The sequence below is a fragment of the Marmota marmota genome, unplaced genomic scaffold (assembly GCF_001458135.2).
Source record: "Marmota marmota marmota unplaced genomic scaffold, marMar, whole genome shotgun sequence".
In the NCBI taxonomy this organism is placed as follows: Eukaryota; Metazoa; Chordata; class Mammalia; order Rodentia; family Sciuridae; genus Marmota; species Marmota marmota.
This window is the reverse complement of record NW_026000026.1, coordinates 35,576,273-35,628,697: the sequence shown is the minus strand read 5'-3', so window position 1 is coordinate 35,628,697 and position 52,425 is coordinate 35,576,273. Positions and strand designations below refer to the sequence as shown.

The 52,425-nt window shown below is 44.6% G+C and overlaps 1 protein-coding gene across 3 annotated transcripts; it reads left to right on the top strand.

The window, feature by feature from the left end:
* The first annotated feature begins 12,405 nt into the window (after positions 1–12,405).
* Positions 12,406–48,060, top strand: Jag1 (jagged canonical Notch ligand 1). Of its 3 annotated transcripts, none has more exons than XM_015482936.2 (25): positions 12,407–12,749; positions 21,304–21,355; positions 27,032–27,286; positions 29,036–29,096; positions 32,945–33,075; positions 33,648–33,767; positions 34,240–34,353; positions 35,554–35,667; positions 36,447–36,560; positions 37,073–37,119; positions 37,453–37,626; positions 38,043–38,193; positions 39,003–39,167; positions 39,629–39,742; positions 40,311–40,424; positions 40,511–40,624; positions 40,801–40,917; positions 41,393–41,420; positions 41,867–41,952; positions 43,142–43,255; positions 43,860–43,969; positions 44,053–44,286; positions 44,485–44,616; positions 44,800–44,950; positions 45,784–48,060. In XM_015482936.2, exons 1-25 carry the CDS (start codon positions 12,486–12,488, stop codon positions 46,239–46,241), a joined length of 3,534 nt encoding a protein of 1,177 aa, XP_015338422.1. In that variant the 5' UTR covers positions 12,407–12,485; the 3' UTR covers positions 46,242–48,060. The 3 variants fall into 3 exon arrangements, with proteins under 3 accessions (XP_048667271.1, XP_015338422.1, XP_048667270.1); XM_048811313.1 differs by lacking the exon at positions 12,407–12,749 and adding an exon at positions 13,892–14,084; XM_048811314.1 differs by lacking the exons at positions 37,073–37,119; positions 37,453–37,626; positions 38,043–38,193; positions 39,003–39,167 and having other exon boundaries at positions 12,406–12,749.
* Positions 48,061–52,425: the final 4,365 nt, after the last annotated feature.

Here is a 52,425-nt window from a genome sequence, read left to right as displayed (position 1 = left end):
GCAAGAGTCAAAGTGGTATTTTCTTTTTTATTAATTAATTTATTTATTTATTCTATGATACCAGAACACATTTTGATTCATTGAACATAAATTCAGCACAACTTTTCATTTCTCTGGTTGTACATGATGTAGCACCGCACCATATGTGCAGTCATACCTGTACCTAGGGTAATAATGTTCATCTCATTCCACCATCTTTCCTACTCCCATGCTCTCTCCCCTCTCCTCCCTCCCCTTTGCCCAATCAAAGTTCTTTCCATGCCCCCCCCCATTATGGGTCAGCATCCACTGACCAAAGAGAACATTTATTTGGCCTTTGGTTTTTTTGAGATTGGCTTACTTCTCTCAGTATATTCTCCAATACCATCCATTTACCTGCAAATGCCATAATTTTATTTTCTTTTAATGATGAGTAATATTCCATTCTGTATATATACCCAAAGTGGCATTTTCTAAGCTTCTCTCTCAACATGGCTCCAGATCCCAGGGTGATTATGTGTCCTAAAGCTTCTCTCACCAACATACCTGACTATTGCATCACAAGACATACATGGGATGGGTCCTTGTCTATTACATGGTTTCTCTAGTCAGAGCTGTGGATTTCTACCTTGACTACACATTGGAAGATTTAAATAGTCTTGGTGCTCAGGTTGCAACCTAGACCAATTAAATCAGGATCTCTGCGGGTGGGACTCTGGCATCAATAATTTTTGAAGTTCCCCAGGTAATTCCAATGTGCTGCTAAAGTTGTGTATTTGACTATAGGTTTAACATCACTGATACTATTCTGATTTTTTTTTTCACATACCCTATGATTATAAAGCCTTCAGGGATAGTATTTGCATTAGTGTTTCTTCAATTACGCTTCCTGAACTAGTCTATATGTAACAGAAGTTTAATAAATATTGCCTGGCAGGGGATTGAGATTTTCATGGGGCTCTTCTAATAATTTTCCCTATAAGGAAGTCACCCTTAATTAACCACCTGGGATCATTTATTTTCTAAATACTGCTTAGGTCCTAAAACAAGCCAGAAGGAATGTATTCTTTGAAATATGAGTGACATTTCCTACTCTCTTTTGCTTCTCCTGAAACCGTAAGAACTAGGAAACTCTTATGGGAAGTCCTCTCAGTCTGGAAAGACTGAGGAGGTTCAAGGGTACATGGCTAGGGATGCAGATAAATATTTTGGAATCAAAAAGTGAATAGATTTGTTTTTCACATTATGGTGTGTCCAAATTTCTTTTTGTGGTACCAGGGATTGAACCCAGGGGTCCGTTTTATATTTTATTTAGAGACAGGGTCTTCCTAAATTGCTGAAGCTGGCTTTAATAAAACAACTATGGCTCATCCTGCCTCAGCTCCCCAAAGATTATAAACTCCTCAGCCACTGAGATTACAGGTGTGCACCACCGCACCATACCAAATTTCTTAAGGAGCTCAGCTAGCTATAAAATGTTGCATTTCACCCGGAAGGATGGTGCATGTCTGTAATCCCAGTGGCTGGAGAAGCTGAGACAGAAGGATCGCGAGTTCAAAGCCAGCCTCAGTAATTTAGTGAGACCCTAAGCAATTTAGAGAGACCCTGTCTCTAAATAAAATATAAAAGGATGTGGTTCAATGGTTAGGTGCCCTGGCTTTAATTCCTGGGACAAGACAAAAAACAAACACCACCCCTCCAACACACACACACACACACACACACACACTTCTTGGTGGCAGGAGCTTGCTAAAGTATGCAGCCATGATTAGCAACAGGGTAAATGGTCTCCACGTTTTCCTTTGCATTTTTACCATAAAATTTAAAAGATCTAATAGATCTTTAAGCAAGCGGAATGATACATAGATTGCTGAACCACTCTCCAGTAGGGATTGTGACTGGCAACTTCTGGAGCAGGGAAGAGTCAATTTCTAGAATAGACTGTCAAAAAATGGGGCACCTCTCATCTCATTTCCAACACAAGAATTAAGCCCAGGTTTACCTCAGCCGACCGCACCTCAGTGAGAGAGAGCGAAGAGGATTTTCAACAGGATTAAATGATATGAATAGCTTTCAGGTTTCCACTGGGGGCAGAGCAGGGCGGGGGTGCTGCCTCGGCAGCTGCTCCAAGGAGAGAATAAAGGATTTGCTGGGGCTTTGTGACTCGGTGTATCTGCTGAGGATTGATCTGAGAGCCTTTCTTAGCCTCCTTTTCAGGGGAGGGGAGAAGCTTCTTTTCAAAGTCACATTATCTGGCAACAAAGCCTAAACCGGGAGGGTGGTATTTGAGGATTGCACACTTGCTGGGGAGAGAGGTGGACGCAGAGCCTCCTCCAAGGATGAACCTAACAGACCTTAACAGATGGGTCTAAAGGCTGGGAGGGGTCGGGGGAGGTAAGCCCAGCCTCTCTGGCTTTTCCCAAACCTCTGACCTCGGCCTTCTCCCAGGTGGCTCATGCTCTTGGCAGTTCATCCCTGAAGTGAAAGGTGTCCAGACAGTGAGTGCTGGGGTCCTGGGGAGCATGCAGCTCAGAAAGATCACTCATCCATTGCCAGGAGGAATGCAAAAATAGTTACAGTCACTCTGGAAAACAGTTTGGCAATTTCTTGTAAAGTTAAACATACCCTTCCCATATGATCCAGCAATCCCACTCCTGGTATTTGCCTAAGAATAAAAATTATGTTAAAAAAAAAAAAACCTGTGTAAACGCGTTTATGGCAGCTTTTCTCATAACCCGTAAGAAATGACACAACCCAAAGATCTCTTAATTGCAGATGGATAAACAAAGGGTGGTATGTTGCTGTATTGGAATGCCAATCAAAAAAAGATTGGGGGTTGTGGAACTATTGATACACAATACACAGCAATATGAATAAATCACAAATACATTATGCTAAGTGAAATAGGCCAAACTCAATGGCTGCATATTTGGTTCTGTTCATGTGACATTCTGGAGGGATGAAAATAAATGATCAGTTAAAAATAAATTCGTGGGCTGGGGATGTGGCTCAAGCGGTAGCATGCTCGCCTGGCATGCGTGCGGCCTGGGTTCGATCCTCAGCACCACATACAAACAAAGATGTTGTGTCCGCCGAAAACTAAAAAAAAATAAAAAAATAAAAAAATAAAAATAAATTCGTGTTGAATAAGTGGCCAAGGTAATGTTAAAAGAACAGGAAAAAGGTCCAAAAAGTAGAGATAGGATTCTACATTCAAATTATTTGCATACCAAGAGTCAGCAGAAGGGGATGTGGGGATGATGGGAATGTCCTGTGTCTTGATTGTGATGGTACTTACATTTGTCAAGGCTTAAAATGAATTTCATATGTAAATAAGGAAAATAAATCAGTATCAGGTGTGAAGGGAGCAGGGGTTAAAACTCCTGAACCTTCTCGTTGCTTCACTGTAATTTTAGACTCCCTTTTCTTTCTGGTGGCAATGAGGAGGGCAGAGTAGATGGTTGTCAATTCCAATAACATGCTCCTGCAATTGGTGAACAGGTGACCATATTCCCAGAGGCAGATGAATTTGCTAATTTCCTATTTTCAGAATATTCTAGGTTAGTGATTCTCCATGGGTCCTTGCAATAGCAACACCTGGGAACTTGTTTGAACGTCCCACCTCAGACTTACCCAATGGAAACTCTGTGGTTGAGGCTGGCAATCAGTTTAACAAGCCCTCCAGGTGACTCTGACACATGCTACTAGGACATAGTCAATAATACCAAGACCTGAAGTTTTGGCCTTTGCTGAAAACTTGCCATAGGGAGGCAATATTTAGAGAAGCTTACTGGAAAACCAAGACTTTCCGTTAGCTTCTAAGTTACTGGTTTTTAAAATCAGTATTAAAACACATTGGTGATAAACAAATTAAAATTAAAAAGTGAAAAAAAATTGGTGTGTGAAAACATGTCTCATTTGTTTGTGATGCACATTGCCAAAATTTGCAATTGATTCATTCAACAAATTCATATAGCAGCTAGTTATAGTGTGCTTGTTGCCCACCAGACACTGGTCCAGACTTGACTAATAGAATAAAATGTTTGTAAGTGATTCAGTCATCACTAGTAATTGGTTGGTTAATCTAAAATATTGATTAAAGATGTACTCATGGAAACATGACACGAAAATGTTTTAACATAAAACATAAGTTGATCTTTATTTGCTCATCTTTTGCTCTAAGACAAAAACATTTCTTTAAGTTGCTAGTATTGCTTCCCATCATATCTATAACCCATTTTATTATTTATATTCGTTAAGTTGGATTACATGGAAATAATTTGAATGTAGAATCCTATCTCTACTTTTTGGACCTTTTTCCTGTTCTTTTAACATTACCTTGGCCACTTATTCAACACGAATTTATTTTTAACTGTTCATTTATTTTCATCAAACTACATTCTGCTTAGTTTGCATAAGAAGCAGCATCTTTCTTTAGCACTCATATTGCCTCAAGTGATGTAGTTACAATAACAAGTACAACTGGCAAATACAGGCTTGAGAACCCACCCAACCAAATATTGGAAAGTTTAACATCCCACCAGTCTTTGAAATGGAATTGCACAAGAACATGATTACTCAGCCTATTAACAGCAGGGGTTCTCCACACAGTGGAAAGTCATCAGTATCTATTAAAGAAAGAGTAGGGAACATTGGTCAATCCAGTGATTAGGTAAAGTAGAGGTTGGTTATAAGAGTCTCTATCAGGATTGTTTCAGGGGAGTCTGCAAATAAGATAATTTGGAGCAGATGTAAGATAATTCTTACAATGCCACTTTAATTCACGTCTTAGCTTGCTTTCTCAAGTGGAGGCCATTAAGTTTGGTTACCATAGGCTACTTGTAGCTCACAAAAGATGACTAGTGACAATTATCACTCATTGCATGGTTGCAAGCTGACATTTTGTGGTTTTGCTTTTTTAATTTGACCACCAAGGCTGCATTAGCTATCTATTGCCACAATAGTGTTACATAGCAAACCAGTTCCAAACTTGACTTTTAAAAATCCAGTTGTTATTTCTCCCAAGTCTGTGGATTATCTGGACGATTCAGCTAATTTGAGTCTATTAGGGTAATCTCAGCTGGGCTTGCTCATGTGCCTGCAGTCAGTTGGTAGGTCAGATGGAAACTGACTGCCCGTGGATGATCTGAGCTGGAACTACTAAGTGGAAAGATCATTTGATAACTTCTACCAAACTCTAGATTTCTGTACTCAATGTGTGTTAGATCAGGACTTTTAAGACCTTAATGTGCAAACAAGTCACCTGGGGATCTTGTGAAATTACAAATTCTGATTCAGAAGGTCTGGGATCAGGACCCGAGATTCTGAATTTGTATGATGCTTCCAGGTGATGTCAATGCAGCGTTTGCTCAGATTGCATTCAGACTAGCAAGGGCTAAAGTAATGAGACCAAGACTACGATGAGTAACTCTAACATCTAGAGCTGACTTCTTTGCTGCAGCTAGTTGGTAAATGTTATGTCACTGATCTTTGAGAAGTCAGTTCAGAAACCAGATGGACCCATGCAAAGTTGCCACCCCTGTACTATAGGCTCTGGAATCACTTAGTTCAACCTTCCATCAGAGTATCTCCCACTCTTGCCATTGATAACGGTCCACACAGCAAACTCTCCTTGATTACCTTCAATGGCAAGGACTCACTATTTCCTGGGGTGCAGCGGGGAGGGCACTGCATTAAGGAACAGCTTTTTATGAAAACAGAATTTGTCTTTCTGTTGAGTCAAAATCTAATTCCTTGTAACCTCCATTCACTGATCCTCATCTTTCATTTGAGGCATTTCAAGCCAGCTCCCTCTTACTCAAGTCAGACTTCCAACATTGCACATAGTTACTGTGCCTCTTCCCCCCTCTTCTCAATTTGGACCCTCCCAAGTCCTTCATCAATATTACTCTTAAAAGTGGTGCAACCGCACATATAAAAAAAAAAAATTGAAAGCAGCCCAGAGAGATCTCCGTACACCCATGTTAATAGCAGCATTATTTACAATAGCCCAAAGGTAGACACAAGTGTCCATCACTAAATGAACAGACAAGCGAAATGTGATCTGTATCTACAGTGGAATTCAGCCTTAAAAAGGAAAAGAATTCTGACCCATGATATAGCAGATGAGCCAGGAGGACATTATTCTAAGTGAGATAGGCCAGTCACAAGAGACAAACACTGTATGAAATAACTTATATGAGGTATCCAGAGTAGTTAAACCAGAGTCAGAAAGTAGAACAGTGGTTGCCAGGTGCTGGGTAGGGGAGGAGAAAACAGAGTTATTTAATGGGTATAGTTTCAGTTTTGCAATATGAAAAGACTCTGGAGATTATTGCACAACAATGTGAATGTACTGAACACTACAGAACTTAAAAATAGTAAGTATGGTTAATTTTATGTTATGTGTACTTTTACCAGAATTAAAAAAAAAAAAAAGTTCAACCCAGAGCTGAACAGAGCTCCTCCAATGTGCTAAGGCTAGAGTAATAAAATATGCCACAGCTATGGGTTTTCCTTGATTACTGATCCCTACATTTCTAGTAATGCAACTCTAGACTGTGGGCCCTACCCTTCTTAGTAGCCAAATTTCACTAAAACATGTTACATATGTGGTCTAGTAAAGCCCAGAGCTCCTCTTCACATGAATTTCTGCCAACCAACCTGAAATAGTGTAGGTGGAATTCTCTAGTTTTCATCTGCCTTAAAAAAAAAAATTATCACTTCAGTGCATAAAACAACATCTTTTGGAAATTCAATTTTCTCCTTCATGGTCATGATGAGTTTTTTATCTTTAGCTTTATTTCCAAAAGGAAATAGAATCTTTGCTATGGCTCTGAAATCATTTCCGAATGATGCTTTTAAAAATCTGTGTATCAGCAAACCTATGTTTTCACTAATATCTAAAGATCTAGAAATATGTTATGGCATATATTTCTGTGCTTAGGCTAATATTTTTTATTTAACCCTCTTTAAGTGCTTATTATAAAACAATAGTAAAACAACTACTTACCTGCCAAGTGAAAAATTAAACGTAAGTATTGTGATCAGCCACTGTTGATGTTCTTAATAACTTCTAATTTAGAGAGGCCATCTGTAAATAAATCATTAGCTTGAGAACAGAAGTGTCAAACACAGACACAGTCTCATTTGTTGAGAACCATAACCCAATCAAGCAATACTGTGATCTGAAACCCTGTTGCTTTTGTGCCTTTGCCAGGGTAATCGCTTTTCCTTGATTCTCACATTTACATGTTTTGAACTTTTCTCAGATAATAGATTTAATTCAAGTTCCAACAACTACTTTGCTTTGTGGTTGTTGTTGTTGTTAGATTTGCGGGCAGATTTAGGTTTGTATTTGTTTGGAAAAAGCTGAGTGCAACCAAGATGAAAAGATGCTCAGAAAGTACATTGAATTGTGGTAGTTTCCAAATGCTACCTGCTGGTAGAGGCATAATTTCCATTGCCTTGTAGATGATGAAAAAGCTGGTAAGAGCTCATTCAGACTTTACAATTATAGAAAGTTGTTATATTTAATTTAGTCAATTGTACAAATTGATTGGTTTAAAAAAATTACTAACTATTCCAGAATTTTTTTGGATCAAGTTATTCAGATGCCATTCACAAATCAGACAAATCTTCATGACAAATCTTCACATCAACAGCATAAAAAGGAGGGTTAGTGAATCATTTCCAGTTGTTTTAAGAATATCAATTTGACAGTAACCTCACCTAAGATTTTATTTTTCAAAAAAGACTCTCCTCATAAAAAAAGTACATTTTATAATTAGACACTTTCCCCCAGTTCCAATGAAATTATAAAACATCATAAGGAACATTTGTTCTTAAGGATATTAGTCCCACAGTTCCTAGAATTTACATGTTGGATTTTTGGTCACTTCCTGAGATTGGTATGTTAAAAGAGATATGAACACATAGCCTTGTTCACCCTGATAGTGACCATGAGACAGAACTGGGGCAAGGAGGGCAAAAGTATATCTGAACTCAAGGCAAAACAACACAATGTTTAAAATGAGCTCAAAGAAAATTACTCTTGGTAATGCAAGAAACTCATAATTTTGGTATCCAAAACCAAATTAATTCAGCTTTCTTGTATATATAAAATGAAGCTTTGAAAAAAATGGCTGGATCTATTCTATTTATGCTTGAATTAATAAACTTGTGGTCTGGTTATGGTTGCTTTGGGAGCTATAACCTTAGCTTGATTTTTAATGTCTAATTTGTAGTCCATAGGTGGTGGGTTTGTTTTTTCAGGCAGAATTTCTTGTAATGTGGAAGAATGAGAAGAACCCACAGAGATGGCTGTATATTCAGATGATGTGGTTCTCTGGAAAGCTTTTGGGGCAAGGCCTTATGAGAGGCTTAATCAAGTTTCTGAGTTGGTAATGTAGTAGGACAAGAGAGGAGCACATAAGCATTCTTTGGCTCTGCTGGGAAGGAACAGAAATATATCATATCCGTGGAATGGGACTTGTGAACTTGCATCTCTTCTGCAATTTTTAAACAAGAGAAAAGGGAGATTTTGAAGGACATTTTACATGTTCCTTGTTTATAATTTGGACCTTTCTTGCTTATTGAAATGAAGAAAAGAATTGGGGAGAAAAAGAATAAGGAGAGGAATTGTGTTCTATTTGTTCATTACCTCAATCTACACCATCACCAGTCCTTGCAAGTACACGGTTTTCTCTGTAGAGCAAGTATTAAGTCCAGTGTTTGCATATTGTCCACCATATTCTTGGGACCCTGTACAATTTCTGGCACATCAATAAGTATTGAGCATTTTCAAACATAGAGAAGTTTTAAAGATTTTTTAGTGAACACCAGCATACTATCTAGATTCTTCCATTAACACTTTCCTATTTTGTTATAATATATAGCTTTTATCTATCCCGCACCATCCTTTCTAATCCATATGCATTTTGAAGTTGTAAATTTCAAGTGCCCCTAAATGCTCTCATACTCATAAATAACTGGAGGTGAGTCATTGCCTACTATCCTTTTGTCTTTTTTGAGAATATAATGAAATACACCAATCTTAAATATACTATTTAATGATTTTGACAAATACATGTATCTGTGTAATCCAAGCCCCAATCAAGATGCAGAGCATTACCCCACCCCATTACTAGAAGGGCCTTAAATACATCCCAATCTCTATCCTCCTGTTCTCCACAAAATCATTCTTCTGATTTTTGTTTTCACCTTAGACTAGTTTTGCCTGCTCTAGAAGTTCATATAATTAAAGATATACAGGTCATGCTCTTTGTGTGTGGCTTATTTCACTCTGAAAGATCTTTTTTTGATCATCTGTGTCACTTTATGCAACAGTAGTTATGGTACTGAGGATTGAATCCAGGGCCTCATGTATGCTAGGCAAGTGTTCAACCACTGAGCTATACCTGCAGCCCTCCTGCTTCGGCCTCCTGAGTCACTGGGACTATAGGCATATGCTACCATACTGGGTTCTTTTTAAAAAAAATAAAAATAAAATAAATAAATATATATANCCTTCTGCTGACTCTTGGTATGCAAATAATTTGAATGTAGAATCCTATCTCTACTTTTTGGACCTTTTTCCTGTTCTTTTAACATTACCTTGGCCACTTATTCAACACGAATTTATTTTTATGTGATGCTGAGAATTGAACCCAGGGCCCCGCACATGCTAGGCAAGCGCTCTACCACTGAGCCACAATCCCAGTCCCCCATACTGGGTTCCTGAATGTCTTTTATTAAGCCCTTTGTGGGTTCAGGATGCTGCTTATTGGTGACAATATAGATGGGGAAAGTCTTGTGGAAAAAGAGATTTGAGGCATTAACTTTTTGAAATTAAAGGAGATATCCAAGATGGTTATGATTTGAGCATGTAAGGCGGGGTAGAGAGTAAATGATTACAAGCTTCTCTCTTCCCTTCTCTCAGGTATGGGTGTGATTCCTAAGTGGCATTTTTTCATAGAAACTTTTTCTGGAATGTTCACTTACAGTTGGAAGGCTATACACAAAGGCAGGCTACAATCTGGCCCGGGGAATCTCCATATCTGAGCTCTTCAAGCAGTAGTTCCCCATTCCTCAGGGAGGTGGCTGAGAATAAGCTGCAAGGAAGTGGAGGACAGACTCCTGCCCATCGCCTGTTGTGGGAAATGTGACTGGCTTTTTGGGGGAGTCCCAATTTGTTCAAAGAGCCCCAACTGAAAAATTTCAAAAGAATCCCCTGTAGCCCACAACTGTCTTCTCTAAAAGTGGGTTCCCAGGCTCAAAAAAAGGCAAGAGACATTGCTATTTGATTAGAATGTTGTGTTTCTTTCATTACTGATTAAACGTTTCTGATTGAGTTTTTTTTTTTTTTTGGTAGGGGGATTGAACCAAGCTGTGCTTAGCCATTGAGGCACATCTCCAGTGCCCCCACTTTTCTTTTCTTTTTTTTTGAGATAGGGTCTTAGTAGGTTGCTAAGGCTGGCCTTGAATTCCTGCCTCAGCCTTCTGAGTTGCTAAATTATAGGCATGCTCCACCACATCCTGCCAATCAGGTAGTTTTAGCCCCTCAGAAATCTACACTCTTTTTTTTTTTCTATTAATCAAATGGCCTGAAACTGACCCAGTTTCCACATAGCCCAGATTGCTAAAATAGAGGACCATGAAGGCTCAGGTAGCTCTCCCTGGTTAAACTAAGGTGACTGGGTAGAAACTCTTCAACCTGGCTCCATAGTCCTCTTCTTGGGTGTGTAGGGCACAAGACACAGAATTAAAACAGGCAGAATTAACACAAGCTCAAAGGAGTATGCATTTTGAGACCACACAGGCTTTATAAATTGTGATTTTTTTCAGCACTAGTCTTTTGCTTTAAAACTATTACTGAGCACACCAAATTGGAGGTTTGTGGGGTATATGTGAGAAGGGGACTGATAGGAAGTGGGGAAAACTGATGTAACTTTGGTGGGAAAAGTTTACAAAGGTTACAGTTGACAACTGGATGACTTGCTTCTAGGATAACTGGGGGAGGGGAACTGGGAACATTAAGAGAAATGCCCTGTTGGCTCCTGCCTAAGCCAGCTGTGCCTCCCCAACTATGGATTGGTTCTCTCCAAATGATCATCAAGACGGAACACACTGCCATTAAGAAAGTACCTTTCTCAAGAACATTTTGTGGCTGTTAAAAATGTCAAATTCCTAAACCATCTTTGGTAGATTTAAACCAGAGATTAGTTACCTTATTTTTTTCTCCCCAGAATGATATTTGACATGAATATATTGTCCAAATTGAGTCTCTCTTCATATGCAGTAAGATTACCACAAATACCTACCTTTTAAAACTATTTCCCCTTAACTCACTGCAGCTCATCACGTCCCACAGTCCTGGAAGGCTTGAGCCCCAAACTGGTACCTTTCAGAGTCAAGCTTTTCTGCAGGGCATACCCCACATAACGCTATAACTTCGTGCACTCTTGAATGGAAATCTGTTTTCCTAAAGCGCTCCCCTTAAATGCAACTGCAAACCCGCGGGAAAAGGAGTTGGCAGAAGCTTCAGCCAGCCCGCGGGTTTCCTTTGACCTTGATTATGACTAGAAGCGTCGCTGTTAATTGCGAAGCCTGCCTAAAGGTGCAAAATGGCATCAGTTTCCACTGCCGCCCTAGAAAAGCGTACGGTGGTGAAACGGTCTTTTTCAGGCCCACCTCTTGCCACCCAGAGAGCTGCTCGGAGGCCGCCTACAGGTGCAATCCCTGCACTGCGGCCCCGGACCGCGGGGCGAGAAGGGTATCCAAGCCCATCAGCGTCTGGGACTGCCCCTTGCGAAGCCTGAGCAGAGGCCCGGAGTGCCCGCCGCCTTCCCCATGCTTCCCCGAGAGTCTCTGCCCTGGAGCGGTTTGGAAAGGAAGCTGGGAGTCCTCCGAGACTCCACAGACTCGGATCTGGGAGGGGGTGGCTCGCGGCCCGAGGCTTTCCCTGGAATCTGTGGCAAGCCTGGCTCCGGGAAAGTTTTTCAAAGTTCCCAGTAGCGTCTGCCTAGGTCGCCTCCGCCGGGCGAGCAGACGGCGGCAAGTGCGCCAGTCTCACCGCCGCCGCCTCTGCCGCTACCGCCGCCAGCAGAGCGCTCTGGGCGGCTCGCTAGCTCGCGGGAAGCGGGCCGGGCTCCGGGCGGGCAGGCCCTCCTCTGGGGCTAAGCCGCAGCTGACGCAGGCGGCTCGGAAGGCGGAAGCTGCCTCTCTCCGAGCCGCTCAGGCAGCGCCGCGGCGCCTACANCCAAGGCAGGCGTCGGATTTACCCCCTCCCCCGCACTCATGTTTTAAGCCCCCTGAATCATGTTGAGTTCTTGAACCTAGTTTTGCAAAATTATTTTCACTTGGTGCAGCGGACTCGTCGGGCGGGCGGGGAGGGAATCGCTACCTCTGCCCTCGAAGAAAATAGTTTTCTCCCGTGGTGACCTTACTCCCTCCCTCACCTTCAGGTGTGCGGGGCCTCGGGTCAGTTCGAGTTGGAGATCCTGTCCATGCAAAACGTGAACGGAGAGCTGCAGAATGGGAACTGCTGCGGCGGCTCCCGGAACCCAGGGGACCGCAAGTGTACCCGCGACGAGTGTGACACGTACTTCAAAGTGTGCCTCAAGGAGTATCAATCTCGCGTCACGGCCGGGGGCCCCTGCAGCTTCGGCTCAGGGTCCACGCCTGTCATCGGGGGCAACACCTTCAACCTCAAGGCCAGCCGCGGAAACGACCGCAATCGCATCGTGCTGCCTTTCAGTTTCGCCTGGCCGGTGAGTGACCGATTCAGGGAGGGAAGTCGGGCAGAGGCTCGCAACCGCCTCTGGCCGAGCCCTACTTTCCTTTGCCTGAGAGTTTTAAAGGGTCTTGGCTTGAAGCTTGACGATAACTAGGGAGGCATTTTGGGGTGGCGGGCCAGGGATCTGAGACTATAGTCAGACTTGGGCAGGTCAGGACCGGGCGGTCTCATCCGTGTTGCTGCTTGCTTAGTCCACAAAAGTGGGGACCCAAAGGGAATTGTGGGGAAAATCGCCTGGGATAGCCGGTTTAAACTTGCAAGTTGAAATCGCTGGAATAACTCCCACCACCCTTCCTCCCAGCCTGAGCCAGGAGGTCATTGTAGGTGATTTCTTTGCTTAACCAATGAAACCTGGTGCGCCGTTGAAGGCGACTCCGCGCAGTTGTGGGCTGAGAATGCCGTCCAAATTGGCACACTCCCCTTTCCCGTGAGCAGCCCGGAGGGCGGGTGTGTCCTTCCTGGAGGGTGTGGGGGGAGCCGGCTTCCCGCTGCTCCCCGGGAGACTTTGGTGTGTGCAAGGGCGCTCTCCGGGCTGGGCTCCACATCCCGGGGGCGGCCGCCGCAGGGTGTGTGTGTGTGTTCGGGGGGGGTCTTCTGGAGCGCGCCGGGCTGTAGGCCCAGGAACCCCCGCCCCCTGCCGGCCTCTTCCTGCCCCCGCCCCCGCGCGGTGTAACCCTGATGGCCTCGCTTCCAGCGGTTCCCGGGCTCTGGAACAGCTGTGTTTGCAAACTTCCCGGGGAAGGGCGGGCGCAAACTCTTGTCCGGCGGGCATACGGCCCCCGCATGCTCTTTGGGGGCCGTGCCAAGGCTTGAAGGGATGGTCCGCTTGGAGGCAGTGCTTAGGGTGTAAGTGTGTGGACCCTCATTACTCTCCGCCTCTCGCGGAGCAGCTCCAGGCCCGGGCCCAGCTGGCAGACCTGCAGCGAGGCCCTTGCAACATCCCAAAATGGGTGGAAGGAAGATGGGTGCGATTGCAGAAGGGGAGGAAAGGGAAATGTTGGGGGTGTGCCCGCTGTCCAGGAGGTGTGACTCACTGCCAGGACTGGGGCTTGGCCCAGCCTGTTCTTGGAGGGTGGGTGGTAAGTCGGGGGGCGGGGGAGCTCTGTGCCCCAGAGGGTTTCTTTGCGCCACGTGCTCTGATTGGGTGCGCTCTGCTGCCTCCTATCCGCGAACTCGGGCTGTGTGATTAGCAATTCCAGGAGGGGAGGAAAGCCTGTCTGGCTAGGTCTGCGGGAAGGCCAGGGAGGCTCCTAAGATCCACGTTTACAAGAGCAAGTATTGTGGCATTAGGAAGTGCCCTCTGCTGTGGGTAAGATCAGACAATTAGCAAAAACATGCCTTTAAAAGGGTCTTATTTAAAAAGAAAACAAAACTATCTATGTGAAGTTCTCTTGAAATCTGAGGGTTGTTTCTGTTGTGGGATTTCACTTTTACAAAGAGTGTTTGTCTTGTCTGTTAATCCCCTATTAGGGAGAACTTTAAGCTAAAGACGTTGGCCACCTTTAAATCTGACGGGGCCCAAGCTGACTGTGAATGCTGACTGCCCTTGAACTGTGTTTGGAGTTTAGGGGGACTGGGACAGCAGGTGGTTCCATCCTCTGGAGGATCAGTCCGGAGCCCCTCTGGCTTTTCACAAGACCATAAAAGGAATCTTATTACTGATGTGGAAAAGCAGAAGGCCTGGCTGAGATTCATTTTGGAAAGTACGGTCAGAATAGCTTAGACAAAAAATGGAGTCTTGCTCCTTAACCCCCCCTCCCCCCCAAAAAAAGTGACCTAGAAGGTGTGTCTCTTCCTTTGACACTTGGCAGGAGTCCTCAGAGGAGAAGGAAATGGAAATGGTGTGAGAGGGTAGGGGAGGCAATTGATTTGCTGGTGCTCCTCTTTGCCTTCAGGCTTGAGGCTTCGCCAACAATGAAATAGACTCTGGGCTTTTTTAGAATATGGGGACTGCCAGCCTAACTCTGAAAATGTGGTTCTTTTGAAGTTGGGCCAAATGCATGTATCACTCATAAACAAGTCTCCACCCTGCTACCCCAGAAAGGCCTGCCGTGAAACATAAGCTTTACTTCCCAAGAGAAATTGGAGTTTAGGTGTATTGTTTTATTTTATTTTCCTGAATGTGGCTGGAGAAACACTCAATAATCTGTAACTTTCAAGCATGACTCAAGGGTGAATGAAAGCCCTTAGCTGAGCCAGTGTTGAAGTAACACAGCTTCCTTCAATTTGGCAATTAACATTAATAAGTGTCTTCTTAAAAACTAATTTCTGGCTGGGGGTAAAGCTCATTGGCAGAGTGCTTGCTTAGCTCTTGTACCTTGGGTTCAATCCCCAGGACCAAAATAAAATAAATTGATTTCTTTGGATAGGTAATAACTCAATGTGGTATATAATTCAAGAGGTAACAAGAAGGTTAGATAGTTAAAAACAACCTCCAGACCACCTTAGTCTCACAGCCACCTAAGCTGCCAATTTGTAGGTAGCCACAATTATCATGAGTCCTAAATTTGCTGACACTGGAAGAGCTATGATTGAGGAGCAGGGGTAGGTCAGTGGAGAAGGTCATGTGATTTGTGTCTTTGCTTTGGAATTATGACCCCAGTCAAACAACTGTTTGTTCTGGAGAGGAAGAAGAGGAAATGATTTGGTAAGATGTGAAATTCAGCCCACATTTCAGCATTTGTGTGAGGAGCTCTGTAGAGGTGGGTCTCTCTGCCATATAGTATCTGATTACACCTCACTTGGTATCCACTTCCCTAGCCCTGGTCTTGTAGTTTTTAACCAGTGGTTTCTGATCACTTTACCATCTCTGCTGCTAGGGGGCTTGCCTTGAAACAACTAGCCTGATTTATGATCCTCAAATTGGAGGACCAAATGATAAGAATATCATTATGAGAGGTAATTGGGCTTAACAAGAAATGATTTGGGAATAACCATTTATAAATCACTGAAATGGTTAATTTGCACCTCCTAAAATGAGTACTAAGTCCCAGCAGAGCCTGCTTATTAAAAATGCATTATGTAATTACCACTCCTTCTTGGGAATCCTAGAACCCTGGTTAGGTAGGTGGTTTCATTGGTGGCCTTTGAGTGAAATGAATCTAGAGAAAATTTGAGGGAAACAATTGAAGTATCTGCCTTTTTAGCTTCGTATTTTAAATACCACTTATCTCAAAGACTTGCTTTTTAATGTTTTTTTTTTTTTTTTTTAATCAATGAAATATGATTCTTGCATACCAGAAAAATGCTAGCTTTGGCCCCCTTCACACTTAAGGCCTGAATGAATAATTGTCAGGTGTTTGAGTAAATAGGCTGCCACTGTATTAATCTCAGTATAATTGACAAGTCCTTGCCTTTATGCCTCTAGATACTTCAAAAGGCAGAGAAACCAGGTTCTCATTTGAGCCTTTCTTTAGCCAATATTTGCAACCCACCTGTGTGGTCAGTGTGTGTACATACAGCACATGTGTATGTGCCCAGTGCAAGGGACTTTGTGTGGAGGAAACACCCTGTGCCCTAAGAAATCTACCTCAAACTAAAGACACAGAGTGACATGTCTGAGTAGGAAAACTAGGCTTAGGGCAAAGTGGAGTGGTGCTAACTTTGAAAGGGCTTCTCCCCCAAGGAATTCCTATTCCAGGTTCTTGGTTTAATTTTTTCTTCTCTTGCAGGTGTAACCTCTCCCCCCCCCCCTTGTTGTCCTGTTTCTTAGCAACTTATTCAAACCTTCAGGACTTAAACGAGTTTGCAACCCACGAGCTCCACACCCATAATTCTATAGGGACTTAAAATGTGTAGAAAACGGTGAGGCTTTTGGTTAGAGACTGAAGGAGTTGAATGGGTGAGGTGGAGAGGTAGCAGCAACTTGGAGGCACCCCCTACCCTGCACTGCTGAAAACTAGTGATCTGAATGCAATCTGAAATCTTTACACCAAATAGTGGTCCTTTGGGGGACTTTTAAGATAGAAGCCATGTGGAAAGTTTAGCATGGAGAAAAAAAGTTAACAAGGGGGGGGGGTCGGGGTAACAAGAAACCTTCATGTTGTTGATCTGCAAACAGAGGCCTTGGCTGGATTCAGAGGAGCCACAGTTCCATTGTTACAAGGGCCAAAATTGGTCCCAGTGTCAGGCTTTCAGGATTACAGCATTAGAATGCATAATCTTTGGACGTGCATACAATTAGCTTCGTAATCAATAAAGACAAATATGCCTGAGACTTTTCCCTTGATGAACATTTAGAGGCATTCCTCTCACCTTCAAGGTTAGGATCCAGGCTGCTGAGAGCAGTGATCTTTGGCTACAGCTTTTAATTAAATACATTTAAAAGAATAAAACTTAACCTGTTCTTCCAGTTGTTGAGAGAACAACTGGAAAGTAAAGATTCTAAAATTGTAGAAATGGAGAAAGTCCTGGGTTCCGAATTGTGCCACCTCTGCTGAATTGTGTTGTGTTGGAACTTCTTGTTGGTTTCTGATCACTGCATGGACTGCAGCAGCCTTGTGGCTCTTATTTTTATAGTGTCAGTGACATCTATCATTGGTGCAATGCATGTGCAGGGAAGAAATTCCATAGAGTGGTTCCCAGTGGTTAAAATGGGTACATAAATAGTCAAACATTCAGAGTCCTCCACCAGTTAAGCCCAATTTTTATGCACTTTTGGTAAATAAGTAGAAAGGACTCTTGTTCAGGCTTGCTCTGTGTGAACCGGACCGTTGTGCTTGGCTGGCTTCTCGGTATTCTATCTATTAACCTCGCCACCCTTTTGTAACTGGTGCATTTAATTATCAGTGGGATGCCTTTCAAACAGGTAAGGGTAATGATGGGAACTGAGGTAGGGGCCTCTCATTGAGAGTCTCAAATCTGTATATGAGCTCTGGGCCTCTTGGTGAGCCTTTGAGGTGGGCTTTGATGAGAAAATCACCCTTTGTAACCAGATCAGATGCTATTGACATGTCAAGCCCTGCAGACTTGATTGTTTTCTCTCTGAACGGAGCCTTAGCTTGTAGGGATGAAATAAGGGGGTAGTCATCCTCCTTCATCTCTCACCTTGCCAAAACCCTGTGGTATGGGGATTGTGTGTGCAAGCGTATGTAAGTGTGCCCACACATGGACTCTCTTGAATCCTTTTTTGTTTAATATGTTTTGTGACTGGAATATTTTATACTCTGGCCACCCAGACACAGGCAGGACAATAGAGTTGGCCGAATTGACTAAAATGAGGATTAGAGAAGAATGGGGCCTCTCCAAAAATACTGCTAATACAGGACAAGCGACAGGAAGCAACAGTTGAGTCAGCAGAGCGCAGGGCCCCCGACAGACCCGGGGGCCGACTGGCAATGCACAATGGCCGTGTTGGCAAGCTGGACATTCCCAGGATGTGCGTGCCTCCAGTGGGCCCGCCTGGCGCAGCGGCCTGGGGTTTTGGACGCCGCACGCGTGCCGTTTGGATGGCGGTTTGTTTGTGTCCGTCAGCTTGGCAGGAGGGGAGGCAGCCGCTTCTCAAGGCTTGGTTTGGCTGCCACTGTTGCCAGGAAAAGGAAGCTCCCAGCTGCCAACACAATTACCTTTGTTTCTTACATCCCCCCTTCTTAATGTGGCAATTAAGTGCTTACCGCTCTGCCTAGTGCCAAGGTAACCACCATGGAGTGGGGCAGGACACAGAACATAACCCTTGAGCAGCAGCCCAAGTGTGGAGGATGGGAGGAGGTGCTGGTGTCCTGGCCTTGGGAGAGGGACCTGGTGGCCTTGGCATGTCTTGGAGGCTTTGATGCCAGGAATCTCTTCTTGTTGAAAATTGCATGGAAATCTCCCCAACGGCAATTTTGAAAGCTGACCAGTCCTCTTCGATGCTGCAGGAGAATGGGAACCAGCCGCTGTGTGGCCAGGACATCCTTGGGCTTGGAGCTGGGTAGGGGCAGCAATGACTTGCATTGCAAATCCAGACTGATGCTCTGTTAACTACCCGTTCTTCCTGTGTTGGCCCCAGACTATCATTCTGGGGGGAATAAAAAGATGCAATCCAATTGACTCTTCCTAGAAGCCTTGGTTTTATACTTAGAAAACAAGAAAACCCCAGGTATTTGCTTTTTTTATCATTTGATTTTAATTATGAACTTAAGATTGAATAGTTGACTTCTCTGAGCCCCTTCCCCCTTTGGGGACTGGGGACTCGGCCTCTGTTGGCAGCAAGATCTGCTGTGGCCAATTGGGTATGACTTGAATATAGTGGATTGCTGATTTGTGGCCTGGTACCTGCTTTGATAGCATGAGGTGCACATGGTCTGGGATCTCCGTGTCCAGATGTATATTTAGGGATGTACAGAGGTCAGGCGTGGGCCTGGGAAAAATTAAAGCTCCCTAGCAACTAATAATCATTGCTAAATTATCTTGATTGTTGATCTATAGTGTGGGGATGGAGTGTGGGAGGTAAGAGTGCCTTCTAATAGGAACCATGGAGGGAATTCTTTTCTCTGAAGGCTGGGCACCCCAAGAGATCTGTTCTGGAACACAAATCCCTTCTCTGAAACAAGGGGGGAGAAAAGGTCCAGTCTTGGTGGCTGTCACTGCGGTCCTTACCCACTGCCTTCCTTCTCAGAGATGGAGGTGGGGTGAGGGTAAGAAAATCATGATATCAGGCCTCTAGAGCTGAGGGTGCCATTCTAATCCCTCAAGGAATGGAGGGTGTAGGGCAGCAGCTTCGAAGGAGAGCGTGAGCCCGAAACACTACTTGGTCTTCCAAGTCCTGGTGTAAGACCTAAGGATACCTTCCACCTTAGTATTAAATGGAACTATACTGCCATGCCAGCCCAGTCCCAGGGCACCTTCCCTTGCTGTGGCATTTGGGTATTATGTGTTTAGCGCTTGTGCAAGTCTGTCAAAACTCTCGGTATCAATGCATTTAATCAGAGGATTAATTACAGCAATATTGTTGAAGTGGAGGATGTGGGCCTCAACGTGACCAGCAAATGAAGGGCTTAATTATACAGAATCAGCCACACATCTGGCCTCATTTCGACTTGGCTCTAGCCTCAAATCAGTAGAGAAATATAATTTCTTGCTGCTCATCAGGAAGAGTCCTATAATTTGTAGGAAGTCCTAAGAAACTTAAAGAGGTCGTAAATAAGGTGTAACTTTCACTAATAAAATATTAACGACGACAACAATGTGTTTGGACCGATGGCCACTAGCAGGGAGAGGGCTGGGTATGTGCCCCGGCTTGCCCGGTTTTGCTTGCTTTTTGTGAGCATTTTCCCACAGTTATCAGTTAACGAAATGGAATCCTACTCGGCTTGGAGTATGAAACATATTTCGGCTGAATTCCAAGGCAGGGTCTATCACAAGATATTTTTATATTCAGAGACAACCTGCTGTGTCACCCTGAGAGCAGTGATGAATGAAACTCCTCCCCCCCGCCGTTTTTTTTTTTTTTCCTTTCCCTTGTGGATGTCTTCTCTTGACAGCAGTGTTTCTGGTGTATGATGTTATTCAAGCAATACATGTTACTATTTTCTGTGCATTGGCTTCTGACAGTGGCCGAGCAGGGGATGCAAAAATGGGTTCTTTTTCCTTTTCTGTCTACCTGCTTCGAGTCTTCTTCTCCAGTCCTGAGATAGGTTTATCAAGACTCTTGGTGTTTTGTGAGACTAACCTCATGGTAAATTGCAAATGAAGATTTGAGTAAAATCGGAAAGTTGCTAATAGCTCTGGGTTTTTCGGAGAGGCTGGAATTGAGATAAGCCTGGGAGATAAAAAGTGCCTTCACTATAATAGCTGGCACCTTGCCAGTATCCAGGGAAATTGTTTAGTTAGTGGGCTCTGATTATTCCTGGAATGTTAGATCTTATTGACAGATAAGTTCATCAATAAACGCAATCCACGGGTGTGCGGTGATTTCTCCCTTTGTACTTTCTTTCTGTCTGTCCCCCCAACCCCGCCACCCAAGTTCGGTTGCCTTCTTTGTCTCTAGCAGTCTTTTTGCACCTACCCCCTCCTGCTTCCTAGAGTTACCTGATACTTGTGGGAGCTGGGATGGTCTCACAGACGGGGCTTTCAAAGGGGTTCTGAAAAGGAAAAGGGGGCCTCCCTGGAGACTGCCCCATCAGGGCCTGAAGTGTAACCTTAGCAATACCCCCTCGGTGCAAATACCTGAGTAGGCTAGCTTAGAATAAATTCTTTGTGTGTATGTGTGTGTTTTCTCATGCACTAAGGTTAGGGTCTGGAAAGTTTTGGAAAACTAGATGCCAAATGCTCTCTCATAGGAGGTGGCATTTCCTGATCAGGACTTTGGGCTGCCTGCATGCATGATGACCCCGATGGTTCCCATCCAGGTGAAAGTAGTCATTTGTCAGTCTGGAAAGAGCACTGAAGAGGGGAGGGGAGTTCATCTGGATTTAAACATCTAAGACCTCAATGTGCTGGCTAATAGAATATTGTTTTGGTGGGGTGTGCAGGGAGGCCAAGAGAAAAACTATGTTGGAAAGCTGATCCCTGTTTCTGTATCACTAACCTGTTGCTTCTCTATCTTGCAGAGGTCCTATACTTTGCTTGTGGAGGCGTGGGACTCCAGTAATGACACTATTCGTAAGTATCACATCAGTGGATTCTTCTCTAAATATGTGGAAGTAGGTGCTAGGTGGACCTGTCTGACTGTACTGCTACCTCAGTACTCGGGAGAACTTCCACCACCCTCTGCCATATGTTCTAACCCCCATCTAGGGCCCCTGTGTCAGTGGAGTCTGTACCTTAACTTTCCCTAGCACTTTGGCTTAGAATATTAAGTAGTCAGAACAGACTCCCAGTTAGCTCAGTCCCTAAATAAGGGACCTAGATTATCTCTGGAATAAAGATCTTAATGGTTTAACAACATTAAAACCTTGTAGACTGCTACAGGATCAAAGTAGTGACTTTTTAAAAGTCCATTTAAACTTTTAAGTGAGTGTTTAATCTCTCATCAGAAAGATAAAGCCATAAAGGTGGCGCTGGGCTCTAAAGACCGACCTTGAATTTCACTTGGTGGGCAGGTGAGCTTCAGGCCTGTCTGAGTTTCCCACACTGAGCACCACAAACCTTTCATTGAAGCGGAATTTCAGAGCCCCACAGCTGTGACCTGCCTTGTCCTCTTCTGAAAGATGGCTCTGTTTTCGGTGCAGGTTACTTTTCAGGACTGAGAAGGGGTGGGTTTTGGTGGAGGCCATGGAGTGCGTGTGTTAGAATGGCAGCAGTCTGGTTTATACAGTAGTTGCACTCTTAGTTGTAACTTACCATGTTTTCCCTTATGAGCCAAAACTTCAAGTTCCCATTTTGCCTTTGGAGTCTCGGTGGTTGTCATTGGAAAACTTGATTCACACTGAAATCTCTTGGTCCATGTATGAGGAAGATGCAATCCAACTTCTTGTGTTTACTTTCTGTGCTTCTTGGAATGTCTTGTGCCTTCTTCTCTACTGACCCTTTCTTGTGTTTTCACAGCTAATACCCTCCATCTTTACCCCTTCTCTCACATTGCTTTTTTTTAGAGATCTGAGAGGTCAAAGCCCAATATGGGCACAGGGAGGGCTGGGGTTTTGCTCTGTGGGCAGCTTTCAATGGCTGGCTCATTGGGCCACTTGGGGCCACAGAATTCATGACAGAGGCTCATAGCCATTTAGTGCACTCTTCTTGCCTTCTCTCTTCAGTCCAGCTACGAGGGTGCATCTCTGTCTGGAGGGCAGCTTGTACAAGTCCAGGTTCTGAGCTGTCCTCCCTAAGGGCACTATTGTCCTCTGTGGCAGGTGTTTATATGTCTGGATGGTGGCAGGGGAACTTTGCCAGCCTTGGTTATGGCTGATACTAGTTAGGGTCATTGATATCTGTTTATTCTTCCCTCCCAACAATGTTGAGGATTGTGTGACTGTTATGTCACTGTGACCTGCTCACAGTGCTGACCAACATTAGGAAGGTGGAGGTGGGGAGGGGGAAAATGGGCTCTTCAAATGTTGCATGGTGCATGAATGATGTTCTCTTCCCTATTAGCTGATAAAACAGTCCATCTGGTAGAATTAACATCCTGTGCTCTATCCTGACCTGTGATAAGAAACTGTGTCGGGTCAGGACACTTTGTTGGGGATGGCTGAGAAGACCCCCCAAATTCCCTCAGAACCTTTCCTGGGCCTCCAGTGCTGCACAGCTCAGTGAGCTGTGCCCATGGAGACTGAGAGTCCATCCAGAGCTGCTCAAGGTTGTCTGCATTTCCAGGTAGCCCCAGTTTGGGGTTCTGGGATGTCTCGTCTTTTGCTGGGAATAAAGAAGACTGGAGTAGGAACAAAGTACTTTGAAACCTCAACTTTTGGGGAGTTTGGCCACTGAAACACTCGGTGAGCCCTAATGAAGAGAGCTGGTGGGTTTGGTGGAAATGGTTTATCCTCTTTCCTGTTAAGCCTCTCTTTTTTCCTGTTAAGCCTCTCTTTTTTCCTGTTAAGCCTCTCTCTTTTGTTTCCAGAGTATCTCAGATTTACTCTAGTTGAAACCAAACTTGAGATCTCCCTTCCCCAAGAGCAATCCCTTTCCCAGGACCCTTTCTTGGTGATGAGCACTAATATTTGGATATTCAGTGCCATAGCCAGAAATCCAGAAGGTACCTTGCATACCTGCTCTCTTGTCTATACTACATTTCAGGGTCTGAAAATCTTTAACTCAAAATCTAGCTTCTTCCTGCCATCATCCTGGTCAAAGTCACTGTTGGCTCATGCCTGAACTATCTCTTAGAATTGCTGCCAGCTCATCTACCTATCTTCTCTGGTCCACCCCCAGTGCTTCACTGTCCAGTCTTTTTGGAACATCATATTTGGTTGTCTTCCTTTCTGTTAAAAAGCCAACCACTCGGTGACTTCCTCTTGCTGCTGGGACAGGTTTTCATGGGGGCTCCTAAGACCTCTCCAGCCCAGCCTTGTCTCCACCTTACAGACCATAATGTTACATAACATTGTCATCCATGTCTGTATCCTAGCTTTTGTCCTTGAATTCATTACATTTTTCTCTCTGCATCAGGGCCTTTGCATGGGTTGTTTGCAGTTGCCTGAAATGTTTTGCTCCCTTTCTCTTCACTTTCTGCCTCTCCCAACAGAATGTATTCCACGAGAGCAGAGCTGAGGATATTGAGGAGCTCAAATGGAGCTGACTGCCCTTTGGTACCCAAGCAAGTTGTGGCAGAACTTCTTCTCACAGCAGCTTTGCCCATGAGCAGAATCTGGGCCTAGTGAAATCCAGGTGCCGTTCATGTGTTAGAAGGGATTTTCCAAGGATGACCCTCCTGCCAGCAGTCCTCCAAAAAGTCATTTGTTTTGGGACCACAGTACTTAAGGGTCCAAATTATTTGCTTTGCCAGAGCAAATGATTTCAGTTTATTGTGATGCTTAATTAATGGCAAACATAAACAGGCATAGTTCAGACTCAGTTTCCTTTTTAGGATGGCCTTATCTGCTCAGGCTCTCATCTAGGTTTTCAGGTTGGCATTGTTCTGGGGCTGTATTCATGTGACCCTCCTCCCCTCCTCCTTGGCCTTCAAGCTGTATGGGTGCTCTGTGATAATCTGCATGCAGGACGGTAACATCCTTTCTAGTCACAAGCCTGGACTACCAAAACAGCCATCCCAGGTGCACTTATGATCCAAACCGACAGGAGGCATGAATCGGGTGGCAGCCCAGAAGCAGCAGGCAGGGAGCTTGCTTTTCATGACCCAGACACACCAGCGTCCTGCCTTGGCAGGTGCGAAGCTGTTTCTACCGTTCTGTTAGCTCCATTGAGGATTGTGAAGTGATCATCTTCAGGGCATTTGCCAGAAATAAGTAGAGGACATTCTGAACTGAGATTCATGTGTCTGTCTTCTGCACCCTGAGGATTGTGCTGGAGGCTTGTCTGAATTGTTTGTTGTTGATACCAGCCCAAGAGAAGCTGTATGCCTTTGAGCCATAACTAGTATGTCGAAATGATTCCTTTATTCAGATCTGGTAACCACGTGGTAATAGCCCACTATACCTCTTAACTGAACCAGCAGAACAAACATGCACTTTGAGGAGGGGCATTTTTGTCATTCTTTAGTCTGTGTTTATTTGCAAAAACTGAAATGAGTGAAGTGTTACCTGCAAGTGGTTCTCTGTGTACTAGGTGTAAGTCTGCAGGTATGTGGGCTTGTTGGAGGCTTGTCTTGCCCACACGACAGTTGGAGAACCCCAGGGTGAATTCTGGGGCTGAGTTGGAAGTGGAGCGTGTGGATGAAGCCACCCAGGAGTTCCTTACTCTGGTCACCTACATGGCTTGCATAGCTTTGTGAAGCAGCACAGGCCCAGAGCCTAGAAAAACAGTGGTGTGGGTGTGTAAGAATCACAAAGGCATTGCAAGTAGGCTCTAATGCTGTCTCTCCAAGGTGGCCTTGAATTTGACAAGGTGGTGAAGGGCTAGAGCTGGCAGGTTTAAGAAAACAAACACAGCACCAGGCTGTGTGGGTACTGAGCTGGTGCCTCTTTGCCGGTTCACTTCCCTCTCCTGAGCTGGCTCTGGAGTCGGGAACTATTTTTGTACCTGTCTCTTCTCTCATGCTAGATTGTAAGTGACCTCAGGGCAGGGGCCACTTCTTACTCCTCCTGAGAGCTCCTTGGACTCTAGGCATTGGTTGGTTGATTTTCTTCAGTAAGCATTCTTTCCCTGTCCTCCTACCTCACCAGTCCCCTTTTAATTTTGAGACGGGGTCTTGCTAGATTTCCCAGACTGGCCTCAATCTTGAGATCCTCCTGTCTTCCCAGTCACTGGGATTACAGGTATGCACCACCAAGCCTGGCTCAGTTAGCATTCTTTTAAGATGTATGACTTGTAAAAAGAGAAATCTACTTATCTCTAAACTGAAGTTAATTATTCTCTCATCAGCCCTCTGTGCAGGGGAGAAAGGTGAAATGCATCAAGTTTGTGGTGCAATTATTGAAATGCTAGCTTAGTTCCAGTTTAAAAGTTGGCATGTTAACAGTTTTTTGCGGTGCTGGGGATTGAACCCAGAGCCTTGGATATGCCAGGCAAATACTCTTATCAGCCGTTTTAAAATTTTTTCTTATTTTGAAACAGGGTCTTGTTAAGTTGGTCTTGAACTTGTGATCCCCATACCTCAGCTCCCAATTAGCTGGATGTACTACCACATCTACCAACTTTTTTTTTTTTTAAGTTTACTCAGTTCACTCCTTGGCTTTCAATGAAGAGTTTTTAAAATGAACAAAACTTTTCTAAAGGAGACACAAAATTCTAAAACCAGAAAAGGTTGCTAACCTTTATCTGGAATAGTAAAATTTTTTCTTAAAGAGCAATATTCCTTAAGGGGCAATGTTCTTTTACATAGAGAGCTTTTACAAATCAGTACAAATCAGTATAGTCAATGATGCAATAAAAACATTGGCAATGGAGAGAAATAGGTTGCAGGTCACAAGGAACAGATTTGAATGGTTTGATAAATACATTGAAAGGGTGTTCATTACTTAATTAAGTGCAATTAAAACAAGAGATACCTCTTGATCCATCAGGCAAAGATCAGAAAGTTTGATAGTATATGGCATTGGCACTGCTGCTGGGAAACAGTTTCCTGTGCTGGTGGGAGGACTAATTGACAGGGCTTCGTTGGTGGGTAGTTTGGGATGGTCTGTGGACAGAGTGGATTAGTTATGCACATACTGATTCAGCACTTCCATTTGTGGGATGTTATCTTAACGCTGGAACCACATACATGGGCGGTATGTTCGACATGCTTGTGGCTTTAATAACAAAAGGTTTCAACCTGAATACCCATAAGGTTAGAGACTAGGTAAATAATTGTTTCCAGACAAATAAGATATATTATATACCCATTAAAGAGGGTGAATAAGTGATATTGGTGGCCTCTAGGGGAAGGAGATGGACTTTTTATTTTCTGCCCTTTTGTACAACTGTTTGAATTTCATATCATGTGCATGCATACTTTATTTAAAAACAAAACAAATGGGCTGGTGTGGTGGCACACACCTGTCATCCCTGCGACTAAGGAGGCTGAGGCAGTAGGGTACACATTCAAGGCTAGCCTCTGCATCTTAGACCTTGTCTCAGAATAAACAAATAAAAAGGACTGGGGATGTAGGTCAATGGTAAAGCACCCCTGGGCTCAATTCCCAGTACCCCCCAAAACAAAAAGGCCAAAAGGTCAGTGTGGGAGGCTCTGATATTAATGTTAGTATGATTCACCTTTTTTTTTTTTTTTTTTTTTGCCTCTAGAACCTGACAGCATTATTGAAAAAGCTTCTCACTCAGGCATGATAAACCCTAGCCGGCAGTGGCAGACACTGAAGCAGAACACAGGGGTCGCCCATTTCGAGTATCAGATCCGTGTGACCTGTGATGACTACTATTATGGCTTTGGCTGCAATAAATTCTGCCGGCCCAGAGATGACTTCTTTGGACATTATGCCTGTGACCAGAATGGCAACAAAACTTGCATGGAAGGCTGGATGGGCCCAGAGTGTAACAAAGGTGCGTGTGTGTACATGTGTGCTGGGCGGGTTGACTAGCCCTGACTGCCTGTTGCTTTGGTGTTAAGTTCTCACCCACCGGCAGTCAGATGGCAGGTTGCTATCTCGGGCAGGGTGGGACTTTGCCTGTAATCTAGGACTGAAGCATGAAGATGTTGAGTGTCGAAGATGCTGTTGGTGCCCCGTCAGATCCCCTTTACCAGCTGGTGTCCCCATCCCCCAGCTGCTGTGAGTGTTGGCTGCTAACAGCTCACAGCTGCTCCTTCTCCAGGGAATTTTCCTTGGCCAAGCAGGAGCCACTTCATGCCCCATCCCTCCAGCTCATAGTGAGTGAGTGGCTGCTAGAAGGGGGGTACAAAGGCCAGCCCCCTTTGCCTTCACATTGTGGTAGGAGATTCACACTCCAGAGCTTCCCCTGGGATCAGGCTGAAGGCAGAATCCAGCTGAGACCAGGTCCTTGCTCATCTCCTTCCCCTGCCTTCCTCAGTCCCTCTTTCCTGTGCCTGAATCCACTTCTCAGGCTCTGCTTCTCAGGAATCTGATGCCAAGTGGGACAGGATTGATTGAGTTGCTGTCTGAGCAGAGAGTGCTATAGGAAATGACAGCCCCTGAGCTCAGGGGGCCTTGCAAGAAGCTTTTGCAATGCCTTTGTGGCGGCATTGAGGAAAGGGAGTGGACAGCCCAAGCCTTCATACTCTGGAGGATTGAGCCCACCCAAAGGAGTCTAGCTTTCAGTCTGTTGCCAACTTCATCCCAACCCACTTTACTGGAATTCATTGATTCTTATTCATAGCAAGTTGTTCAGTTAACCGTATACATGCCCTTATAAATAATAATGTACTATAATAATGTAATCTGCTTATCTTACATGATAATTAGGTAAATTCTTTCATGACAAACTGAATTAACAAAAAGTTTTCCACAGTGACTGAGGGGTGGGGCATGATGAGGAATTTGCATGTCCCTTGGGCAAAGCTGCTCTTTCTTCAATAGCTGGAGACAAGAATTTTAAGATGGTCCCAGTAACATAGCAGGACCCCATCTCAAAAAGATAGTATTTGAGAACTGAAATGAAAAAGGGAATCGAGCTTTAAAGAGTTGTTTTTAAAAATCTAACAGACACTCTAATGTTAGTAAGTTTTTAATGTCAGATCAATTTCTTAGCTTCTTTTTAATGAAGTAGAGAATTCTTTGTGAGAATACTTTACAGAAGTACCACCAGATCTGGCTACCGGATTAGCCTGCTAAATGAAGCCAGCCTGATTGGCTCTGTTAGACCTGGGAGATTTTTGAAACCAGGCATGTAGGGGTGGACGATGGGGTTAGTAAAGGAGGTTGGGGCTCATCTGAGGATGTCCTAATGGGATGTGGAAGGATTGGATTATCTACACCTCTTTCTTATGGTGAGGGTGGGATGGGCAGGATGGGAAATGACCAGGCAGGGTGTAAAGAGGAGGGTAGTTATTGTTGAGAGAGACTGGGTGAGGGTCCCCTTCCCCCATCATTTGTCTACATTTTGTCCCCAAACAGTATCATGTTTTGAAGATCTGCTAGCAAGACCTTGAAGCTTAAAGCTGGATTTGTTATTTGGGCTCCTCCCATCTTCCTCTCCTTACAATGGGCTTGATACCAGATCTCTTAAAATCATGGATTTTGTAGGCTTAATGTGCTAGGCCATTCTCATGAGGATGGCAGTGCAGAAAATGGGCTGTGTGCTGAAGCATCCTTCTGCATTTTTTTTTTTAAACAGCTATTTGCCGACAGGGCTGCAGTCCCAAGCATGGATCTTGCAAGCTCCCCGGTGACTGCAGGTAAATGACTACACTGATCTTTTGTGGTTTCCTTTTCTTTTCAAAAATCTTTCCTTTAATGCAACCAAGGGACTGATTTTTTTATTGTAAATATGCCATTTTCCCCCCTTGGGAGGACAAGAAAGCTTAAAAAAATTCAGATAGGCACATCCGAAACTTATTAAATTATACCAGCTGTCTGATGGAATGCACACCACCCCTTCTCTCTTGGAAGAGGGAAAAAAAAAAAACTTGTGGGCATAGCCAGTGACTTCATGTATTAACTGTTCTGTAAATTGATAACACATTTTGTAATCTTCTCTTAAAGTGCAAATGGACTATATGGAAGGATGGGGCTTTGTTTCTTTGCGCCTCTCTCTTTTCTCCTCCACCCTCCTTTCCTTTCCCTGCCCTCCCCCACTTTTCCCATCAATAGGGAAAGTCCAGCATTCTTTAGAATGGGATTAGTACAATCTCCTGGCCCCTTTGCAGGCAGGAGCTGGGCCGGTGCTGAGAGGTTAATGGCTGTGCTGGAATCTTGTCAGCTGAGCCTGATGAATGTAGACTTTTGCTGCTGGCCTTTGAAGTCTGTTCTTTTATGGTCCAGGAACAATGCAGAAGCCAAACGGAGAGACCTACCCTGACCGCTTCCCCAGGATGGTCTAGGGACTTCTTGAAATGTATATTATGCCAATTTGGGAAAAGCTTGTTTCAGGAAATACTGTCTGATATTCTGACAGCATCTCTCTCTCCTCCCCAGTTTTAAGGAGCAGCAGATTTAATGTGACACTACATGAATCTTTTGGTCCTGTCACCTTTGCCCCCAAGGCTGCTCTGATTTGAGCCCAGGGAAGCTTATGAAACAGTCTAAACTAGTACACCTCAAACTAATGTGGTACCTGGGGCCCTCATTAAAATGCAAACTTGGGCTGGCATGGGCCCAAGTTTCTGCATTTCAAGCAAGCTCCCCCGTGATGCTCTATTGCTGGTCAGACCATATTTTTGGGAATCAAACCTCAGCAAACCCCATACCTCAGTACTTACAGTGTAAGTCCCCAAACAAATGGGGGGAACTGTTAAAAGTGCAGAATTCCTACTGAATTCTGTTCCCTTGTTTCGTCCCAGGAATCTGCATTTGATGGACTTGCCACGTGATTTTGCAGATTTAAATTGAGAGCTGCTGGTTTTAAAGAGAATTACCTGTAGGTTTTCCCTCGGTGATTCCACAGCTCCATATGTTCTCTCACGTAATGGAAACACTGAACTTGAGGCCGAGGTGGGATTCAAGTCAGCTGGAAGTGAAATAAGAACAGGTTGTCCTGGAATTGTCTCTTCCTACAGTTCTGCAGGAGTTTATTTTCTGGATGGCGGAGGGGATTCACCTGCTAATCCCCTTGGGTGGCAGCTGACTGCAGTATTTAGCAACTTTACTGTCAAAGGCAGAGCAGGAATCCACCTAGGGCAACTCTCCCTAATTAAGGGTGTTCTGGAGAAAGTAAGAACGGCAAGGCTATTAGGGACTCTCTGAGCCTGCTGCCTGCTCAGATGAGTATCATCTGAGTATCATGGAGGCCGACCATGATTTGTGCTACTGTCATCAGAATAAACACATTGCTGTGCAGGGGAGGGCCCTCCCAGCCAGAACAACAGGCTTTGTTTCTAGAATTTAGCCCTTTCTCTTTCTCTAAGTCTCACCTCCCACTCCCTGCCCAGACACGCACCAGTGCCCTTATTTACTTAAGGTGCTACTTTCCCACGCAGCATTTGCATAGTCTTCCCTGCCTTGAAAGAAAATCAAAACAGAACCTTCCAGCTAAGGAAGTTCAGGTTATGTCCTGCTCCAGAAATAGTTGAATGGCAAGTTACCTGTAAGTTGTCTTTTGGGTTATGTATTACACAGGGTTTTTTTTGGTTTTTTTTAAATCTTTTCATCTTCTCCCACACGAGAAAACTTCCCTGGTTTTGTTCATCCCAAGGAGACCTGGGTTCCCTCTTCCCGGGTACATGGGCTTGTTTTGTTGCAAGCCTGCCAATAATATCAAACTTAATTATGAATCATCCTATGAGGAAAGTCACTTCAATTTCTCATGAGAATCTTAATCATATATTATTAAACTGGGATAACTTGGTCGATGCCTCTTTTAGGGTCAGTATTTTTATTTGTTTTCTTTTGAAGTCATCCGTGGCCTCTTGTGGTTGCTGTTTTATGCTTGGGGATTGAGCTCTCATTAATTAAGAGGTTAGGTTGGGTCCTCAGCTGTCTCTCCTTTTATTAGGCAAATTGAAGAGGTGTAGCCATCCTTAATTTGGAAGGATAAGTGAAGACAGCAGGAATATTGCTATTTTCCAATCAATTCCCTGGAATTATTTTTCAGGCTAAGAATATGGGCCGCACAGAATGGCTCCCTGCCTCCCACTAAGTTGGGTGTCTGCTTTTTAAAAAGTTATTTCTACCAGATGACTTATTTTGTTCTTGTTCTATTCCTTTAAATAGTCACTTGTCATTTAGATGGAGGTCTATTTTACATGAACCAGAATCCTGGGTCTGATTAATTTTAAACCACACATTCCAGTAGTTCTTTGTGTTTGGGTGTGGATGGGGTATTTTTAGAAGTTAGGAAGTGGTTAGTCAGTATTCTCAGGGTTAATCCATTCTCAGCCGTGGGTGATTAGCTGTTAGCTAGATCCCTATAATTTTCCCATGACAAAGATTCGCTAGCTTGCCTCCAGCTCTCTGGAAACCAAAGCCCTTTCCTTCTGGGGAGCAAATGCGGACGTTTATTTTCATGAGTTCCAACCGAGCAGCTCAAGGGGCAGTTGGTTTTCCTGGCTATTCCCTGGTCCTAATCTGGAATGTTTTTGTCGTTCCGGGTTCTATTCACTCCTGCTTCCTTCCACCCTCAGGTTAGCTCCTGATGTCCCCTGCTTTTCCTCCATCCTTTTTGTTAGAGCTGGGTTTTTGAGAAGGTGGTTAAGTTTCAGAAGGCTTGAAATTGAGGGGAGATTGGTTTGAGTTCCTGCCCCCTCTCCCATCCCACATGAAGGTTTGTGTTTATGTTTGTGTTTGGAGATCAAAGACCGTTTGGCTTTAAAAGACTATGATGAACAAGTTGCTTATAAGGGAAACTCAACTCCCCCAAAATTAGATACAGGGATATTGTACTTTGACCTCTTCTTTCTCTCTTTTGTTTATTTTTTTTTCCCCAAAGTGAGAAATAACTAAATTAGCATGAACAGCCACGGCCATGGTAATGACTCATAAATTATCTGTAGAATTGGTTCCAAGTGCCATTGCCACCCCTCCCCTTCCCTGCAGAAGTGAGTTTAGAGATCCTCCCCAGGTCTTTGCCAAGGGAGGATGCCCCCTCTCCCTCCCCTTTTTGTTTGATTTTCCTAAAGTATCATCACTGGGCTCTTTCCTGCGGCCTTTGGCATCTTGTTGCATCTGTGCACTGGGGTTGTGACTTGCTGTGGAGACAAAGAGCCTGGGCGGAGCTGCAGGGGCAGCCTTGGTGGGGACTTCTGCACAGCTATTGTTGTCCTTTCCTTCTATGGTCTGTCCCGATGAGGTCCTGGGATTGATTTATTCCATGTCCTCACCCTCAGCTCATTCGTGGGAGCCTGAGAGGGGCTTTGTGGAGGGCACCCCCCCACTCTGGCCCCTCCCCAAACAGCCCTCCTTTTGTTGTCTCTGCTCAGCTCAACTGTGAAAATGTCTGTTCACAAGGAGCCTCTAACAGGCCTTGAAAGTGTCCTGTCCCGTCTCCCACAACAAAATAAACAGCCTGGACTTCGTGGTCTTCTGCTTTAGTTGTGCGCATCCCCCTTGGTGTTCACGAAGCTAAGTGGGGTGTGCTGTCTGTCCGCAGGTGCCAGTATGGCTGGCAAGGCTTGTACTGTGACAAGTGCATCCCGCACCCGGGCTGCGTCCATGGCACCTGCAATGAACCCTGGCAGTGCCTCTGTGAGACCAACTGGGGTGGTCAGCTCTGCGACAAAGGTACGCCCATCAGGGAGGGACCGAGGAGCTGGATGCTAATCTTGGAAGGAACGTGAGATTTTGGAACAGCAGTAAATTGGTTTTTACTTTGATTTATCTTCTATCCTTAACCACCTCATGTCATGAGGTTTGGGTGAGAACGTAAGCAAGTGCTCTACCCCAAAGCCACATCCCAGCCCATTTCATTCTTCTGTGGGGGCTTTTATTCTAAATCTGTTTGAATTTTCCTTTAATGCTGTAGGGTGGTTTATTCTTTTTTTTTTTTTTTTTTGGTTCCATTTTTAAAATAGGAGTGGGGCTAGGTGCTGTGGCACGCCTGTAATCCCAGCAACTCAGGATGCTGAGGCAGGATTGCGGGTTCAAAGCTAACCTCAGCAACAGCGAGGTGCTAAGCAGATCAGTGAGACCCTGTCTCTAAATAAAATACGAAATAAGGCTGGGGATGTGGCTCAATGGTCGAGTGCCCCTGAGTTCAATCCCTCGTACCAAAAAATGGAGTAGGGCTAGACTCCTAATGAGTTAGCAGTCTTTACCTTTATTGTCTTTTTGTGACTTTGGGGTCTTCTGGGCAGATCTCAATTACTGTGGAACTCATCAGCCATGTCTCAATGGCGGAACTTGTAGCAACACAGGTCCTGACAAATATCAGTGTTCCTGCCCTGAGGGATATTCAGGAGCTACCTGTGAAATTGGTAAGTGGTCCAAGCTGGGTAGGATCCCTTGGGTTCTTTTTTTTTTGGTGTGCTCAGCTTACGATGCGTGTGCAAGTGTATACACACACACACACCACACACACACACTTTAATGATATGTAAAAAGATGAAAATACTCTCCAAAGTTAAGACTCGTTATTCTAGCTCTTCCACAAGTCTCTGAAATCTTGAGTCCCTAAAGTTTTTTGGGCGATGCTGATTAGCATAGGAGGCATCATGTGATGTAGTGAACCCCCCAACTTCAAGATATATTGGAATGTGGCTCAGTGAGAAGATGACTTCCTTTCTCCCCTAGACACAGCAGGGGGTTACATTGCATGCTTGCTTTTATTTTTTGTGAAGTACTTGAGCTGGTGACCAAAGTGTGGGACTTGGTTGTGGGGTGGGGGTGGGGTGGAGGCAGTGTGACAAGAAGTGGGTCCTTTGCTGACTGCTGTCTTGGTCTTTGCAGCTGAGCATGCTTGCCTCTCTGACCCCTGCCACAACATGGGCAGCTGCAAGGAAACCTCCCTGGGGTTTGAGTGTGAGTGTTCTCCTGGCTGGACTGGGCCTACGTGCTCCACAAGTAAGTGCAGGTTTTGGCCTATGTCTGTTCTGAAGGTCACTGTGTTATGATACAGGGTTGGTGGGAGATATCTGGACTTGTCCAAAGTTAAGGACTTAGTGACATGTCTGAGTATGGGAAGGGAGGGTGCACTCAGTCTGGTGGCTTGGGTACTTGGAAGTCTTCTAGCACCCCATCTCTACCCACCAGGGTAGCACATGTATCTGTGGTTGGTAGAAAGTCTCATGGAAGGGCTCATTCCTTGCGTGTGCTTCCTGGAGCTCTGTCTCCTCCAGATTCTAGTTAACTCTTTTAGCCTTGAAGAGGCTGCCTTTGTACTGGATTTTTATCATAGACCCCTAAGACAAGGACCTGGGAACAGGGTTAGCTTGATTGAGACTAGGCTACAGGTTAAAACCACCTGGGATAGGGTCTCTGGATGAAGTGGATTCCCTCCACAATCAGGCAGGTGTAGCCTTTAATGAGCTGGAATTCTGAAGTGCAGTCAGGCCTGAAAACCACTATCGCCTGCACCCTAAAAACAGCATACAGCATGATTAAGGAAGGATGTGGGTCGTTCTGGGGCCAGATGGCCTGCACTTGCACCAGACCCCCACCCATGACTTTTAGAACTGTGGCAGGCTTCATAACCTCCCTGTGTCCTGATCAAACAGGATCGTAACAACATCTATCTCTAAGGGCTGTCATGAAGATTAAAAAGCGAATTCTCGAATAGAGTGTGTGGCACAGGCTGTAAACGAATTAAAATCTTTGCAGTTTGGTGCAGACATGAGGGGTGTGGCACCTGGGTGGGTTATTTTTGGAAAACTCTGTAAGCAAATCTAGAAATAAGGTTTTCCACCATGAAGAAATTATTATTATTATTACCTTTTCTATGTAACTTCTGAGCCATCTTTATTTCTTTAAAAATAAAGATTAGGCAGGTATGGATGTCTCCTGTTTCCACTGAGTTGATGCTCTGCTATTATCCAGCTGTCTCTTTCTCCCCCACTACTTAGGGGGGGATTAGATGAACTGGGGCACTGGGGGATTTAAAGCTAAAATCAAGGCTTCAGGCTTATCATCACCATCCCACTTGCCCTGTGGTAGCTTATAACAGGTGTCTGGCTTTTAGGCACAGGCCTCTCATGTGAGGGGTGATGTTACGTTGTCTAATTGCCAAACAGAATGAAATTGTTGCTCTTAATTCTCATTGAACAGATATCAATGATTGTTCTCCAAATAACTGTTCCCATGGGGGCACCTGCCTGGACTTGGTTAACGGATTTAAGTGTGTGTGCCCTCCCCAGTGGACTGGCAAGACATGCCAGTTAGGTAAGAAAATTCTTGGCGATTCTCTAATTCCTGAACCAATGTTGGCTTTGCTAATCAAAGCTGTGAAGAAAGATGAGCATGTGGCCAGCGGTGTGAGTTCACACTCCACCATACTAAGAAGTAATTTATTAGCAAGAGTCCAGCGGGCCTGGGAGAAATAACTTGAATGCAAATGGGCTAGCTCTTTTAGGCCCTGTGGGAAAGTCGTGGGATTCCTTGAACCATGTCAATCGTCTGTCCGAGGAGGGTTCAGCTGGGTTCCAAACGAGGATGATCTCATGAGGAATGAGCTGTCTGCATTCTTTTTGCCACATTTAAATCCCAGCAACTAGGCTGTGCTGGGTTTTGCGCAGAAACGCCTAGTGGCTTTTTGCTATTCTGTTGGGGGCCAGTTGTTAACCAGCAGCCGGAAAGTTATCAATTAGCGTTCCTTATTGGATAAAGGCTAGAGAGAGGGCTCAGATGCTCTGAATAGAGGGAACCTAGTATTTCTTATTTAGCTAGCTTGTTAAAATGTCTCATATTTCAGACCAACTCCATTGGTATGGTGTTTCTTTTTGGCGGGGGAGGGGTGGGGGGGGTGGGGGTTTAGAAGCGTATTTGCGTCATTGCTCCTTGNATTCGAGAATTCGCTTTTTAATCTTCATGACAGCCCTTAGAGATAGATGTTGTTACGATCCTGTTTGATCAGGACACAGGGAGGTTATGAAGCCTGCCACAGTTCTAAAAGTCATGGGTGGGGGTAGAACTATTTCTCATTGCTCCTTGTCTCCTTTCAGATGCAAATGAATGTGAGGACAAACCTTGTGTAAATGCCAAATCCTGTAAGAATCTGATTGCAAGCTACTACTGTGATTGCCTTCCAGGCTGGATGGGACAGAATTGTGACATAAGTGAGTGATTTTTTTTTTTGTTTCAATTTTGATTTTCATGAAACTTGGGTGTTGAGAAGGTTCTTGCCCTTCCATTCTCAGTCTCCAGTTCTAAGTGGGTTTTTTTTTTCCTTTTTTCATTTTGAGGTGCCGGAGACAGAACCCAGGGCTTGCCCTCATGTACCAGGCAAGCCCTCTACCTCTGAGTAAAAGAGAACTTTATCCCAGAATGTTTTTGGAGAGGGAGTGGTCACTGTAGCAAGGAAAATGTAGGATTTATCAGGCTCATTAGCTGTTAAAACTGGCCATATTCTGATAAGGAGGCTAAAACAATGATGTGAAGTTTCACTCCCTCCTTCTGGTCTGGAAGAATTAGGGAGGGTCTCCACCCGGTGTAATAACCTTATCTCACAGGGAAGCAGAAGGAAATCTGATTTGAGACTTTTATCTGTCCAGAGCTAAGAGGGCTTTTCAATTAAGCCCAATTTCAATGCAAAGTGCCTCTTTAACCAGATAACTTGTTTGCTTTTTAGATATTAACGATTGCCTTGGCCAGTGTCAGAATGACGCCTCCTGTCGGGTAAGTAAATCTTTGCTTAAATGAAAGCCTTGACAGTTGACAACCAATTTAAGATTTATGTGATGCTGGGAGAGCTCTGTCCCCAAGAAATTTAAAAATGCAGGTGAAAAGTGAGTCCCTGGAAGTTTCACTAGGGCTCATGTTACCTCAGTCTCCTGGGAATCATTTTAAAGGCATGCTTGCAGAAACTTCTAACCCAGTTGAGAGGCTTGGCATTTGGCTATTGTAGTGAATCAGCCGAACCACAGCCATCCTGCTAAACCCCTGAAGCTCTGTTTGTGGACTATATAGAAAAAAAAGCATGTGTTTCTCCCCCCACTTCTCCTCCTCCAGGATTTGGTTAATGGTTATCGCTGTATCTGTCCACCTGGCTATGCAGGCGATCACTGTGAGAGAGACATCGATGAATGTGCCAGCAACCCCTGTTTGAATGGGGGTCACTGTCAGAATGAAATCAACAAATTCCAATGTCTGTGTCCCACTGGTTTCTCTGGAAACCTCTGTCAGGTGAGTGGAGGCAAAAATTTCAGATGGCAACGTATTTACAGCGGAGGCCCCTCCAATTCTTCGCTTTTGTGTTTGGGGTCTTGTGACATTTATTAACATCCTATTAACTAGTGAATCTCTGTTAGACAAATGCTGATGGAAGGAGCTATTGATGAATGATTTTCTTCTCAGTGTGCATCTGTTCAGCTTTGTGTTTCATTTCGTACCCCGGACTCTTTTCTTTCCTACTGTACCCTGTTTTTCTTAATTGCTTACCTGAACCATGACAGTACCTAGGGCATAAAGATGATTACCTACAAGTGTCTCCTCCTAAAAGTATATGGATGGGATCATATTCCAGTGTCTACTGTCCCAGAGAAGTGATCATAACATCTCGTTTGACTTTGATCCTCCTTCTCTGCTCCTGGTACTTGCAGCTGGACATAGATTATTGTGAGCCCAACCCCTGCCAGAATGGTGCCCAGTGCTACAATCGTGCCAGTGACTATTTCTGCAAGTGCCCCGAGGACTATGAGGGCAAGAACTGCTCACACCTGAAAGACCACTGCCGTACAACCCCCTGTGAAGGTACTTCCCTTTCCAGGACCTGACTGTGTCTAGACCTCCTCCTATGTCTCCCATTGGCCACCTCCCCTTAATGCACTTAGAAGTAGTGTAGGGTAAAGAGGACTTGTAGGTTGGAACTACTTTATCCTGAGCTCTTACAGAATCCAGAACAAGTGGAAACAACCTATTCAGACTGGTCAGCAGGAAAACCACATGTACAAGTAGCCCTGGGGAGAGAATGTGAAATCCATTTATCACTCTAGTTCTGGGGTGGGCTGATGTGCAACACCAGGACAAATTCCTGAGAGCAGCACTGGCAGTAGAACTGTGCAACAGTGGAAATGTTCTGTGCATCAGGTTACAGCTGTAGTGGCCATTGAGCATTTAGAATGGGACTGGCTTCACTCTGTTTAAATATAAATAGCCACATGTGGCCTGTAGTTGCTGAATTAGATGGTACAGCCTTAAAGCTTTTATGAATTTGTACTTTAGCATTGCCCGAGTCTAATTGGTCTTTTTTTTCCTCAGCAAGCATTTTACCAAATCGGGTAATGTCAAAGGTGGGATGATAGGGGCTCACAGTCAGGCAGGTTTCCTGACAGCGTAGGACCAAAATGCTTTAAAAATCCCATCTGCCAAGAGTTCAACTTTGCTTATCATAGTGCTACCAGGCATGTTGTTGGAGTCTTAGTCCCTGGGGTGCCTCGTGACATCCTCATTAGCTCAAGGGTGCCCATCTCCAGTGTAGCTGGTATGCTTTACCCACTTTGCTTAGGAATGCTGTGTCTGTGCGTCCGTGGCTATGATCTGAACCCCAGCCTGTCTTCTAGTGATTGACAGCTGCACTGTGGCCATGGCTTCTAATGATACACCTGAAGGAGTGCGGTATATCTCCTCTAACGTCTGTGGTCCCCACGGGAAGTGCCAGAGTCAGTCGGGAGGCAAATTCACCTGTGACTGTAACAAAGGCTTCATGGGAACATACTGCCATGAAAGTAAGAACCCCCACCCTCATTGGGGAATGGGGATGGTGCTCCCCACCTCGTGCTGCTGCCCGGCTTAAAACAGTATTTGAGAATAGCTTTAATCGGAAGCTAAAGTTGAGGAGACCAGAAAGTTTATCATTGTACCTGGGATCTGAGACTGAGGCTACATTTATCAGACCACTTAGATGCCTCTGAGCCATGAGTTTATTTTAGAATGTGGGCCCTCTTTTCTGTAGACATTTCTTCCCTAAGCCCACTGGGTTGACTCGTCATGTCAGGGCATTGAATAAAATGAGGGAAGCCTCTGCTTCATCAGCCACCCATCTAATTGAAAAAAAAAATTATCCTAATGGAATTGAGCATATTGAGGTACCAGGTGCATTTTCTCAGGAGACAGCAGTGAAAATCACAGGACAGTGCTGGGTTGTGGCATTACTTGTCCTTCAATTCACTTTTTCTTCCTTTCGCAGATATTAATGATTGCGAGAGCAACCCCTGTAAAAATGGTGGCACTTGCATCGATGGTGTCAACTCTTATAAGTGCATCTGTAGTGACGGCTGGGAGGGGGCCTTCTGTGAAACCAGTGAGTCTGGAGTTATTTTGGGGCTGACCACTCTGGGTTGCAGAGGGTGTGTGGGAGAATCCCTCCTTAACTTGGAAACCTTTGGAAATAAGACCCCAATTTTTCTTTGTTGTAATGGAAACCTCTGGAAGTAAGACCCCAATGATTTCTGCAGAGGGACCTCATCACTTGTCCCATTTGTGTTTGTTAATGCTGGTGACAGCCGGTGGGGAGGAACTTCCGGGGAAGCTATAGAATTAAGATTGGTAATTAAGATACATATCCCTTCTTGCAAGGAGAGGAATCTTTGTTTTGATTTTAATCTCTGTGCATCTTGATTTCAACTTCCATGGGAATTCCAGAGGACTGCAAACTCTTTCCTGACTTGTGGCATTCAAAGTCGCTCTTTTGGGAGCTTGTTTATTCCTAGAAAAGGGTGATTGTGTTGAAGTCCTGAGGCTGCTCAGCTGTTTTTGGAATGTGGGGGTGGAAAGCAAGGGTTGGCTGTCGCTGTAGGAAAGCTTAGTTCCTAAGTGTTGTGAACAGTCCTGGAATCTACTTCAGTTGAGCGTCTCCTCTTTGATTCTAGATATTAATGACTGCAGCCAGAACCCCTGCCACAATGGGGGCACGTGCCGAGACCTGGTCAACGACTTTTACTGTGACTGCAAAAATGGATGGAAAGGAAAGACCTGCCACTCACGTAAGTGTTGGGGGACCAGGTCCTGCCTCTGTCTTCTGTAGGAGGGAGGGGGCCCGCTGGGGCTCACATTGAGATTCTTCCTCCAGGTGACAGCCAGTGTGATGAGGCCACATGCAACAATGGTGGCACATGCTATGATGAAGGGGATGCATTTAAGTGCATGTGTCCTGGTGGCTGGGAAGGAACGACCTGTAACATAGGTAACTTTCTGCCCCCTGTGGGATTTGCAGTGGGCATGGCCACCTGAGTGAGCACATCATGCTCCTGGACATGTTTCTGGATCTTATGATCTTTTTTCTTTTGGGTCTAGTTTTTACCCCTCCAGACTAGTTTTGGATCCTCAGAGAGGGTGGTCTTGTCTGCTTTTGCCTTATAGCCAGAAACAGTAGCTGCCTGCCCAACCCCTGCCATAATGGGGGCACCTGTGTGGTCAACGGTGAGACCTTCACATGCGTCTGCAAAGAAGGCTGGGAGGGGCCCATCTGTACTCAGAGTGAGTGTCCTCCCCTTTGAACTCTCCCAGGGCTCCTGGAACATATCCTGACACCCTTGGGGACTTGCAATCGAAACCAGAAGCAGTGCTCACTGTTTGATGTCTGCTTTTGTATCACCTGGGTCCGTATTAATGACTTGATGGGATACAGCCCTGACCTGGGCATGAGAAAGTTGCCGATGAAGATAAGTGGAGACAGATGGCGTCTCGGTTCCCAGCTCAGGGTCTGACCAGCAGCCCTGCCTCCTTCCATTCTCACACTCCTCCGTCCCCAACAAGGGCCTCTTCCTGTGTACATATGTCCCACAGCAAATGAAACTGAGTGTGGTGCAGGCCTGGTTCCAATTTAGCAGAGGTTTTAAGCATATTTGGCTGGTGTTAACTTTGACTTTATCATTTGGGTATTATGGAAATAAGTGTTTTTACTTAGGGCTAAGACCCTGTTAAAGACCTCCCTGTTGTCTTTTCTTTGCAGATACCAATGACTGCAGCCCACATCCTTGGTAAGTGCGACAACCTTTGAAGTAATCTGCATGAGAATCTCCCGGGATCCTGTTTAAAATGTGGGTTCTGATTCGGGCGATCTGGGGTGAGGCTCTGCTTTTCTAACAAGCTCCCTGGTGACACCCATCCTGTCACTCTGCGGACCACACTTTAATTAGCCAGGTTGTATCTTCATTTAGAGCAGCGATTCTCAACCTTGGCTGTACCCAGGAATCACCTGGGGAGCTTTTAAAAGTCCCAATCCTGAGCTGCAACCGAGACCTAAGAAATTAGACTCTCTCGGGGTGGGACCCAGGCATCAGTATTTTTAAAGCTTCCCAGACAGTGGCAGCTGTGGCCAGGGGTGAGAGCTGCTGAGTGTAACTGGCAAGGCTGCCTGCATTGTTGGGCAGCTGGAGTCAGGGACTGGGAGTCTGGTAACCAAGGCCGTCTGTTTTCTTCTTAGTTACAACAGTGGCACCTGCGTTGATGGGGACAACTGGTACCGGTGTGAATGCGCTCCAGGTTTTGCTGGGCCCGACTGCAGAATAAGTAAGGACCGCCCCCATCTGATTTTTCCCAGTGGCTTTATTCTCTTACTCCCTATTCCACTCCTCAGCCTGAGATTCGTTTTTTTTTTTTTTTTCCTCTTTAAAAACAATTAAGGCTACAGTTCACTTTAAGTAGCCTTGACAAAGCAAGTAATCTCCTGCCTCCAGCTGGGATTAAGGTGCTCCTGCTGGATCCTCCCAGGTACTTGCTGGTAGTCCCTGGGTGGTGCAGCCCTCCTTCCTCTTGGGGAGAGTGCCAGCCACAGAATCTGACGATTTCAGCTACACTGGGGCCCTGAGAACAGTGTGCTTCTCCTCATGACTAACATGATTAATGAATGGGCAAGTGGAAGCTTACCATGGCTATCCTGTTGTGGGACTAGGACAGAGCTAACACAAATGGGAGGGACTAGATTTGTGACTTCCAAAGGCTGAGCTGCAATGGGTTTGATCAGGCCCCAGAGAAATAATTAAAACTGGGAGGCAGACAATGCAGTTTTTCAGGAAGCTGAAACTTTATTTCTTACACCTTTTTTTAAAAAACCAAAAAAAAAAAAAAATGACAGAATAGTTGTATTATTTTTGTTCTTGTCCCCAAATTGTTTGGAGAATGGCAAGCACCTATAAAATTTCAATCTGGGATGGACCGAACTTTAGCGCTAGATGGGGATAAGTTTATGTGTTTCATACTTCTAAATAAGATTGACAAACTACAGCCTGGAGGCCAAATCTGACCCACCATCTGTTCTTATAAGTTTTATTGCATGCAGAAAACACTTACTTGTTTATCTGTTGTTTGTGGCTGCACACCACAACTGAATTGAGTAGTTGTGATAGAAACCTTGTGACCTGCAAAGCCTAAAATGTTCACTGACCCTTTTTTGGGGGAAAAGTTTGCTGGCCTTGCTCTAAACTGCACTGTCCGAGAAAGGAACTTAAGAAATAAAAATTGCTGCGGCCTAAAATGGTTCTCAGCTGTTGGAAGTCAGGACAGTGGTGATCTTTGGGGGTCAGTGACTGATAGAGGCTTTTGGGAGATTAATGATCTGTTTCTTTACTTGGGTACTGGTTACATGAGTGAAAATTCACCAAGCTTATAATTATGATTTGAATGCTTTTCTATGTTTGAAAAAAAACAAAAACTTTGTTACTCCCCAATGGAGCCTAAATTTAAACTCCATCTTTCCTAGACATCAATGAATGCCAGTCTTCACCTTGTGCCTTTGGGGCAACCTGTGTGGATGAGATCAATGGCTACCAGTGTGTCTGTCCCCCAGGGCACAGTGGTGCCAAGTGCCAGGAAGGTATGTGTGCCAAGTCCTGGCTGCCCATGTGTCTTCTGGGGTGAGCAGGCATTGTAGCCATTAGTTTGTTCACAAATGGGCACTGTGCTCAGGGATGGAATGCATAGTGGGGATTGCAGGGAAGGGGAAGTGGGTCTTCCCAAAACAGGGTAGCCACTGGTCTTGGATAATTCTGTGTAACCAACCATCTTAACCCTCAGGGGCTTGCAGTAAGCATTTATTTTTGTTGCCTGTGGCATGTGTGGGCAGAGCAATTGTGCCACTATGCTCAGGCTTAGCTTGACCAGCCAGCAGCCATCTCTGGGGTTGGTTCTTTTCATGGCAAATGGCAGGCCCACAAGAGGCCAAGGTCAGTGGGAAAAGCCAAGTTAAAGGGTGACATCTCTTGGGTCACATCTGCTGACATTGCATTAGCCAAAATAAGTCACATGGCCAAGTGAAGTTAGTGGGGCTGGAAAAAACACGTGCCCATTGTGGTAGAAGGAACTATTACCATGTGGCCAAGGGTGTATGACCATTTCATAACAGGGAGGAGGTGAGCATTAAGAACTGTGATCCAGTCTACAAAAAAAGAAACTCCTACTCATACGTCTCCACCTCTCAGTTTCAGGGAGACCTTGCATCACCATAGGGAGGGTGATCCCCGATGGGGCCAAGTGGGATGACGACTGTAACACCTGCCAGTGCCTGAATGGACGGATTGCCTGCTCAAAGGTAGGGTGTGAGGGCTGCTGTGGTTCTGTGCTCCGAAATCGTAGGTGGACGTTCCTGCTCAGCTCCTCTTTTACTCTCTCCAGGTCTGGTGTGGTCCTCGACCTTGCCTGCTCCACAAAGGTCACAGCGAGTGCCCCAGTGGGCAGAGCTGCATCCCCATCCTGGATGACCAGTGCTTTGTCCGCCCCTGCACTGGAGTGGGCGAGTGTCGGTCTTCTAGTCTCCAGCCGGTGAAGACCAAGTGCACCTCTGACTCCTATTACCAGGATAACTGTGCAAACATCACGTTCACCTTTAACAAAGAGATGATGTCACCGGTATGTAACAACTTTAACTGGGGACAGTATGTTTGCTTGTTTGAAAGAAGGACTGTCACAAGCTAGGATCAACTTCTCTGTAGCCTGAATTCCTGTCTTAGGCTCTAAGTGAGACTTGAATTTAGCCAAAGTTTGAAAAGAACATCAGCTTTTTCTTTTTCCTTACATGCCTGTGATTTTTTTTTAAAATCATTTTAGGGTCTTACCACAGAGCACATTTGCAGTGAACTGAGGAATTTGAATATTTTGAAGAATGTTTCTGCTGAATATTCAATCTACATAGCTTGTGAGCCTTCCCTTTTGGCAAACAATGAAATACACGTGGCCATTGTGAGTATAAGACCTATTTATGCCTAATTATTTGATTGCAAGGGAGGTAAATGTCAGTCAGTATCAAGACTGTGTAAACATATTGAAAGAAAGCATTACGTATCCATGTTGTATTATAATTTCAAATAAAGGCTACTGCCGAGTGTCCCCCTAAGTCAAGTCTGACAGTTGATTTTTTTCCAGTCTGCTGAAGACATACGGGATGATGGAAACCCTATCAAGGAAATCACTGACAAAATAATAGATCTTGTTAGTAAACGTGATGGGAACAGCTCACTTATTGCTGCTGTTGCAGAAGTGAGAGTTCAGAGGCGCCCTCTGAAGAACAGAACAGGTAGGTATCAAATGGGAACAGTCTCTTTTTGTAAATGCTGTCAAACTGATCTCATTACACCATCTAGTAGAGCCACGGGGTGGAGAATTACCTGTCAGTGCCTCTGCCTCCCAAGAGCTCCTTAATTGGTGAGAAACCTGAGGTCGGCCTATTTGACCAAGGTTGTATAGCCATTGGGGGCAGAGGTGAATCTTTTCCCCAACAAACTGTGTACTCTTGCCAGCAGGCTCCCTGTAGAACTGGTATTGTATAGATATATTGCAGAGCCCTAGGGTAGAGCATCACTGTACCCTGAGCTTGAAGCTGTCAAACTGTGATTTAGCATGTTGGTGTCATGGCACAGCCTGTCATGAGCACTGTGAGGCATAAGTTTGATAGTTTGATATCCCTGCGTCCAGACCCCCTTTTTTGAGGATCTTTAGCATCATGGTTCTAGCTAAACGAGAAATGGGGCATATGGCCGTGAGATATTTGAGCTGTCCATGCTTGCTTTGGGTTTGCTAATTCTGAAAACTAATTTCAATCATGAGCTGCTTCAGTAGCCAGACTAACCTGGACTTAACCAGGCACTGTTCTCTAGTGTGGAGCCAGAGACAGTAGGAGCTACTGCCCCACCTGGTCTCTCTGGGAACAGGTGCCAAGGTCCCGAAGGACCACTTGCTTATCAAGCTGTGAAATGACAATATGCATTTGCAAAATGGGATTTGTCCCCACAGTGCCCCTCTCGGAGACTAAGGACAGGAGAACCACTCTTTGTATTCTTTTGTTCCCATGTTGAAGGCTTTTTTTTTTTTTTTTTTTTGAGTTAATTGGTTCTTATGTCTGCCTTACAGATTTCCTGGTTCCTTTGCTGAGCTCTGTATTAACAGTGGCTTGGGTCTGTTGCTTGGTGACGGCCTTCTACTGGTGCCTGCGGAAGCGGCGGAAGCCAAGCAGCCACACTCACTCTGCTTCCGAGGACAACACCACCAACAATGTGCGGGAGCAGCTGAACCAGATCAAAAACCCCATTGAGAAGCATGGAGCCAATACGGTGCCCATCAAGGATTACGAGAACAAAAACTCCAAAATGTCTAAAATAAGGACACACAACTCTGAAGTTGAAGAAGATGACATGGATAAACACCAGCAAAAAGCCCGGTTTGCCAAGCAGCCGGCGTACACGCTGGTAGACAGAGAGGAGAAGGCCCCCAATGGCACGCCGACAAAACACCCAAACTGGACAAACAAACAAGATAACAGAGACTTGGAAAGTGCCCAAAGCTTAAACCGGATGGAGTACATCGTATAGCAGACAGCAGGTGCTGCCGCCGCTAGGTAGAGTCTGAGGGCACTCGGGGCTTGTAGTTCTTTAAACTGTTGTGTCATTTGAGTCTGAGGCTGTTGACTTAGAATCCCTGTGTTAATTTAAGTTTCGACAAGCTGGCTTACACTGGCAATGGTAGTTTCTGTGGTTGGCTGGGAAATCGAGCGCTGCATCTCACAGCTATGCAAAAACTAGTCAAAAGTGCCCCGGTGTATGTTCCCCTGCAGCCGACATTGCGGATCAGGCTCCCAGGACACTGCCCGGCCCCTAGTCCTTGAGCTTCCACTTCTGCCAGATGTCCTAATGGTGATGCAGTCTTAGGATCATAGTTTTATTTATATTTATTGACTCTTGAGTTGTTTTTGTATATTGGTTTTATGATGACGTACAAATAGTTCTGTATTTGAAAGTGCCTTTGCAGCTCAGAACCACAGCAACTATCACAAATGAGTTTATTATTTATTTTTTTTTATTGTATTTTTGTTGTTGGGGGAGGGGGGGCCTTTGATGTCAGCAGTTGCTGGTAAAATGAAGAATTTAAAGAGGAAAAATGTGTCAAAAGTAGAATTTTTGTATAGTTATGTAAATAATTCTTTTTTGTATTAATCACTGTGTATATTTGATTTATTAACTTAATAATCAAGAGCCTTAAAACATCATTCCTTTTTATTTATATGTATGTTTAGAACTGAAGGTTTTTGATAGCATTGTAAGCATATGGCTTTTTTTTTTTTTTGAACTTATTTTCTCATTACGTGTTGCCTATAAGCCAAAATTAAGGTGTTTGAAAATAGTTTATCTTAAAACAATAGAATGGGCTTCTGTGCCTGGGATACTGATGGAATTTTTTTTGTACGACGTCAGATGTTAAAACACCTTCTGTTATAGCATCACTTTAAGACACGTTTTAAGGACTGACCGAGGCAGTTGAGAATTAGTCTAGAACAGGTTCTTTTCTTTTTCCTTTTTTTTTTTTCTCCTCTGCTTTAGACTTGAAAAGAGACAGGCAGGTGATCTGCTACAGAGCAGTTTAAGGGAACAAGTTGAGCTATGACTTAATGTAGCCAAAATGTGAGTGGTTGAATATCATTAAAAATATCAAATTAATTGTGTGAAGTTGGAAGCACACCAATCTTATTTTGTAAATTCTGATTTCTTTTCACCATTCATATGTACTATTGAACCACTTGTAGATTTGATTTCTTTTTTTTTTTTATCTACTGCATTTAGGGAGTATTCTAATAAGCTAGTTGAATACTTGAACCATAAAATGTCCAGTAAGATCACTGTTTAGATTTGCCATAGAGTACACTGCCTGCCTTAAGTAAGGAAATCAAAGTGCTATTACAAAGTTCAAGATCAAAAAGGCTTATAAAACAGAGTAATCTTGTTGGTTCACCACTGAGACCGTGAAGATACTTTGTATTGTCCTATTAGTGTTATATGAACATAAAAATGCATCTTTGATGTGTTGTTCCTGGCAATAAATTTTGAGAAGTAATATTTATTAAATTTTTTGTATGAAAACCTGGAACAGTGTGGCCTCTTCTGAGCTTCCGTAGTTTTGCCCGCTTTGCTGTCTGCCTTTGCCACCCCCCTGGTCTGTGCTGGTAATGGGTATAATAGGCTGTCACTGACAGGGGCAGCAGTGAAGAACTGAAAGGCTTTTCAACCACAAAACTTATCTGAAGTTCTCAGAAAACCTTGGGGGCTGCTGTGAAGCTGGAACTGTGGGAGCCTGATTCCCTTGTTATTCAACAGCAAGTGTGAATACTGCTTGAATAAACACCACTGGATTAATGGCCTGCAGTGTGGAGGTGAATTGTTTGGGAGCACTCGCGGGAAACGCCCACCACACTAAAAGGGTTTTAAACAGTTTGGAATTGGTGTTGGGGGCTGAAGAGGGAGATTGAATGCTTTCTTTTTTCTCCCTCCAGTTACTTGGATTAATACTTACATCTTGTCATAAACTACACCTTTATGTGTGGCTTTCGTGCCCACTAACCCACTGGAGTGGTTTCCTTGCTGTGCAGTAGGAGCTTCTTGGTGTTAGGGTCCATTTACTCATCGCCTTGGCCCTGGGAATTGAGTGTTCGGCTGGTCTCACTGTGTAGCTTTGGGGTGTCAGGTGTTCGGCCTTCTGTGAGGTTCCAGGGTCTGGCTGTCACCAAAGGAGCTATAGTTCTCTGACTGCTGGGGTCCAGAGGCTACCATGGCATATTGATAGGGGCCCTGCCGGCCACCACGGAAGCTTTGCCTCTGGCACCTCTGCAACAAGGGATGAGTTGTGACAGGCACATGGACAGTTTCCAGTGGCTGTGTGGAGTCACTGGGAGTTGTTTGTTGCTTCTGGTTGATAGCTAAAGCTTGTCCTTCTCAGATCTGTTCCCCAGTGCTTCGACTCTCAGGCTCATCCAGCCAGCCCTGGTTTTCATAGTATGCTCCCACTGGCAAGCAGCTTTGGAGGAAAGGCAATTTTTCTCATTTTTTCCAACCAGGCTAGGAACTGTTTTCAGACGGGCAACTTGTTTAATAATGGATGACAGGCTTTAAGTGTCCCAGGCTCCTTGTGTATGAGCAGTGACCAGTTTGTGACATCCCCAGGAGTGGCCAACAGTGTGTCTTGGCTCATTGAGGAAGCAGCCCAAAGTACTTGGATAGTGATGAGTCTGGATTCCCATGACATCGCCCTGCCTTAGTGTAGCAATACTTTGTCATCAATATCTGCTGGTAGATAGCTGGTTTCTGCAAGGTGGGGTTATGGGAAGGGAGAAGAATGGACCCTTTAAGCCTTTAAGGAGACAGACTAGTTAGCTGTACTTGATTCAGATACCATCCTGAAGCAATACCTTGTTCTGGTGGTTTCTAAACTTAGATTCGGCAGGACCCCAGAATTCCTTGGGTAGATGCCAGATGGTTTCGTGCCAAGAAAAAAAAGTTTAACGAGCCTCTGCAATTCTTCATTCCAGGAGGGAAGTGATCTTGGGATTCACGGGTGTTGTCTTAACGAGCAGTCCGGACACTCTCCGTAGCAGGAGGGCGTAGATCAGGCTCCTGTGGGCATGGCTCAAAGCCAGGATTTTAACTTTGAAGACAGAAGGAAGCAGGCAACAGAGCCCTGGTTATTCTGGAGTTGGGAGTGCAAAAGAAGGGACTTGGTGATTGTACCATTCCTAGGAGTATTCGCGGTTCTTTAAAGGGTCCTAGAAGATAAAGAATCTTCAGTCCAGAAACCAGGCTATAGAATATATCCTGAAACTCCATGAAAGAATTAACTTGAAGCTATTTGTTTTAGGATGGGAAACTGTCCTGAGACCCTAGACTTACACAGTGTAGAACTAAAATTGAAAAGTCTTAACTGATTAAAAACCAAGTGAGACTGGTGATCAGAAGCATGATCTGCAAGCAGGTCTCTTAGATGCATATTCCAAGGCTGGGTCAAGACCCTGTTGGACTAAAGTTGGCTCTGGGAATCTGCATTTTCAGCATGTTCTCTCCTTTGCCCCGTCGTCCTCAGCTTATGTGCAGTAAAATTTGAGAACAACCCTGCTGTAGTACTGAAGTACAAGCTCTTCATTAATTACAATGTTTTTCCTCCTTGTTAAACTGAATTAAATAGCCTGGAAGCCAGTTTGTTGCTAAATTGCCACCTGACATCATTTTTAAGTAAAATAATTACATTGCCCCTTGAGCGAGTTGTGGTCTAAGTGCTTCATCTTTATTAACTGATCTGAGGGGTCAGTGAGTCAAAGTTAACTTATTTAGTAATATTTCTTAGGTAGCAAAGAGCCAAAGGAACCAGAGTGTGGTTTCCCCACCTTTCTAAATGGCTTACACCTGTCTTTCCCAGAGTGAGCAAGTTTGTAGCTAAAAACAAGTTGCTTTTAAAGAAAAAAGTCCTACAGGCCTGCAGGGGTTTGAACTTGGGCTGAGCAATGCTCTACCACTTCCGCTTGGACTGTGGGTCTCTTTCTTGCCTCTACTGGGAATGAGAAACAGGAGTTCAGAGGTTCCTGATCTGGGAAGACACAAGCACATGGGTTATGGGAAGCCGCCTCCTGCTAATGTGTATTTATACTTTGTAAGCTCTGATTCATCCAAGCATTGGAACAGAAATCTGCTTCCTGAGGTTCTGTTTTTAAATAGATAGTTTGCAAAAACAACAATTATTTTTCTTAACATTTTTTTTCCACCCCACAAGCAGCTAAACAGCCCGGCTTAGGCTATGTCAGTCTCCAACAATGCCAACAAACAGCTTGGTTATCTGAGGTAGAAGGGTGCCTCAAGGCAGTTCTTTGGGTTCTGGCCCCAAAAGTCTTAAAAACAAAGAAACCATTAGGGCAATCTTGTTGCATCACCTCAAATCCATGAGATATTTCAGGGTATATTAAAAATAACGAATTTCCCTTTGTAAACAATTGCATTCCAATGGTTGTTAAAATTAAGAGCAAGTCGGGGCCAAGGGGTGCTTGTGGGGCTGCAGCAGGAAAGCTGCCTGGGAGCTGAGGGGCCTAACCCTGAATGGTGTCTTCTGAGATCATGTCAAAAGGGCGCGGCTCCCTTGCTTTGGATATACACTTTACCTGTATTACTTGCTCTTGCATGCAGGGCTCAACCTTCCTGGCAAAGAATGTGTTTCTTTCAAGTCCAAGGCAGCTTTTACAAGTCTCAAATTATGTATCATTATGCATGGGTCCAGTATTAACCTGTGATATGCAAGTCAGGAACATTAACTTGAAGAGTAAAGGCTCTTAACTCCAATAAGAACTCTGAGTGGAAGTCTGCCCACAGCCTTCAATCCACCCTCTGCCCTCCCCCAGCAGGGCACCCAGGGTTGAATTATCCACAGAACAAACATAGATGCCAGCAACATGAAAGAAACAGCTTTGTTTTAAGGAGAGCTCTCCTGGCATGTTGGTGGGGCTCCTCGGTTATCCAGAGGGAAGCACCTCTGTAGCTGGCTTCCTAATGACCACTCGGCTATTTTGCACCCAAAGAGTAAAGTACTTTGTTTCATCCTTGCTGAGATGTGTGCAATTGAAAAGCCTTTTCCTTGAACTCACTGAAAAGTAATGCAATCAGGAATGTTACTTATCAAAGGATCCCAACCTCCACTACTTTCCCAGACAGAGAAACTGAGGTCTAGAGGGGTTCAGAGATTTGCTCATTCAGTTAGCAACAGCTAGGCTAGACCCTGGGGATCCTGCTTCCTGGGCTGCTGTGTTTTCTGCCTTGTCTGGGAATTTGCCAGGTTTGTGCCTTGATCCTGCCTTGGGCATGATTTTAAAAAGTGAAGCACTGAGAGATCAGCACTAAACAAAAACAGATGCAAAGGCTCAAGGGAGGCTTCAGGGACCTGCCACAAAGACAGTGTCATTGATCTGAGCTAGTTTCACTTAGAAAGTAGAATCTGGTGTGTGTTTATTTTATTTTATTTTATTATGGTATTGGGGATTGGACCCAGAGGCATTCTATCACTGAGCCTCATACCCAGCCCCTTTTATTTCGAGGTAGGGTCTTGCTAAATTGCCCAGAGTGGCCCTGAACTTATGATCCTTCTGCCTCAGCTTCCAGAGTAGTTGGGATTACAGGTGTGTGCCATCACGCCTGGCTGAAAGTGGCATCTTTTAAAATTGTGGAGCAATAGGGGATTTCTGAATCAAAGGCAGATTAAGCCCATTCCTTTGTGGGTTGCTCCTTTGTTCTTGGGAAGTTTCAGATTTCCTTTTTAGATTCTGCTTCATTGAATTTAGAAAATGAATTGCAGGAAAAGGGGTTCGGAAAGGAAATCAACAGCCCCCCCAGGTCCTCCTCCTCCTCCCTGTATTCACATGTACTCCCGATTAATGGGTGTTTTCAGGACAGCAGTGCTGCTCTCAGGATCTAAGAGCCAGGTACAAGGGTCCTGTCCAGTGTCAGGTAAGGGCAATTAACCATTAGGTCTCATCCCACATCCCCTGACCATACCTGTTTCTCCTGGCAGTTTCTTTCCAGATTATCTTGGAAAAAAAAATCACCTGAGCATTTAAAAATACTAAAATCTAAATTGCTTAAAAATGATGAAGTTTCCCACATCCAGTGTGCACCTGAGCCAGCAGAGACTCATGTGAGTTCCTGGAACTACCTGTGGGCAGCTTTGCTTCCTCCACCTAACATCCCCCCCCCCCCC

Bases quoted from the DNA above. Each gene is read 5' to 3' on its own strand.
- Jag1 (XM_015482936.2), top strand. From the start codon at position 12,486: ATGCAAAACGTGAACGGAGAGCTGCAGAATGGGAACTGCTGCGGCGGC. The intron at 40,918-41,392 runs GTGAGTGTCCTC...TTTTCTTTGCAG, and splicing joins GGGGCCCATCTGTACTCAGA to ATACCAATGACTGCAGCCCA. The intron at 43,256-43,859 runs GTATGTGTGCCA...TCCACCTCTCAG, and splicing joins TGGTGCCAAGTGCCAGGAAG to TTTCAGGGAGACCTTGCATC.